At 47.2% G+C, this 72,089-nt stretch overlaps 1 protein-coding gene across 1 annotated transcript; it reads left to right on the top strand.

Moving 5' to 3' along the window:
* The first annotated feature begins 45,522 nt into the window (after nt 1-45,522).
* gtf2a2 (general transcription factor IIA, 2) lies at nt 45,523-55,050 on the top strand. Its single transcript, XM_085972089.1, has 4 exons — nt 45,523-45,639; nt 46,272-46,376; nt 49,308-49,434; nt 54,779-55,050. The coding sequence occupies exons 1-4, from the start codon at nt 45,568-45,570 to the stop codon at nt 54,802-54,804; spliced, it is 330 nt and encodes a 109-aa protein (XP_085828215.1). The 5' UTR covers nt 45,523-45,567; the 3' UTR covers nt 54,805-55,050.
* The last annotated feature ends 17,039 nt before the right edge of the window (nt 55,051-72,089 follow it).

Genomic DNA, 72,089 nt, shown 5'->3' with positions numbered 1-72,089 from the left:
TGAATGGTAGAACTCCAAATCCTTTGAACACATCCTGGAAATTATTTACTACAGAATCCACTGAGTCATCTGGTCTGTTTATGGCACAGTTTATACGGTATACTCTCATGACCAGTTCTAAATCCTCACAAGCTTTGTCACCCAGTAGTGAATCAAGTCCTTCAGCCACAACAGAAAACATGAGATGATGCACTTTGTCTTTGACTGTCACTTTAAGTCTGCATACACCTAAGCTATCTATTTTCTGTCCATTATAGTCCTTCAGTAGTACTGACTTTTTCTGTATTTTGGGCTTTTCTTTCATGTTTTTAATGTCACTCATACTGATTAAGTTTGCTTTTGCCCCAGTGTCCAGTTTCAATGTAACTAATGCTCCATTTATCTGCAGTGGGATCATCCATTTGTCCTCTTTTACTGCATTAATTTTATGTTCAGCATTGTCCATATCTGAGGGCTGCATATTTTCTGTATCATTTTTGACATTGTCACATGACACCATTCGTACAAAAAATGTCTCACTTAAATCGGTGTCCTCAATCATATTGACTTGGGCTTGTTGCCCTTTCTTTGTTTTTACTTTTGAAAAGCATTGTTTGGCAAAGTGATTCTTTCCATGACATTTTGTGCACATTTTTCCAAACGCTGGGCATTGTCTTAACTGGTGTTTGTAACCACAGCGTTTACAATTAAAATTTCCTTCCTCCGATTGCTTTTCATTTCTGTTCTGCCCATGTTGCTTCCCCTTGTAGAACACAGCACCGACAGCAGCACTTACGACAATCGCATCATTATTGATTTCACTGAAAGTCTTCGCGTGCTGTCGAGCTAGCTCACCGGCTTGGCATATATTCACAGCATTTTCCAATGTTAGTTCAGTTTCTCTCAACAGATGTTCCCTGACTTTTTTTTATCATGAATACCAAACACAATCTGGTCACGAATCATGGATGCTTTCAGCTCAGAGAAATTACATGTCTGTGCTTTCAGTTTCAGATCGGTCACAAAGCTATCAAAAGTCTCATTTTGCCGCTGTGTCCTCGAACGGAACACGTATCTTTCATAGGTTTCATTCTTTTTGGGAGAATCAAATTTCTTTAGCACATCATCTAAATTTTCTCTGTTCTCCTCTGGATTAAATACAAATGTATTAAATACCTCTATCACCTGTGGGCCTGCAACCATGAGCAGCAACGCTATTTTCCTTGCATCTGGCTTCGTACCGTACCCGATGGCAGCAATGTAGAGTTCGAATTGTTGTTTAAAAGTCTGCCAATTGTAGTCGACATTTCCTGTGAGTTTCAAACGCTCTGGTGGCTTCAAATTCTCCATGTCGCGTTGCGCAATATTCAGCAGATCTTACCAATCCTGGTACCATGTTATGTTCATTAATAACTAGACATTCTTATTATGAACAGCTAGCTTCTAGCTAGACATTTATTCAGTACACGTTCTCTAGGTACAGCATCTGTAGAGATTTAGCATGTGTGCTTCTGTGTGCAGGCTTCCATCTTGACTACTGCCTTCTGGGTAGCCTAGTGCATCGTGGGTAGTGTAGTCTTAAACACATACAACTAAATATACAGCTCTATACAGCTCTACGGCTCCATCTAGTGTACCACTCCAGAATGACATGTTATTGATCATTACAGATACCAGAACTGAGAGGTTATAACTATCAGGAAAGATTGAACAGGCTGAGGCTATTTTCACTAGAAAAGAGAAGACTGAGGGTGACCTGATAGAGGTCTTTAAAATTATGAAGGGGTTCGATAGGGTAGATGTAGAGAAGATGGTCCCACTTGTGGAGGAGACCAAAACTAGAAGCCAGAAATTTAAGATAATCCCTAATCACTCCAATAAGAAATTCAGGAGAAACTTCTTTACCCAGAGAGTGGTGAGAATGTGGAACACCCTACCACAGGGAGTAGTAGAGGCAAATAACAGAGATGCATTTAAGGGGATGATTGATAAGCACATGAGGGTGAAAGGAATCGAAGGATTTGCTGATAGGGTGAGATGAAGAAAGGTGGGAGGAGACTCGTGTGGAGGATAAACACTGGCATAGACCTGTTGGGCAGAATGGCCTGATTCTGTGCTGTAAATTCTATGTAATACTTCATTTTTGTTACAGGATCATCCAAAAACATTGGAGCTACAACGTGGAAACAGGCCATTCAGTTCAATCAGTCCATGTCAGTGTTTACCCTCCATTCGAGGTAATAGTTTTAATCACACTTACCCGCCCTGTTCCCATTATCCCTTCCTCCCTTTTCCTTCCTCCGCCCATCCAATCTAATTTTGAAAGTTGACCTCGTTTCTGCCTCAACCACCAACGCTGGAAGTAAATTCCACATCCTCACAACTCTAAAGAAGTTTCTCCTGCCCATCTTTTACATTCAGTCTTATATCTTTGTCCCCTCTTTCTAAACCCCTCAACTACTGGAAACAGTCTGCTTCTCGCTATCCTTTCATCATTGTAAACAGTTCTATTATCACATTGCCCCATAATCTGTGCTGTTCTAATGGAACGAGAGCCAATTTTTCAAGCCTCTCTTTGTAGTTGTATTTCCTCACGCCAGGCAGCATCCTAGTAAATCTGCATTGTGCCCTCTCTAAAGCCTCGGTATGCTTCCTATAGTGTGGAGCCCAATACTGCACCAAGTACGCTAACTGAGCTCTTATTCAGCTTTTATACAGGCTCGTCATTGCCTCTTGGTTGTTTTATTCAGTACCTTTGGTGCTAAAACCTAGAATTCCACTAGCCTTTTCAGTGCCTTATCAACCTGAGGTTCTGCCTTTAATGTCCTGTGAGCCCATACCCCCAAATCCCTCTGCTCTTCCACAACGCTGAGCCTACTTCCATTCAGAGTATCATTACTGCTGGTTTTTTTTTAACAAAATGCATCACCTCACATTCACTGACACTGAATTGCGTCTGCCACTTTTTAGCCCATTCCCCATCTTATCAAAATCGCTTTGCAGATTCCTTTGGTCTTCTAAAGAATTAACTACACCTCCTATTCTGGTATCAGCTACACATTTTGACACCATTCATTCTAGACCTATATCCAAATCATTGATGCAGTGAAGAGAAGTGATCTCTGAACTGACCCCTGTAGGGCACCACTACCCACTTTCAACCACTCTGAAAAACTTACCTTAAATTCTCCCTTCTAACCATTTGTTAATGCAGTTTGCTTTCTTCCCCTTAATCTTTTAACTTCAATTCAATTTTATTTGTCATATATGCAGCAGACGTGTGTACTGCACAATGAAATGTTGATTTTTACGAGTCCTCCCAACATTGGAATACATATGGCATAACAATGATAAAATACTAATAGAAATACAGTAATAATAAATAAAACAACAGTAATAAATAATAATAAATTATACGTTCATGAGTCTTATGGCCTGGGTGTAGAAGCTGTTTTGAAACCTGCTGGTACGAGACCGTATGCTTCGATATCTCTTACCAGACGGGAGCAGGGCGAAGAGGTTGTGGCTGGGGTGGCTCGCGTCTTTAATGATTCTCAGGGCCTTCCCCCGGCACCTCTCGGGGTAGATATCCTGCACAGCAGGTAGTTTAATTCCTATAGTGTGTTGTGCAGCTTTCACCACCATCTGTAGAGCCTTGCGGTCTGTGGCGGTGCAGTTGCCATACCAGGTAGTGATGCAGCCGGACAGGATACTCTCGATGGTGCACCGGTAGAAGTTGGTGAGAATCTGGGGGGCCATTCCAAATTTCTTCAGTCTCCTGAGGAAGAACAGGCGTTGGCATGCCTTCTTCGTTACAACATCGATGTGATGGGACCACGTTAAGTCCTCCCAGGAATTTGAAGCTGCTGACCCTCTCCAGTAATCTTCTCTAGTAATCTCCCTTGTGGTACCTTGTCAAAGACCTTCCTAACGTACATGTACATGACATCCACTGTATTTCCCCATCTACCAAGTCTTCTACCTCGAAGAATACTATGAGGTTAGTCAACATTCAGATTCTGAATGAACAAGCGAAGCTCAGGAAACTGGGTCCCAGCTTGGTGAGTTCATTGAGGAGTCTCAGCGCAAAATTGTTCCCCATTGGGCACAAATGATATCAATGTTGTCTTAAAACAGACTTCTGTTGTTCACTTGAGTAGTAACAAAGTCATTCCTCTGGTTATAATCATTTTATTCTTTAACTTCAGCATAAAAAGCAATTTACAAGTGGAGTATCATCACAGATAGAACATGCGAACCTAGGCATGGGTCCCGCCTCATGCTGCTTGAACAAAGGAAAAAGCTTATATTTATACATTATTCTCTTATCAAACTGGAACTGGTATTGCCTAATATAGTAGTCTCTGGCTACTGCATAGTCCAGAGACACAAGTCTACATTTTCTTCAACATACATCAACAACGTTAGATGCACATAAAAACATTGTGGTCTTGCTGTGGTAAGCATAACCCTTCTAGTGCCTAGACATTCATAACATTTCTAATCCAAACATTCTGTTATAAACATATTCAAGGCCGGTTGGTTGCGAACACCGGCTGTTGCGAAGTGAAATCTGTTTATCTCTCTGTCTAATGATGCCAACCACATTTTTCCCTGTATTGAAAGAACTAAACATGAACTCCTTTCAGAAGCTGAATTAACCAGGGTCCATATGCCAACAGTCAGTAATCTGAGTGCTTTGTGTGGATAATGATGCACAGATGCTCTATGAGATACTCTTCTCATGGTGCTGGCAAGGCTGTCTCGTAGCTGATGTAGGAGTACTTGAGTAAAGGTATAACATTTCCTACTGCATGAAATCAAGTTCAACCGGCCACCTGCACAAAGGAAATGGCTATATTTATAGCTGAAGGGAAGCCACAGTATGTTTACTAATTAACACGTTCTGTTTGTCCTTGTTTGATACAGGGAGTGTTCAGATACTTTGGAATGAATGGACGTTTTAAAAGAAAAGGATATGTTGATGCTGACATCATTGGGATCAGCTAGACCCAGTCATCAGATAGCTGCCATTCCGAGAGGGGGCAGCTGTCAGTGTAATGTGTGTGGAAAGGGGTTCAGGTGGCCCAGTCATTTGGATACACACCTGCGTATTCACACAGTGTGTACAAAGTGATATTGCACCTCTGGTGCTTTGACAGTGCATCAGAGAATTCACACAGCAGAGAAATTGCCTGACTGTTCTCTCTGTGTAAGAAACGGTTTCAAACAGCCAGTAGCTTGATAATGCATCAGCAAACTCACAGTGGTGTGAAAGATTTTGAATGTGGAGAGTGTGAAAAGCGATTTAATCGATGCAGTGATCTGAAGCGATGTGAAGGAACTCACACCGGAGAGAAACCATTCCAATGTGTTTTGTGTGGAAAGCGGTTTCAGCCAGTCCAGTCACTTAAAGCGTCATCAGCAAACGTACACCGGGGAGAAGCTCTTTGAATGTGCAGAGTGACAGAAACGGTTTGGTAGAGCCGATGATCTGACAGTGCATCGGAGAATTCACACTGAAGAGAAGCCATATCAATGTACAATGTGTGAAAAGCGATTTTATAGATTGCGTGACCTGACAGTTCATTGGCGAATCCACACTGGAGAGAAGCCATTTGAATGTACAGTGGGTAATAAACGATTTAATAGATCTGATAACTTGGTAAGACATCAGCTGTGCCATATTGATTGAAACCATTTGAATGTACAGTGTGTGAAACACTGTTTAATAACTCTAGTATCTCTCCTCATAGGACAATCCCCCCATCCCAGGAACCAGTCTGGTGAACCTTCGTTGCACTCCCTCTATGGCAAATATATCCTTCCTTAGGTAAGGAGACCAAAACTGTACACAATACTCCAGGTGTGGTCTCACCAGGGCCCTATATAATTGCAGTAATCGTCTTTACTCTTATACTCAAATCCTTTTGTAATAAAGGCCAACATACCATTTGCTTTCCTAATTGCTTGCTGTACCTGCATGTTAACTTTCAGTGATTCGTGTACAAGGACACCCAGGTCCCTCTGAACACCAACATTTCCCAGTCTCTCACCATTTAAAAAATACTCTGCTTTTCTATTTTTCCTACCAAAGTGGATAACTTCACATTTCTCCTCATTATATTCCATTTGCCATGTTCCTGCCCACCCGCTTAACCTGGCTATAACCCCTTGAAGCCTCTTTTCATCCTCCTCATAATATACTTTCCCACCTAGCTTTGCATTGTCAGTAAACTAGGATATATTACACTCAGTCCCCTCATCTAAATCATTGATATAGATTGTAAATAGCTGAGGCCCAAGCACCGATCCTTGAGGTACCCCACTAGTTATAGCGTGCCAACCCAAAAATTATCCATTTATCCAGGAACGGTAGTGTAGTGGTTTTTTACTGGACTAGTAATCCAGAGGCCTGATCCAGTAGACACGAGTTAAAATCCCACCACGGCAGCTGGGGAATTTAAATTTAGTTAATTAAATAAATCTGGAATAATTACTAGTATCAGTAATGGTGACCATGAAACTATCGGATTGTCCTAAAAACCCATCTGGCTCACTAATGTCCTTCAGGGAAGAAAATCTGCCGTCCTTACCTGGTCTGGCCTATATGTGACTCCAGACCCACAGCAATGCGGTTGACTCTTAACTGGCCTCTGAAATGGCCCAGCAAGCCACTCAGTTGTAAAAAACTACTACGAAAAACAATAAGAATAAAACCGGACGGAGCACCCGGCATCGACCACGGCACTGGCTACGGACACGACAACGGCACACTCAGCCCAGTCGACCTTGCAAAGTCCTCCTCACCAATATCTGGGGACTTGTGCCAAAACTGGGAGAGCTGTCTCTCAGACTAGTCAAGCAACAGCCTGACATAGTCATACTCACAGAATCATACCTTTCAGCCAATGTCCGATACTCCTCCATCACCATCCCTGGGTATGTCCTGTCCCATCAGCAGGACAGACCCACCAGGGGTGGCAGCACAGTGGCATACAGTCACGATGGAGTGGCCCTGGGAGTCCTCAACATTGACTCCGGACCCTAGGAAGTCTCATGGCTTCAGGTCAAGCATGGGCAATAAAACCTCCTGCTGATTACCATCTACCGCCCTCCCTCAGCTGATGAATCAGTACTTCTCCATGTCGAACACCACTTGGAAGAAGCACTGAGAGTAGCAAGGGCAGAATGTACTCTGGGTGGGGGATTCAATGTCCATCACCAAGAATGGCTTGGTAGCACCACTACTGACTGAGCTGGCCGAGTCCTGAAGGAAATAGCTGCCAGCCTGGGCCTGCGACAGGTGGTGAGTGTTGTGTATGTACCTTTAAGAGAATAACTGGTCTCAGACTGCAGTACCGGCAGTGACCACCCCTGTATAAAAGGCGCTAGAGAGCCTCTGTTGTTTAGTTTTGTTTATGCCTTTCACCAGTAAAGATCTCTTTGTTTCTCTCCTGCTAGTCCGTGTCTCAATCATTCACGGACTTAACACTGGCGACGAGTTAGAAACGAACTTACCTGCAACTCAGCAGCAGCTCCGACGACGTGTTGAAGGTCGGAGCCAGAAGAAAGAAAAAAAAAAATAGGCCATTGAAACTCGAGAAACGGGCGTCGACCGTCAATCATCGATTTCAAAACTTGCAGGAGAGACTGTCCAGAGCCAGGCTGGGTTCCTCGGTCCGTGGTTTCCCAGCTAATCGGGCTGGTGGCAGATAGTGCTCTGATCCTTCCTGGGCTGCAACGGGGCCGGGCAGCGAGTCGGGAAGCAAGGAGAGAGAGAGAGGGTGGAGCATACAGGGCGCGGCCGGTGTTTCAAAGCTGGGCAGCGTTCGGACCTCAGAAGAGGGAGGGAAGTGTCCCAGAGGGTCTGCTCCACGACGGGAAAATAATAAAAGAAAAAGAATACGTGCAAGAAACCATGGAAAGCAGCGCTAACAACAGCGGGGAAGAAGGAAAAGTGCGGGAGGCGCCATTTTGTTAAATTGGAGAAGAAGGCAAAGCGCGGGAGGCGCCATTTTAGATTTGCAAGATGCCGAAGACTGGCTGTATCACTGCTTTTGATAATACATTAGAGGACTGGACCACGTATGTGGAAAGAGTCGAGGTATATTTCGAGGCAAACGATATAGCGGAGGGGAAAAAGGCATCGATATTGTTAAACTTAATGGGCGCTAGAACGTACGGCCTATTGTGGGACCTGATTACTCCAGCCAAACCGAAGGCGAAGAGTTTTAATGAAATTGTTGCTGTTCTACAGGAGCACTTAAACCCTGCACCACTGTTGATAGCAGAAAGATTTAAATTCCACAGGAGAACTCAGCACAAAGATGAGAGCAATGCTGAGTATCTTACGGAACTACGCAAGCTATCAAAGCACTGCCATTTCGGAGCAGGACTGGCAGATGCCCTACAGGACAAATTTGTCTGTGGACTCCTGAGTGAAGGAACACAGAAGAAGTTACTCGCAGAAAAAGAGCTGACGCTAGATAAGGCATTCAGCGTGGCAGTATCATATGAAGCAGCAGCCAGGGGAGCTGCAGAAATTCAACAAAAAACACAGGAATACGGCACCCACGAAATGACACGGGGATTTGCAAAATGTTATCGCTGCGGCAGAACTAACCATGACCAGAAGGACTGCTGGTCCAAAGACAAAATATGCAGACAATGCGGGAAGATTGGACACATTGCACGAGTTTGTAGGTCTGGGAAGAAGACCAGCGACAACAAAAAAGCTACTAAGGAACCGTACAAGAAAGTACAAAAGATGACGGACAGTAGTTCTGAAGACCAGATGAGCGATAGTGAATCCGGAAACAGAAGACTAAGCTGTCTCAAACTTCACAATGTAATCGCAAAAGAGGATCACCGAACCATTTGGGTCACTCTCACGATAGCAGGGTCCCAAGTTAAAATGGAATTGGATACAGGATCAGCGCTAACTGTCATGAATCGATGAGACTACGAGCGGCTATTTTCACACATACCCTTGAGAGAGACATCCATCGTCTTGACGACGTATACGGGGCAAAAAGTATACCCCAGAGGAAAAATAAGGGTGCCTGTCGAATACAATGGCAAGAAAATATGGAAATTGTATCTCTACATACTGCCAAATGGTGGACCACCGTTATTGGGACGGGAATGGATCAGGAAGATAAACTTAGATTGGCACTCCATTCATGCAATGACGGTGGACGGTAAAAAAGATGAAGACGTCACTCCTGGACGATTGTCAACAATCTTAGCTAACGCCAAAGAGGTATTTCAACAAGAACTGGGCACGCTTAAAGGCGTAACCGCCTCGATAAAAATAGAAGAGAATGCAGTTCCTAAGTTTTTCAAAGCGAGACCGGTACCATATGCAATTCGCCCAGCCATCGAGGCAGAGCTGGAGAATCTGGAGAAGGCGGGCGTGTTGTCTAAGGTCGACTGGAGCGAGTGAGCGACACCCATCGTTCCTGTCATGAAGAAAACGTTAACCAATAAGTCCGGAGAGCCAAGGAAGATTCGCATCTGTGGGGATTTCAAGGTGACGGTGAACCCTGTCCTTCGCACAGTACAATATCCTCTTCCAAGGATAGAAGGCATCTTCGCCTCACTGTCTGGAGGGAAGCGTTTTACAAAAATTGACCTAGCACAAGCATATTTGCAGATGGAGGTTGAAGAGTCCTCTAGGAAGTATCTCACGATAAACACTCACAAATGTCTTTACCAGTATCGTCGATTGGTATTCGGAGTAGCATCGGCTCCGGCGATATGGCAAAGAGCGATGGAACAAATCCTGCAAGGGATTCCGGGGACTCAGTGTTACTTGGACGACACCCTTGTAACAGGTGAAGATGACAGTGAACACCTTAACAACCTAGAACAGGTGCTCACTAGACTACGGGAACATGGGCTGCGAGCCAACCGCCCCAAGTGCGAATTTTTTAAGAAACAGATATCGTATTGTGGCCACGTGATTGATGAAGAGGGGTTACATAAGTCCCCTGACAAAATTGAAGCGGTTGTTAAGGCCCCAGCGCCTGAAAATGTGTTGCAGCTGAGGTCATTCCTCGGGTTGGTGAATTACTATCATAAGTTTTTGCCGAATTTGTCGACAATTCTGCACCCACTGAACGCCCTGCTACAAACGGGGGTAGCATGGAAATGGAGCGATGATTGTAAGCGTGCTTTTCAGAAGAATAAGGACTTAATCACTTCAAAGGAAGTATTGGCTCACTACAACCCAGCACTGCCAATCAGGCTGGCGTGTGATGCGTCTCCCTACGGCATTGGGGCGGTACTGTCACATAAATTCCTTGATGGTTCGGAGAGGCCGATAGCTTTTGCGTCACGCTCGTTAACTTCTGCCGAGCGTAACTACGCCCAGATTGACAGAGAGGCCCTCAGCCTAGTGTTGGGGGTGAAGAAGTTCAATCACTATCTGCACGGTCAAAAATTTACTCTACTAACCGATCATCAACCTCTTGTCTCCATTTTCAACCCTCAGAAGGGCGTACCGATAATGACAGCACAACGGCTGCAGAGATGGTCCCTTTTCCTAGGGGCACACCAATATGACATCGAGTACAAAGGAACTAAACAGCATGGAAATGCTGATGGATTGTCACGTCTACCATTGCTGACGGTGGAAGAAGAAGACCTTGCAGTGGATCCAATGGAGTTATTCCACTCGACCATAGTCGAATGTCTCCCTGTGACGAATGCAAACATAGAAAAGGAAACACGGAATGACCCGACACTATCACGGGTCTATGATTTAACGGTGAAGGGATGGCCAGCACATGGCGAACCACTGCTGCCAGCATTCTCGCCGAGAAGAGAACAGCTGTCAGTGTGCAGAGGAACCTTGATGTGTGGATCCAGAGTAGTAATTCCACCTAAGTTGACAGATAGAGTGCTCAATGAGCTTCATGAGGGTCATCTGGGTGGGGTAAAAATGAAGAGCTTAGCCAGAGCGTTTGTGTGGTGGCCGGGAATCAATAGAGAAATCGAAGAGATGACCAAGAGCTGTGCAGGATGCCAGAAGGTCCAAAACGCCCCACCACAAGCTCCTCTGCATCCATGGGAGTGGCCCTCATCTCCATGGCAAAGGGTGCACATTGATTTTGCTGGTCCCTTCATGGACTCGATGTTTTTAATTGCGGTGGATGCACATTCAAAGTGGCCAGAGGTAATAAAAATGTCCTCAACCACCACGGAAAAAACTATCACAGGTTTACGAACCATATTCGCCAGGAATGGGCTGCCTGAACAGATTTGCTCTGACAGTGGACCACAGTTTGTGTCTGAAGAGTTCCGGAGGTTTTTAAAGAACAATGGTGTTAAGCATTACACATCTGCCCCATATCATCCAGCCACTAATGGATTGGCCGAGAGGTTTGTCCAAACATTCAAGAAGGCTATCAAGGCAATGTGTAATGAAGATATACCCCTACAACACAAGGTGGACAACTTCTTGTTTGCCTACCGGAATGCGACACATGCGGTTACCAACCAAACTCCAGCCATGATGTTCTTCAATCGAAGACTACGATGCTGCTTGGATTTGGTTAAGCCAAACGTCCGAAGAGATGTGGAGAACAGGCAGTTTCAGAATATGAATGAAAGGCCGACCAGGAGTTTTAAGATAGGTCAACCAGTTTTGGCCCGTGACTACCGCACTGAGAAATGGCAGCCAGGAACGATTTGTACACGACAAGGACCTCTCATGTATAGCGTGGACATTGGGGAGAGCATTGTAAGACGACATGCTGACCAGATTCTAGAGTCACTGGAAAACGTCAACTCCACACCACGATCTGATACACCTGGTAATGAAATCGACGTTCCAATTGCAGCTACCGCAGACCCGGTAATATTGGAAGCAGATGAACCAAACAACGACATTGATTCCGACTCAACATTGCCAGAAGAACCTGATACCCCAAAGAGGCGTTATCCAGACAGAATCAGGAAGCCTCCTCAAAGACTGAACTTATAATTGCTTAAACTTAACCAATGTATCTAGCAACAGTAATTGTGATTGTAATTTGTTATCATTAGTTGTTAAATGAATGTTATGTACTGTTTATCTAAAAGGGGAGGAATTGTTGTGTATGTACCTTTAAGAGAATAACTGGTCTCAGACTGCAGTACCGGCAGTGACCACCCCTGTATAAAAGGCGCTAGAGAGCCTCTGTTGTTTAGTTTCGTTTATGCCTTTCACCAGTAAAGATCTCTTTGTTTCTCTCCTGCTAGTCTGTGTCTCAATCATTCACGGACTTAACAGTGAGAGAACCAACATGAGGGAAAAACATACTTGACCTCGTCCTCACCAATCTACCTGTTGCAGATGCACCTGTCCATGACAGCATTGGTAGCAGTGACCACCGCACAATCATTGTGGAGATGAAGTCCCGACTTCACACTGAGGACACCCTCCATCGTGTTGTGTGGCACTACCACCATGCTAAATGGGATAGCTTCAGAACAGATCTAGCAGCTCAAATCTTGGCATTCATGAGGTGCTGTGGGCCATCAGCAGCAGCAGAATTGTATTCCACCACAATCTGTAACCTCATGGCCCGGCATATCCCTCACTCTGCCATTGCCATCAAGCCAGGAGACCAACCCTGGTTCAATGAGGAGTGTAGAAGAGCATGCCAGGAGCAGCACCAGGCATACCTAAAAATGAGATGCCAACCTGGGGAAGCTGCAACACAGGACTACATGCATACTAAAAAATGGAAGCAGCATGCTATAGACAGAGCTAAGCGATCCCACAATCAACGGATTAGATCAAAGTTCTGCAGTCCTGCCACATCCAGTCGTGAATGGTGGTGGACCATTAAACAACTAACGGGAGGAGGAGGCTCCATGAATATCCCCATCCTCAATGATGGTGGAGCCCAGCACGTGAGTGCAAAAGACAAAGCTAAAGTGTTTGCAACCATCTTCAGCCAGAAGTGCTGAGTGGATGATCCACATTGGCCTCCTCCTGAGGTCCCCACATCCACAGAAGCCAGTCTTCAGTCAATTCGATTCACTCCATGTGATATCAAGAACCAGCTGAGCACACTGGATATGCCCTGACAACATCCCGGCTATCGTACTGAAGATTTGTGCTCCAGAACTAGCCGCGCCTCTAGCCAAGCTGTTCCAGTACAGCTACAACACTGGCATCTATCCGACAATGTGGAAAACTCTCCAGGTATGTCCTGTCCACAAAAAGCAGGACAAATCCAATCTGGCCAATTACTGCCTCATCAGACTACACTCAATCATCAGCAAAGTGATGGAAGGTGTTGTCGACAGTACTATCAAACGACACTTACTCACCAAGAACCTGCTCACTGATGCCCAGTTTGAGTTCCACCAGGACCACTCAGCTACAGACCTCATTACAACCTTGGTCCAAACATGGACAAAGGAGCTGAATTCCAGAGGTGAGGTGAGAGTCACTGTCCTTGACATCAAGGCAGCATTTGACCGAGTGTGGCATCAAGGAGCCCTAGTAAAACTGAAGTCAATGGGAATCGGGGAAAACGCTCCACTGGCTGGGGTCATACCTAACACAAAGGAAGATGGTTGTGGTGGTTAGAGGTCAATCATCTCAGCCCCAGGACATCACTACAGGAGTTCCTCAGGGCAGTGTCCTAGGCCCAACCATCTTCAGCTGCTTCCACAATGACCTCCCCTCCATCATAAAGCTAGAAGTGGGGATGTTCGCTGATGACTGCACAGTGTTTAGTGCAATTCACGACTCTTCAGATAATGAAGCAGTCCATGCCCGCATGCAGCAAGACCTGGACGACATTCAGGCTTGGGCTGATAAGTGGCAGGAAACATTCGCGCCACAGAAGTGCCAGGAAATAACTATCTGCAATAAGCGAGTGTCTAACCACCGCCCCTTGACATTCAACGGCATTACCATCGCCGAATCCCCCCACCATCAACATCCTGAGGTCATCATTGACCAGAAACTAAACTGGACCAGCCACATAAATATTGTGGCAACATAAGAACATAAGAAGTAGGAGCAGGAGTAGGCCATACGGCCCCTCGGGCCTGCTCCGCCATTCAATAGGATCATGGCTGATCTGAATCTAGACTCATGTCCACTTCCCTGCCCTCTCCCCGTAGCCCCTAACAAGGGCAGGTCAGAGGCTGGGTATTCTGCGGCGAGTGTCTCACCTCCTGACTCCTCAAAGCCTTTCCACCATCTACAAGGCACAAGTAAGGAGTGTGATGGAATACTCTCCACTTGCCTGGATGAGTGCAGCTCCAACAACACTTAAGAAGCTCATCACCATCCAAGACAAAGCAGCCCGCTTGATTGGCACCCCATCCACAACCTTAAACATTCACTCCCTCCACCACCGGCGTACCATGGCTGCAGTGTGTACCATCTACAAGATACACTGCAGCAACTCGCCAAGGCTTCTTCGACAGCACCTCCCAAATCCGCGACCTTTACCACCTAGAAGGACAAGGGCAGCAGGTGCATGGGAACACCACCACCTCCAAGTTCCCCTCCAAGTCACACACCATCCTGACTTGGAAGTATATCGCCGTTGCTTCATCGTCGCTGGGTCAAAATCCTGGAACTCCCTCCCCAACAGCACTGTGGGAATACCTTCACCACACGGACTGCAGCAGTTCAAGAAGGTGGTTCACCAGCACCTTCTCGAGGGCAACTAGGGATGGGCAATAATGCTGGCCTTCCCATGAACGAATAAAAAAAATTACTACTCTCTGTTTTCTGTCTGTTAACCAACCCTCAATCCATGCTGATATATTACCTCCAATCCCATGAACCCTAATTTGATGTAATAAGCTCTTGTGTGGCACTTTATCGAATGCTCTCTGAAAATCCAAATACACTACATCCACTGGTTCCCCCTTATCTACCCTGCTCGTTACAACCTACAACATTGATTTCCTCTTAATGTACTAGCACTTCTAAATCACCCCTTCATTCCTTAAATTCCTTGCATTCATATAAGTGCAATTCAGATTTTCCATTAATCTTTAAGTTCTTTAACTTTCCTAATTATTCTTAATCTACAGTCTGTTCTGCTTTCCTATCCCCTCCGCTATACCAGTTTAAATACAGACCCACTGCCTTATTTACACTTTTTGTAAGTATGTTGGTGCGCCTCCAATTCAGATGAAGTCTGTCTCTCCTGAACAGTTTCCCTCTGTGTGTAAAATCTGTCCCAGTCCAGGTGTGATTGACAGGGGCACTGCGCAATCATCTCCATCCTGGCTGGGAACAGGGGTGTCGCTATATGCAGCCTTAGATAATGCCTTGAACATCATACAATGTCCTGAGACACATCACATAGGACAGTGGCGGCAGGGTAGGAGCAATATCACCAGTGGGTATGTACGTGATGTGTGACGTAATAAAAGACTCACTACGCACTTGGTTGAACATAAAGCAAGGCTTTAATCGACTTGTAACAAAACATGGAGGTCTAGTTAGTAGTCACTAGCTTCCTGTTTCCAGATTGTCTCTGGCCAAGTTGGGCCCACGCCCGAGTATTTATACTCCTTGAACGGCGCCCTCAGCTGGCCGTCCAGTAGTACTTCCTGAGTTATTTCTTGCAGAAGTTGCAATTTATGACAATGTGCATTATTGATTTTTCGAAGGTGAGCTCTGGCAAGGCCCAATGAACTCTGTAATTTTATTTTTCGTTGCGCGGCCCAGTTAAGGGGTTGGGCGACCCATTCAAACTCGCGGCCAATGAGCTAAACAGCAACATTGGCAAGGCCCCTCATGAACATTTAATTTTTCACATTTGATTTGGTTTTTCCTATTTTCAGCCGGAACTCAAGCCGGCCCGATCGGAAAAGTCGGCGGAGATCCGTTACATGCCCGCCTACTAATTGCACGCATTCCTGGAGTAGGCAGAGCAAAACGGGAAGGGGTGTCCCTGAAACATATGACACTTCATTTAAATATTAATGTGGGGGAGGGGCATCCCGCATCCCATCTCCAGACATTCTTAATGAGGTCGGCGTGAGCGGAGTATCCAGGGTTGCTCGGCAGCAGTAAGTATAAGGGAGTTCCCTTAAAGGTGGCAGTAATTTGAAGGTCAGTGTATCTTGACCCACATTCTCTTTTATTGCTTGTTTGTGTTCTCTCTTTGGTTGGCACTTAGGTTGCCGTGTCCCCCCAGTGGGGACCCCCGCTTGAGCTGTTGGAAGGCCAGCCGGGAGGTGCCAGGCATAGCTGGAGCTCCAGAGGTGCCCTCTGCCCAGCTGCAGACAGATGAGCAAGTGCCACACGTTGGCCAACAGTAGAGGCAGAGGCTCCTCTTCTCAAAGGAAGCTGGGACTGCCAATCGGAAAGCACCGCCAGGGCCCACTCGCTGTTAGAAGCTACCTTGGGAGCACCCCAATCACAGTAGGCCCTGGTACTGCCAGCTGTGGCTCAGTGGGTAGCACTCATGTCTCTAAGTCAGAATGTTGTGGGTTCAAGTCCCACTCCAGAGACTTGAGCACATAATCTGAGCTGACACTCCAGTGCAGTACAGAGGGAGCTCTGCACTGTCGGAGATGCCATCTTTCAGATGAAATGTTAGTCCGAGGCCCCGTCTGCTCTATCAGCTGGACGTAAAAGATCCCACGGCACTATTGCGAAGAAGAAGAGTTCTCCCGATACCCTGGCCAACATTCATCCCTCAACTAAAACAGGTCATTTGTCCCGTTTGCTATTTCTAGGACCTTGCTGCATGCAGATTGGCTCCTGTGTTGGCCTACAGAAATAGTGGCTGTGCTTCAAAAGTAGTTCATTGGCGGTGAAGAGCTAGAGGATGTGAAGAGTGCTACGCCAATGTAAGCTCTTTCTTTTTAACGTACTTGGGCTACAAGGAGAGGTTCAGGAAGCTGGGAACGTTTACACTGGAGCTAAAGGCAGCTCGGGGGAAACTTTATTGAAGAGTGTAAGATTCGCAAAATTCCCACATTCCCCCCAAGGTTATTAATAAAAAGGGACCCTGCATGGACATTTCAAAAAGGGTACCCAAAAGATGGCATCCGCACCTCGTGACCAAAAGCCTGCAAGATTTTTAAAACCTTGGACTCTGTGGCAGCACAAGCAGCTTTGGGAAATCGAAACTTAAAAATGCAGTTTCTGTGAAAAAGGACTTTGGCTCAGAAATTCGGGTCGGGGGCTTCCCATGGGTGCAAGCCCCCGACCTGCATTTACCTAGCGCACCGGCCGTTGAGCAGTGGGCCCCCGTGGAATTCAGATCCTGGGCCTGCTCCAGCTGCTGGCGCGCAGTGCTTGCGTATCCCAGGGGCGCAGTTAGTTCGATGCGTCCCCTGGGATCACGTGGGCCATGGGGAGCCAATCGGAGCAGGGAATGCTCCATTCATAAGATTGACAGGAAGTGCTGTCAAGACTTATAAATACTACGGCCCCAAAATAGCACCAAACATTCAAATAAATTTTTAAAAAACATCACATTTTTTAAATAAACTATAAATTACATGAAATAACTATTTTAAACAATAATTTAAATTTTTGAAAAAAATAATTTTATATTCTAACGGGGCTAAAAATAAACTTACCTTGCTTTAAAGTATTTAAAAATAATAAACCTGTGGAAAAAATGTTTTAATTTTAATTAATTCACCACTTACCTTGTAAAAAGCAGGCCTTACGCCTTCTTTTTACATTTCTAAATCCTGCAGGCTTAACCTCGCGTGAAAACCTGTAAAAAAAAACGTAAGTTTGATGCGCACGCGCAGCCTCTCCTGCACACGCGTTCGACCTCTGAACCCCTTCGTTCAGAGAAACGGAAGTGCCGGTTTCCCGCGCATGCGCAGTGCATGCAGAAAACCGGCACTTCCATCGGGCTTATGGGTGAGTACCCCATGCGTACTCACCCATGGAGACCTGAATTTCTGGGCCTTTGTGTTTTGGAAGCCAGACAGCAAACATTGAATATGCATTACGTCAGATCAGAGGCAGATCAAAACCAGTTAGGCCTATACTTGAGGCCATTAGGTTGTCCGCATAAATAATCAGAAACAGCTTATGGGAGCCATCAAGGCTGGACAGGCCGATTAAAATGCATTAATGACAATACAGCCCGGACATCAGGCCATTAGGTGCGATAAACGGCCATCTAAATCCAGTTAACTTAGATTGCTATAATCATTTAAAGCAGCCTGCCAAAATTAAAACAATGAACTAACCTGATCTGGCGCGCAGATATAGGGCTATCGAAAGGAGTATAACTGTAGGCCCCGGGTAGCAATCTCTCTCTTGCTCTCACCCTTGCTCCTGCTCTCGTGGCTTCGGCCTCTTGGACTGCCGCCACCTGTACTCATGCCCTGGCTTCGTGGCAGGTTCTCTTCTCGCTCCCCGCAGTAAATTTTCAACAGTTAAGGATACCATACCAATTGCAGGGGAGGGGAACGAGACCCGAGTCCATAGCCATCCAGGATGCCCAGGCCGCTAAAAGGGGCAAGACGAAACTGAGTAGGCAGCCCAGGACTTGTATAGTAACCGAACGAGACGAGACGAAAAGAGACGAAGAAGGTGACAACTCGATAAGAGCAGAGCAGGGCAGCGAAAAACGTATTGATGAGGCCAAGCGCCTAGTTATAAGCTAGCGCTTGGTGAGACGAACATCTTGTTGAACACTGCGATAACGCAGGTGTCCATGCCACAACGAATATACTGGCGTTTGACGCTTGGGTAGGAAAATCTAAGCAGTTACGACTGCCGACTGCCCTACAGGCACAACGTTACCGCCGACGACCATCCGAGGGAGAAGAAGAGGAGAACCCATCGCGACGAGATGACGGCGGCAGCTGAGGAGAAGAAAGGCGTGTCCCAGTAGCAGCCCAGCACTGCGCCCTGAGACCACGTGGCGACGGGGTACCTAGAAGGACCAAAGACTAAACCTCAAAAACCTGCATCTGCTAAAAACAGCTGGCTTTATTTTGGATTGGTGAGCATGAATTCTGGCCCCTCATAGCTTAATCTAGCTAGATATAGGGGTGGGATAAGGTTAAGGGGATTGTTAAAGTAATTGTTTTTCCCTCGATGTGCCATGTGTTCCCCAATCCCTGTATAAGTATAATTTTTGTATATGCCTGTATTTTATACTAGTAATTCTCTCATAAGGCTGTGTTCTCGTTTTCTGTTTTAATAAAATCTTGGTTTTCTTACACCAAACCACTTGTCTACTCGAGTCTTTCTGTATCGCCGCCTGTACCTAAGTCCGGTGTCTAGAACCCAGGGGCGTGGGAGTGATTCGAACCGCTCACCAACAGTCAGGGGCATAACTGACAGTGCGCACGTGCCACCCGCCACCCCCTACAGGGTTAACGATAAACTGAGAGTCAATACACTGATTGACAAAATCACAAACTCTGCGACCAGGAGGCTCAAGATCAGAAGAGGAACGGGTGAGCAGACAGTTTAGATTTAGTGAGCTCACACTGAGGGCGGGGAATGTGTGGAACAAAGAGAGTATCGGCAGGTTCAAGAGGGAGAGGGATAGATCTTTGCCTAAAGAGAGGGTGTGGAGATGCCGGAGTTGGACTGGGGTGGACAAATGTAAGATATCACACAACACCAGGTTATAGTCTAACAGCTTTATTTGAAATCACAAGCTTTCGGAGCGCTGCTCCTTCGTCAGGTGAAGTGGAGAAATGCATAAAGACACAGCTTATATAGTCAGAGAATAATGTCAGATGTTTACAGGTAATCTTTCCAACTGCCATTTATTGCACCTCGGCAGAGAGATAATCACAGCAGTCAAGGGCTGTGAAGGCTAATTCAATAAATATTTTCAAGAGAGAATTGGATATATTTCTGAAGGCTAAGGGGATTAAGGGTTACGGAGAAAAGGCGGGGACGGGGTACTGAACTGGTAAGATCAGCTAAGATCTCAGACGAAGATCAGCCATGATCTCATTGAATGGCGGAGCAGGCTCGAAGGGCCGAATGGCCTACTCCTGTTCCTATCTCTATGTTTATGTTTCTAAAGGTGTGAATGGTGTCCAAACAGGTCAGTCAGGAAAATATTACATCAAAGAACATGCAGATGCTGGGGTCTGTATGAAAAACAAAATAACAGACAGAAAACATTTTTTTTGCTGGAAATCACAGCAGGTCCGGCCGCATCTGTGTAGAGAGAACAAGCCAATGTCGACTCAAGTCTGGATGACCCTGTGTCAGGTGGGGTTACATGTAGCGTGACATGAACCCAAGATCTCGGTTGAGGCCGTCCTCGTGGGTGCGGAACTTGGCTATCAGTTTCTGCTCGACGATTTTGCGTTGTCGTGTGTCTCGAAGGCCGCCTTGGAGAATGCTTACCCGAAGATCGGAGGCTGAATGTCCTTGACTGCTGAAGTGTTCCCCGACTGGGAGGGAACACTCCTGCCTGGTGTCTCAGAGGCAGCAGCCTGGAAATGACAGTCGGTGATACCAGCAGACAAAGGGTTAACACATTGCTCTGGCTGTTGATTTAAAGCAGGCAGTAACATGTATATCTGCAATGTGTATCTTAGCATGATTCCGCTAAAATAGCAGACAGACGAATGCCAGATAAATAGGCAACAGTAATTTATAGACTCCAGTATAGATAGACTGAAAGGGCCTTTACAGGCACTGGACATAGGAACAGGAGGAGGCCATTCAATCCAATAATGACTGATCCGCACCTCAGCTCCATTTACCCTGTGCCCCTGATTTGATTCGAACTCAAGCACAGTTGGAAAAATTACGCCACAGGTGAGAAGACATTGTTCTGCCGGCCCAGAGGCACCCCTTTAGATTCTTGAGGGTGAAAAATTTGGTTGATTAGCGCCTCCCGTTAGCTCCTCTGGGGGGGCGCCAACGGGGCGCTAGGAACTTAACGCCTGAGCGTGGCGATTTTAGCGCCGCTCGCGAAATTCACCAGTCGTTTTGCAGCAGCGCTAAACACTACCGCCATGATCTCCTGCGCCCGCAGATCGTGACGTCAGTCGAGCGTGCAATGCCCTGGTAGCGCCCCAGACCGGATACTGAGTGACGCCCCCTGCCTTAGCGCCTGCCGCTAGGAACGGCAGGTAGAGGGGAACGTTTTCAAGTCGGGAAGGGGCTGGGGGAGCGCTATCTAAAGGCGGGCGCCTCCTGCCTTTTCTTGTCGGCAAAATTTTTGGTACACGCAGGTTGAGAGGGAGAAAGACGTCTAGAGAGATTTAACGCTGTCCTAAGGAGTTTTGGCCCTCAGCACCACTTTTGAGGTTCCTAAGCGCCGAGCTCTCTCCCTGGGCCTATCCATTAGGCCTGAGCTTTGGTAGCATTCTGAGGTAGCGCCTCGCTCCCCGATGTTAGCGTCTTAACAGAGGTGTGTAGCGCCTGATTTAGCGCTCAAATCATCTCCAAGATGTTAGAGGCGAATTTTGCAGTCGGAGGCGATAATTAGCGCTGGGCGCTAAACTTTGCGCCCGGCCGATATTAGCGCCCCAAAATGGGCGATACCCAATTTTTCCCCCTTGGTATATTCTGATAGTGTCACAACCATTTCTGTTAGTGTCACGACCCCCTGTCATTTCACTCTCAACCCCATGATGTGAGATCCACTGTTCTGAACAGATGGAGAAATGAAGAGGAGTGGCCCTGGGAGTCCACAACATTGACTCCGGACCCCACGAAGTCTCATGGCATCAGGTCAAGCATGGGCAAGGAAACCTCCTGCTGATTACCATCTACTGCCCTCCCTCAGCTGATGAATCAGTACTCCTCCATGTTGAACACCACTTGGAAGAAGCACTGAGGGTAGCAAGGGCACAGAATGTACTCTGGGTGGGGAACTTCAATGTCCATCACCAAGAGTGGCTCGGTGGCACCACTGACCAAGCTGGCCGAGTCCTAAAGGACATAGCTGCCAGTCTGGGCCTGCGGCAGGTGGTGAGAGACCCGGTCAAAACACAAATTCATAGAATCTGCCCTTAAATCTGTATTCATTATCATTAGCTTTCCGAAAAATTATTTTCAAAGCAGTTTAACAATCAGCCCATAAATGCACGACTCGCTCAATTGTGAGTTAACCCTCGCCAGTGAGGTCATCGCCTGGCAGGTCATGTGACAGCTCGAGTCACAAGGCGTCACAATGAAATTCGTGACTTCACTAAAGCAGGGAATTATGACACAACGCCTTTTTCAAATAAAGTTGCCAGCTGTGCGGTCATCCAGCAGTTTAACTTTGTGTTTTACCACGAGGAGAACGAGGTAGTGAGTTTTCAAAAGAAACCTTTCAAAACCAGCAACCAAACTCTTTCAAACAAGAGGACAAGAGAAGTGTTTGAATTCCAGTAAAATGGTGATGAACAGAATGGAATGTTCGATGGGCATGATTGTGAACTTGCTTGATGAAGATGAATTTGTTAAAATTAGATTATCTGAATCACTGCAACAACTAGGAAGTATCAATCACGAAATTGTACTTACGTTCTGTTGTAGGTATCATAGCAAAAACAAATTTCCGGCGGTACAACACTCTGCCTTACTAACGACGATGACATTGATAATAAAGGACAGCATTGAACACTTACGCCAACCACTGGCTAAAAAACAGACCAACTTGGCTTTGATGGACATGACCAGATTGGAGCATGTGACCATCAGGAAGCGGCAAGTAGCCTCCTGGTTAGTCTGGGTGGCAGGTTTCCCACTGGCATTTTCAAGCTGATACAGTCAGTGTGTCAACTATGGACCCAAACACATGTCTACATGGTGCGGACAATGGCAAGGCTGCGTCGAGCAAACGTGGATTGCACGGAACCTCTGCTAAAGCCTGTCTTGAAGACCATGCTCCCCATGCTTCGTAAAGTAACAGGTGGAGAAATGAAGAGGACTCTCCGTGTTACACTGGGTCTTTTTAGCGAGAGCTGTTCTACAGGCAACACGCACGGCCCAGGTGGAGAGTTGTGGGGGTTTTACCATATTTTGCACACATTCTGTCTTCCAGAAACTTCTGCTGAATTTATCATCAGCAACAAGCCCCAATCTCACTCAGTGGACAATTAATTTTTGAATAAAGAAATTATTTTATTGGAAGAACTGTCTGCCTTTATTTTACAAATAGGGTTTATTTATTAAGGAAACCCTTTTAAGTTTCCTTTCCTTCCTTACTTTGTGTTTTTCCCTTTAGATCGGTGCACACAACCCATCCCATTCCCCAACTGAGATGGAACGTGGACAACCTGCTCCCTGGTCTGGGGCAGTGCCATTCTACAGTGACCTGTGCTGTCTCACCCTCACATTTTACTCCCTGTGGGGAAGGGTCTATCTCCTGCCTGATCCCCTCCCACCCACGACAGCCCAGTGGTGATAGAGGACTTGCTGTGGACAGAAACCCACCGCCCACCACGCACAGAAAGGATGGGAGAGGCCCAATGGCGGGGCTGGACACGTACTCGGGAACTCAGAGTGATGATGTCATTTAGTTTTGGCTCGGGTCTTTAGCCAGTAGATGCCAATAGACACAATTCGGTGTCACTGATGCAGTCAGACTGAGACCCAGGCTGAAGGATGAGCGATTCTAACGGACATTGATTGAGTGATGATCAATAGTTGATGATCAGGAGAAGATACAGTCAGCATATCTATAAAGGGTATTGGTGGAAAGTTAGATTACACGATAAAAACGGAGAAAATCAGAAATCTGGCAAGGGCAGGCTTTATTTTGGAAACCAACTGAGAACAGACATGACGGTTCTCCCCAGACAACCCACCAGCTCCTTGCAGATGTATGTTCGGGTTTGAATCACACGTGGTTCTTTGTGGACACTGCTTTCTGCTTCACCAAACTGAGGATAAGAAAGAATTCACTGAGACAGGAGGGTGAACATGTTCGTGGTTCAACAAACTGCATCAAGGAGTGGTGGGTGAACGGGATTTCGGGCTGGGAATGACCCCAAGTAAGCCTGTGGGCCAGCATCTTTTTTTTACCCTGTGCATACAGTCAAAGAAAGAAAGAAAGAACTATGTGAGAAGTCACACAACACCAGGTTATAGTCCAACAGCTTTATTTGAAATCGCAAGCTTTCTGAGCGCTCTGAAAGCTTGTGATTTCAAATAAAGCTGTTGGACTATAACCTGGTGTTGTGTGACTTCTTACATTTGTCCACCCCAGTCCAACACCGGCATCTCCACATCATGCATTTCTATAGCACCTTTCCCGACCTCCGAACGTCCAAAGCGCTTCACAGCCAAGGATTTACTATATTCCCGACTGGATAGTCAGGCCTTAGATAGCAGACACTGCCAGAACCTGTGCAGTGCAGCACTGTGGGACTTTAGCATGGATTACCACAAGAGGGAGCTCCAAGATAAAGCACGAAGGGGCGAGTGCGCTGAAAGGAACGGAATAAATCCCGGAGCAGGAAAGGCAGAAAGCCGCCGCGCAAAGGGCGTTCGGCCGCAGTGGAACGGAATCCAGGGCAGGATGGGGACCAGCAGAAACCAGCAGATCGTCAGAGAATGAGCAATTCCCAGCAGAGGAGCAGAAATCTGAAAACACAGCAGCAGGCTAGACACAACGACTTGCATTTATAGCGCGCCTTTAAAGTAGTAAAACATCCCTAAACGCTTCACAGGAACGGAAATCAAACAAAAATTGAAACAGAGCCAAAGAATGAGTCATTAGGACAGGTGGCCAAATGCCTGGCTAAAGAGGTAGGTGTTAAGAAATAGGAACTGGAGTAGGCCATTCGGCCCTTCGAGCTTGCTCCGCCATTCAATAAGATCATGGCTGATCTTCAACCTCATCTCCACTTTCCTGCACTATCCCCATACCCTTGATTCCCTTAATATTCAAAAATCTATCGATCTCTGTCTTGAATATACTCAACGACTGAGCACGCACAGCCCTCTGGGGTAGAGAATTCCAAAGATTCCCAACTCGTTGAGTGAATTTCTCATCCCCTGGATTAATGGTAATGGTAGAGTGAGGGATATGCCGGGCCATGAGGCTACAGATTGTGGTGGAATACAATTCTGCTGCTGATGGCCCACAGCGCCTCATGGATGCCGAGTTTTGAGCTGCTAGATCTGGTCTGAATCTATCCCATTTAGCATGGTGGTAGTGCCACACAACACGATGGAGGGTGTCCTCAGTGTGAAGACGGGACCTCGTCTCCACAAAGACTTTGTGGTGGTCACTGCTACCAATACTGTCATGGACAGATGCATCTGCGACAGGTAGATTGGTGAGGATGAGATTGAGTCAGGTTTTCCCTTGTGTTGGTTCTCTCACCACCTGTTGCAGGCCCAGACTGGCAGTTATGTCCTTCAGGACTCAGCCAGCTCGGTCAGTAGTGGTGCTACCGAGCCACTCTTGGTGATGGACATCGAAGTCCCGCACCCACAATATATTCTGTGCCCTTGCTACCCTCAGTGCTTTTTCTGCTCTTTATTGTGTTATCTAAGTCATGAATAAACATGGTAAATAGTTGAGGCCTCAGCACAGATTCTTTTGGGACACCACTAGTCACTTCTTTCCAATTCGAGTACAAGCCCATTTTCCCTAAACTCTGTCTTCTACCGCCTAACCAATCTCCTAACCAGGTCAATAATTTGCCTTTAATTCTAAGAGCTTTAATTTTAGCTAACAGTCTCTTATGTAGAATGTTATCAAATGGAAGTCCATATAAACTACATCCATAGATATTCCCCTGTCTACCACTTTGGTTACTGCCTCAAAAAATTTAATTAGGTTCGTTGGACATGGCCGACCCTTTACAAATCCATGTCGGCTCTCTCTAGTCAGCTCAAATTTCTTTAAGCGCTCAGTCACTCAATCCTTAATTATAGATTCCAATAACTTCCCCACAACAGATGTTAAACTAACAGGTCTACAAGTTCCTGGTTTCTCTCTCTCACCTTTCTTAAATAATGGCGTTACATTTGCAATTTTCCAGTCTAAAGGGACAATTCCTGAATCATAAAAACTTATGGTACAGAAGGAGGCCAGTCGGTCCATCGTGTCTGTGCCGGCCGACAAAGAGCCACCCAGTCTAATCCCACTTTCCAGCTCTGGGTCCGTAGCCTTGTAGGTTACGGCACTTCAAGTGCATATCCAAGTACTTTTAAATGTGATGAGTCTCTGCCTCTACCACCTTTCCAGGCAGTGAGTTCCAGACCCCCACCACCCTCTGAGTGAAAAACGTTCTCCTCAACTCCCCTCTAAACCTCCTACCAATTTCTTTAAATCTGTGCCCCCTGGTTATTGACCTCTCTGCTAAGGGAAATAGGTCCTTCCTATCCACTCTATCCAGGCCCCTCATAATTTTATACACCTCAATTAAGTCTCCCCTCAGCCTCCTCCGTTCCAAAGACAACAACCCCAGCCTATCCAATCTTTCCTCATAGCTAAAATTCCCCAGCCCAGGCAACATCCTCGTAAATCTCCTCTGCACCCTCTCTAGTGCAATCACATCTTTCCTGTAATGTGGTGACCAGAACTGTACGCAGTACTCTAGCTGTGGCCTAACAGCTCTAGCATAACATCCCTGCTCTTATATCCTATGCCTCGGCTAATAAAGGCAAGTATCCCGTATGCCTTCTTAACCACCTTATCTACCTGTCCTGCTACCTTCAGGGATCTGTGGACATGCACTCCAAAGTCCCTCTGTTCCTCTACATTTCTCAGTATGCTAGCACTTATTGCCCAGAAATTCGGGTCTCCACGGGTGAGTATGCACGGGGTACTCACCCGGAGGCCCGATGGAAGTGCCGGTTTCCTGCATGCACTGTGCATGCGCGGGAAACCGGCACTTCCGTTCCTCTGAAAGCAGGGGTTCAGAGGTCGAACGCGTGCGCGGGGGAGTCTGCGCGTGCGCTTTGAACTTACGTTTTTTTTACAGGTTTTTCCGTGAGGGTAAGTCTTTAGAATTTAGAAATTTAAAAAGCAGGTGTAAGGCCTGCTTTTTACAAGGTAAGTGGTCAATTAATTAAAATTAAAACATTTTTTCCACAGGTTTATTATTTTTAAATACTTTAAAGCAAGGTAAGTTTATTTTTAGCCCCGTTAGAAATAAAATTATTTTTTTCAAAAATTTAAATTATTGTTTCAAATAGTTATTTAATGTAATTTATAGTTTATTTTAAAAATGTATTTAAAAAAAAATTTATTTGAAGGTTTACTGCTATTTTGGGGCCGTAGTATTTATAAGTCTTGACAGCTCTTCCTGTCAAGACTTAAGAATGGAGCATTCCCTGCTCCGATTGGCTGCCCATGGCCCACGTGATCCCAGGGGACGCATCGAACTAACTGCGTCTCTGGGATACACAAGCACTGCGCGCCGGCAGCTGGGCCAGGCCCCAGATCGGAATTCCACGCGGGCCCACAGCTCAACTGCCGGCGCGCAAGGTAAGTGCAGGTCGGGGGCTTGCACCCGCGGGAAGCCCCCGACCTGAATTTCTGGGCCATTGTGTATTCCATTGCCTTGTTAGCCCTCCCCAAATGCATTACTTCACACTTCTCCGAATTGAATTCCATTTGCCACTTTTCTCCCCACCAATCGAGAGAGCTTTGGAAGATTATGGCTAAAGCATATATGATTTCCTCACCTACTTCCTTTCATTTGTAATATTACCCCATCTGTTTTTAAAGTGCCCACACTATCCTTTTCCTTCTTTAGTTCCTTGTGTATTGCTTGTCCAGTGAAATGTAACAAACATTTGTATGGTTAACCCCTTGGGTATTTATTGTTACTTCCAATTTAGCAATCAACTTTACCTTTATCGCCTTGTGTATTAGTTATCATATCCAATTTAACATTAACTTTATTACCATATGTATTCATTATCCCATGTAAATATAACCCCATGACCAATACGAACATAGTAACAGGGGGAGGACATTCAGCCCCTTGAGCCTGTTCTGCCTTTCAATGAGATCATGGCTGATCTGTCTCTTAACTCCATCCACTAGCCTTGGCTCCATATCCTTTTATACCCTTGTCTAGCAAATATCTATTGATCTCAGATTTAAAATTACTAATTGAGCTAGCAGCTACAGTACTGCTTTTTGTGGTCGAGAGTTCCACACTTCTACCACCCTTTGTGTGAAGAAATGTTTCTTAACTTCTCTCTTGAATGGTCGGGTTCTGATTTTTAGGTTATGTCCCCTTGTCCTAGACTCCCCCCACCAGAGGAAAAAGTTTCTCTCTATCTATCCTATCAATTCCTTCCAAAATCCTAAAAACCTCAATCAAATCACCCCTTAACCTTGTATATTCCAGGGAATACAAGCCTTGTATAGGTAACCTCTCCTCAGAATCTAACCCTTGGAGCCCTGGTATCATTCTGGTGAATCTGCACTGCACTCCTTCCAAGGCCAGTATATCCTTTCTAAGGTGCGATGCCCAGTGTTAAGTCTGTGTGTTATATTGAGAATTACTACACAGACCACAAGAGTAAACTTTAACAGGTCTTTACTAGTTGAAGGTCAGGGTGGAACTGCCCAATAAATCATTACACAGCACTTATATACCGGTGTGGTCGCCACCGGTATTACAGTATACAGCAGCCAAGATAAAGTAGTGCAACTCTTAAAATAGTTCTCTTAAAGGTGGAACGGTTACATACACCACAATCCTCCCTTTTTAGCTTAACAGTATATATTCCCCATTAACATAACATAATAATAACATATATACACAACTTCATGTAAAACAGTTCACAGATTCAGTCTCTCTGGAGGCTTCCTGACTCGGTCCGGATAACGCCTCGGTGGTGTAGTAGTTTTCGGTGATGTAGTAGGTTCTTTTGGCAAGGTCGATTCGGCTTGAATGCCAGTGTCGGGTTCATCTGATTCCCGTATCACCGGATCGGAGGTAGCTCCTATGGGTATCTCTGCTTCATCATTAGGCAGAGTTGTGGAGTAGGTTGTCCCTTTTCGGATGACTCTATGATCTGGTCAACATGGCGCTTTATTATGCTTTCACCAATGTCCACGGTATACATCAGCGGTCCTAGTCGTGTGCAAATAGTTCCAGGCTGCCATTTCTCGGTACGGTAGTCCCGGGCCAAAACTTGTTGACCTATCTGGAAGGTTCTAGTTGGCCTTTCATTCATGCCTTGAAATTGCCGGTTCTCTACGTCCCTTCTGATGTTTGGCTTGATCAAATCCAGCCGGCATCTTAGTCTTCTATTGAAAAACATCATGGCGGGAGTTTGGGTCGTAACCGTTTGTGTTGCATTCCTGTACGCCAACAAGAAGTTATCTACCTTATGTTGTAGATTTATGTCTTCCTTACCCATGGCCTTTATGGCCTTCTTGAAGGTCTGGACAAACCTTTCAGCTAATCCATTGGTGGCGGGATGGTATGGGGCGGACGTGTAGTGCTTAACCCCATTGTTTTTCAAGAACTTCCTGAATTCTTCGGACACAAATTGCGGTCCATTATCAGAACAGATCTGTTCCGGCAGCCCATTCCTGGCAAATATGGTCCTTAATACTGTGATGGTTTTTTCCGTGGTGGTGGAGGACATCTTTATTACCTCCGGCCACTTGGAGTGTGCATCCACCGTGATTAAGAACATTGAGTCCATAAATGGACCAGCAAAGTTGATATGTACCCTTTGCCATGGAGATGAGGGCCACTCCCATGGATGTAGGGGAGCTTGTGGTGGGGCGTTTTGGACCTTCTGGCATCCTGGACAGCTTTTGGTCATTTCTTCAATGTCTCCATCGATACCTGGCCACCACACAAACGCTCTGGCTAGGTTCTTCATTTTCACTCCACCCAGATGCCCCTCATGAAGCTCCTTTAGCACTTTATGCTGGAGTTTGGGTGGAATCACCACTCTGGATCCACACATCAAAGTTCCTCGGCACACTGACAGCTGTTCTCTTCTTTGCGAAAATGCTGGCAACAATGGTTCGCCATGTGCTGGCCATCCCTTCACCGTTAAATTGTAGACTCGTGAGAGAGTCGGGTCATTTCTTGTTTCCTTTTCGATCGTAGAATTTGTTACTGGTAGACATTCCACTATGGTTGAGTGGAACATCTCCACTGGGTCCACTGTAGGCGCCTCTTCTACCGTTGGCAATGGTAGGCGCGATAAACTGTCAGCATTCCCATGCTGTTTTGATCCTTTGTATTCTATGTCATATTGGTGGGCCCCTAGGAAAAGGGACCACCTCTGTAGCCTTTGCGCTGTCATAATGGAAACGCCCTTTTTAGGGTTGAATATGGATACCAACGGCTGGTGGTCTGTCAGCAGTGTAAACTTCTGGCCCTGCAGGTAATGATGAAACTTCTTTACTCCCCACACCAGGCTGAGAGCCTCCCTATCTATCTGAGCATAGTTGCGCTCAGCGGAGGTCAATGATCTGGATGCAAATGCGACTGGCCTTTCCGAGCCATTTGGCAACTTGTGTGAGAGTACTGCTCCAATACCATAAGGAGAAGCATCACAAGCTAAACGAATAGGTAGCGTTGGGTTGAAGTGAGCCAACACTTCCTCTGAGGTGATCAATGCCTTGCTTTTGCGAAAGGCCTTCTTACAGTCCTCGCTCCACTTCCATGGTACTTCTTTCTGCAAAAGAGCATTCAGCGGGTGCAGCACCGTGGATAGATTTGGCAGAAACTTATGGTAATAGTTAATCAACCCTAGGAACGACCTCAACTGGGATACATTTTCCGGAGCGGGAGCCTTCACAACAGCTTCGATCTTGTCAGGTGAGTTGTGCAGCCCCCTCCTGGTCAATGACATGACCACAGTACGAGATCCGTTTCTGAAAGAACTCACATTTCTGGCGATTAACTCGAAAGCCATATTCCTTCAGCCTGGTGAGCACCAGTTTCAAATTTGCAAGGTGTTCCTCATCGTTATCTCCTGTAATCAGGATATCGTCCAAGTAACATTGAGTGCTTGGAATTCCCTGTAATACCTGCTCCATGGCCCTCTGCCAAATTGCTGGAGCCGAAGCCACTCCAAAAACCAGTCTATTATATCGATACAAGCCTCTGTGCGTGTTGATTGTGAGATACTGGCGCGACTCTTCCTCAACTTCCATCTGTAAGTACGCTTGCGCCAGGTCTATCTTGGTGAAGTGTTTCCCGCCAGACAATGAAGCAAAGATATCCTCAATCCGCGGAAGCGGATATTGCACCGTGTGAAGCACCGGATTAACTGTGATCTTGAAGTCTCCACAGATGCGGACCTTCCCCGGTTCCCCTGGCTTGTTACTCGATGAACGCTTCATGACGGGAACAATGGGCGTGGCCCACTCACTCCAGTCCACCTTAGACAGCACTCCTGAACGTTCAAGCCCTTCCAGCTCAGCTTCACAGCAGGTCGTATCGCATAAGGTACCGGTCTGGCTTTGAAAAATTTTGGGTTTGCATGTTCTGCAATCTGGATTTTTGCCTTAATTCCTCTCAGTGTTCCCAGTCCCTGTTGGAACACCTCTTTAGCTTCATCCAATATTCTGGACAATCGTTCAGGTTTGACATCTTTTTTCTTTCCGGAATCTACCGTTATTGCATTTAGGGAGTGCCAGTCCATATTTATTTTCCTGATCCACTCCCGTCCCAGAAGTGGTGGACCTCCCTCAGGTAGTACATATATGTCCATTCCTTGGTGTTCTTTGCCCTTGTGTATCACCTTGACTTTTATCTTTCCGATGGGGTATACTTTTTGTCCCGTGTATATCTGCAATACTATCTCCGTATCCCGTAGGGGAATATGTTTGAATAACTTTTTGTAATCTTGCTTATTCATGACCGTTAACGCCGATCCGGTGTCCACTTCCATCTTCACTTGGACTCCTGCTATCTGCAGTGTGACCCAGATAGTTTGTCGGTCAGCTTCCTTACTCACGTTGTGAATTCTCAGACTGCCCAGTTCCTTGCTGTTGGAGTCTGAATCCGAATTCTGTTCATCCGAACTCTTCTCAGCCACCTTATGTACCTTTCTGCACTTTTCCTGTGGTGACTTTTTGTTGCTGGTCTTCTTTCCTGACCGGCATGCTTTAGCTATGTGACCAAGCTTGCCACATTTTCTACATTCCTGGTTTTTAAACCAGCATTGGTTCTGATCGTGTGTTGTCTTCCCACAACGATAACATTTCGTTGTACCCGAAGCCATTTGATCTACGCTGAGTACCGCTGCCTTCAGCTGCATTTCCGCGGTGCCTCTCGCTGCGGCTTCGTGCGATGCTGCAATAGTGACAGCCTTATCAAGTGTAAGATCATTCTCTTCAAGCAACCGCTTTTGTGTTCCTTCTTTCGACAATCCACACACGAATTTGTCTCTCAGTGCCTCTGTCAGGCTTTCCCCAAACTGACAGTATTTCGCTAGCTTACGCAGTTCAATTAAATACTCCGCGTTGCTTTCCTCTTTCAGTTGCGTTCTCGCATAAAATTTAAATCGTTCCGCTAACATCAGCGGTGTGGGGTTCAAATGATTCTTCAGGACAGCAACAATATTAGCGAAAGTCTGATCCGCCGGTTTAGCTGGTGATAGAAGATGCTTCAATAGCCCGTATGTCTTCGCACCCATTGAGTTTAGTAAGGTTAGTGCTTTATCTTCCTCTGATATTTTATTTGCCTTACAATATATCTCTATGCGTTCTACATACGTGGCCCAATCTTCAACATCGGGATCGAAATCGTTGATGTTACCACGCTTAGGCATCCTCGCGATCTTCTTGAGAAACAAAAGAATTTTTTTTTTTTTTTTACAAAATGGCGGTTTCCCGCGCTTGTCTTCTTCCCCCGCCTCCGAAAATGGCGGCTTCCCGCGTTTGCCTTTCTCCCCCGCTGGCTGTAATGGCGATTGCCGATTTGCTGCGTTCGCCCTCCCCCAGCGGTTTTCAAATCCTGCCTCCCAGCCCCTCTTGCAGTCCGGTCCTTTCCCCCGGCTGCGGCTGAGTTCTCCGCGGTTTAAAAAAAAAATTTCTCCCGCGCTTTACGCTGACCCGGTCGCTGCGCCTCGCGGCTTTTTCACCGGTCGCGGTCGAGCTTGCAGTCTGGTCCTTCCCCCCTGGCTGCGGCTGAGTTCTCCGCGGTTTTTTAAAAAATTTCTCCCGCGCCTTACGCTGACCCGGTCTCAGCGCCTCTGGCCCCGACTTCTGTCCGGCTCCTTTCCCCGGCCGTGGTCGAGTTCTCCGCCCTTATATCCTCCGTTTTTTTTTTATTTTGTCCCCTACTCACAGTCAACGTGGCCGACTTGCTGCTCGTCGCTGATCGGCTTACCCACCACCGTGATAGAAGGGATGATCACTGCCTGTTGCTGATGGAAGGCTTCATGTCAGAATTCTTCCTTCGCTCTGCAGACCCGAGTCTTTTCTCAGCAGAATGATGAGGGCGGATGCCTCCTCTCGACGCCCGTTAAACTGCCTTGGATGTATCTCTGCCGCAGGGTAAGATCGTACTCGTCGCCACTGTTAAGTCTGTGTGTTATATTGAGAATTACTACACAGATTACAAGAGTAAACTTTAACAGGTCTTTACTAGTTGAAGGTCAGGGCGGAACTGCCCAATAAATCATTACACAGCACTTATATACCGGTGTGGTCACCACCGGTATTACAGTATACAGCAGCCAAGATAAAGTAGTGCAACTCTTAAAATAGTTCTCTTAAAGGTGGAACGGTTACATACACCACACCCAGAACTGTACACAGTGCTCCAGATGTGGTCTAACCAGGGCTTTGTACAGCTGGAGCAAAACTTCCTCCCCTTTATATTCTAGCCCTCTCGTTATAAAGGCTAACATTCCATTAGCCTTTTTGATTATTTTTTTTGTACCTAACTACTACATTTTAGTGACCTGTGTACATGAACCCCTAAATCTCTTTGCACTGCCACTGTTCCTAGCTTTTCACCATTTAAGAACGACTTGGATCTATCCTTTTTTGGTCCAAATTAATCAATTAACTGTGACTTTATTCCCCTGTGTATTGGTTATGATTTCTGCAGATTATCTTGCCAAATCTAACAATTAATTGTGACATTCCTCCCTGTGATTTGGTTACCCAATCCAATGGATCTATTCACGGTATCTTTATTGACCGTATGTTGTTTACCATGTCCAATTCAACAACCTACTGTAACTTTTTCCCTTGTGTATTAGATGTAAGGTCCATTTTAACAATGATCTTGGAATCATTGAATTATACAACGACACAGTATAGAAGTAGGCCAAGCGGCTCATCGTGCATGTGCTGGATATTTGGTGGAGCTCTCCAATTAGTCCCACGTCCTCGCTCTGTCCCCAGAGCCCTGCAAATGTTTTAAGTCCAAGTATTTCTCCAATTCCCTTTTGAAAGTTACTATTGAATCTGCTTCCACCGCCCATTCAGGCAGCGCGTTCCAGATCACAACAACTCGCTGTGTAAAAAAATCTCCTTGTGTCGCCTCTGGTTCTTTTGCCAAACCCCTTAACTCTGCTTTCTCCGGTTACTGACCCTTCTGCCACTGCAAATAGTTTCTCCTTATTTACTGCATCAAAACGGTTTATGATTTTGAACAGCTCTGTCAAATCTCCTCTTAGCCTTCTCTGCTCTTTGGAGAAAAATCCCAGCTCCTCCAGTCCCTCCACATACCAGAAGTACCTCATTCCTGGTAAAATCCCTTTGCACCCTCTCCAAGGCACCGTCATCCTTCCGAATGTGTGCGGCCCAGAGTTGTGCACAGTGCTCCTGGAGGACTGAAAGATTCTGGTCCCAGCTTCTGCAAATTCACACTGCGTTCAATCACCAAACTTTCTGCCGCTCGCTCGCTCCTTGTCTCTCGCTCGCTCTCTCTCTCTTTTCCCATTCAATTGCTTCACATTCCCCTGCAGGCAGACAGAGGCATCCAGACAGAGTGCATCAAAACAGAACAAGGAAATAAGCTGGTAAAAGGAGAAACACAACAGGATGCCTTTAACGAAGGAGGACCAACAGCAGCTTGTGCCTACGGCCGCACTATTACAGGCGCCCCCGATGTCTTCTGATCTCCCAAATTAAGCAGCGTCCAGGCCTGCTTAATATGTTGGATGGGAGACCGCCTGGGAGGTGCTGCCAGGTGCAGTAGGCTTTTCTTGCCAGCAGAGGCTGCTCTCAGCTGTGCAAATTCAAACTGCTCACTCACTCACCAAGCTTATTGCCAACAGAGGCAGCGGGACTGGAGCGGGGCCGGAGCTGGGAGCGAGAGCAAGATAAAGAGCGCGGCAGAGGAGTCCCGATAGCAGAGGCAGCGGGACATGAGCGGGATGGGGAGCAACTCAACACAGGCAGAATTTGAAAGAGTGACGTCAGAGTAAAAAACCCGAAGTGACGTCAGCACAAGGAAAGGAGCTGATTGGTGAGTAGCTGGTGAGTTTTTTTTAAGTTCTAAGTTAATTTCTGCTAAGTTAGTTACTAGTCTATTAACTAGAGGCATGGCAGGGCACCTCAGTCCCGTGGAATGCACATCCCGTGCCATGTGGGAAATCCAGGACGCTTCCTGTGTCCTGGACAACTACATGTGCAGGAAGTGTCATCAGCTGGAGGAGCTCGAGCTCCGGGTTTCGGAGCTGGAGCAGCAGCTGGTATTGCTGCGGTGCATCAGTGAGGCTGAGAGCTACGTGGACAGCACGTTTCAGGGGGTGGTCACCCCACAGCTAGGAGTGGGCCTTTGGCGTAGCGGTAGCATCCCCGCCGCTGGGCCAGAAGGTGTAGGGTTTCGAACCCCGCTCCAGACAGTCCCGGCAAGTGGAGTCGGAGCTTCGGCTCTAAATTCTGGGTTGACATCCAGCGGGGTACTTGCGTCTGTGGGTGTGGGTGGCCCCCCCCCCTCGTATGGGTTGTGGGAGCCCGCAAAACCCTCCCGCCATAGGACTAACCGCCCTAATGGCTGATATGAAGATGGTTACGGTCACGGAAAGAGCATTAACGCGGTCAGAAATCCTTCCACCACTTCATACAGTTCCCCAAAGGGAACAGTGTGAAGACACGTACGACGACGACCCCACAGCTTAAGAGTGTGCAGGCAGAGAGGGAATAGGTGACCACCAGACAGAAAAGGAGGACCAGGCAGGTAGTGCAGGAGTCCCCTGAGTGCATCTCACTTTTCAACCAGCATTCACTGATAAGGGTGATAGTTCCTCTGGGGAGTACAACCAGAGCCAAATCCACGGCACCACGGGTGGCTCAGCTGTACGGGGGGGGGGGGGGGGGGGAGGAGGGAGATCAGGAAAGCAATAGTGGTAGGGGATTCAATAGTTAGTGGAACAGACAGGCATTACTGCAGCTGCAGACATGACTCCAGGATGGTATGTTGCCTCCCTGGTGCCAGGGTTAAGGATGTCACTGAGCAGCCGCAGAACATTCTGAGGGGGGAGGGCGAACAGCCAGGGGTCGTGGTCCATATCGGTACCAACGACATAGGTAGAAATTGGGGTGAGGTCCTGCAGGCAGATTTTAGGGAGATAGGAAAGAGATTAAAAAGCAGGACCTCAAAGGTAGTAAGCTCCGGATTACTCCTGGTGCCACGCGCGAGTGAGTATAGAAATAGGAGGATAGAGCAGATAAATGAGTGGCTGGAGAGATGGTGCAGGTGGGAGGACTTTAGATTCCAGGGACATTGGGACCGGTTCTGGGGGAGGTACAGGCCGGGCGGGCTGCACCTCAACAGAGCCGGGACCAATATCCTCGCGGGGAGGTTTGCTGGTGCTGTTGGGAAGGGTTTAAACTAATTTGGCAGGGGAATGGGCACCAGGATGTAGCATTAGAAAGGAGAAACAAGGTGCACAAAAGAGTGGGAGTTACAGATAGCACTAGAGTAAGAAATAATAGGGTATTAGGTGGGGTCAGGCTAAGAGAGAATACAAGAAGGTTTAAGATAGGTTTACAGTGCACGTGTGTAAACGCACGAAGTGTGGTAAATAAGGTTGGTGAGCTGCAGATGCAAATAGACACATGGGAATATGATGTTGTGGCGATAATGGAGACCTGGCTCAAAAAAGGGCAGGATTGGGTATTAAATATTCCTGAATAGAAGGGGGTAGAAATTCAGTTGGCTGCACCTCCCGTTAGCGCCTTAAGAGGGCGCAAAGTGGGTCGCAAGCCAACTGGCGCCCGGGCGCGGCACTGTCCACGCCTCCTGCTAAATTCCGCGGGACGCGTTAGTGGTGGCGCTAACCGTTAGCGCTGCGCCGCTACCGATGACGTCATCGGTGTGCGCAGCGCCCCGCTGACACCCCGGCCGCGATATTTGGCAGCGCCCCCTGATTTACCGCCGGATGCTATGTCCGACTGGTTCAGGGAGGCCTACCTGCGGCCGGGGAGGCGCAAATTAAAGGAGAGGTGCGGGGCGGCCATTTTTGTTGTTGGCCGCCTGCCAGCACCTGCCTGCGCAAAATGCTTCCGGGGTGCTACTTTTAGCGTCCTGGTGAGGCTGGCACCCCAAACGGGGCTATACTCAATTTCTCCCCCAAGGTGTTCAGGAAAGATAGGGAAGGAAAGAAAGGAGGTGGGATGGCTGTATTGATTAAGGAGAATATTACAGTGCTGGAGAGGATGTCCTGGAGGGGTCAAGGACAGAATCTATTTGGTTAGAATTGATAAACAATAGAGGTGCCATTACACTGCTGTGTGTATTCTATAGGCCACCAACTAGTTATAAGGCTCGCAAAATTCTACAGATTCCCCCAAAGTAAGAAAAGGAGAGATTTTGGACTGTTTGAAGGAAAGAATATTGGGCCAAAGGGGACCTAAACTCAAAACCCCAGGGTTTCTGCTAGTTTAAAAGGCATGTTCAGGCCTGTGGAAAAGCTGCAACAAAGGGAATGGGTTGGACACTGTGAGACAGACAGTTTGAGTATTGGAAAGACCAGATTGTCTGAGAATGTTCTGGACTGTCCCAGTCATTCTACATAAAGACAATAAGCCCACGGAAAAGACTGTCCCCGCCGAAACCTACAGGGCCATCAAGAACATGAATAATACAATACATGCCACTAGTCAACAAAAGAGACCCTGGCCCCAGCAGGAGAAAACAATCAAACAACAGTTTAAACCACTCAGAATGATTTCCAAAACCACTTTGCACATTTAAACTGATCTCGAAGCAATTCCGAAACCAGTTAAAAAACAATTAAAAATAGATGGGACCAGCCCCGAAACTCAATGAGAATTTAAACCTATTAAAATTAACGAGCCCGCCAAAATTAACAATGGAGTGGAGGAGATTTGGCGGTCAGATAAGCCAGGCCTCAAAACAGTATAATTAAGGCCTGCTTTGACACAGAGAAGGCAGTTGAGAAAGAAGACAGTTCGACAGTACAGTTCGAGTTGAGAGAGTCAGTTGAGGACACAGCTCAAGAAGGTTCAAGTTCCATACAGGAGAGAGAAAGTACGGTTCAGAAAAGGTATCACTCATTATCATCATCACTGTGCTTAGTCGGAGGATCGGAGACTTGAGGAAAGAAGAACAAAACGGAAGGAAAAGGAAATTGCGGCAACCAAAGGCCTCAAGAAACTAACAACTAACAATATTACCACCAACTAGGTAATATTGGGCCACCGCGACCAACAAGAAACCAAACAACAAGAAGTTGAAAATTCACAAGTTTGTTTCCACTCTACAAGCTAGCCTGACTTACCCCTGGGTAAGATTTGACACAAAAGACTCTAAAAACTATACCTAACCAAAGGAAATTGGGTACTTACCCGATAAATCGAACTACGCATCCAACCGCATCAGCGGACAGGCGAAGACTGAAAACCCAACGCAGGTGCAGTCTTCCACCACGTCCGGGGTACGGCAGGCCCCAACCGCCACAACTAAAGAGAACCCCGAAATCGCGAACCTCTACAATCTGTCAAGAAAGTCATTTGGTGAGCATTTCCTGGTCCTCTGGATTTCAACCTAGTTAGGATAGTGGGATTGGGAGGGTAAGGTATTTTTGTCTATTGTCATTCTCCCTCGCAGATTCCGAAGTGTTCCCCCTTTTAGAGTATAAGTTTTATTGTATTGTATATTTTTCCTGTCTCAAAATAAAAATCTCAATTCTTTTGACCAACTCAGGTGTCTGTTGCACTTTCATTACAACCCCCAAATAAGTCCAAAGTCTAGAACCAAGGGAGTGGGAGCGATTCGAACCGCTCAGGGAGTCAGAGGTAAAGCTGACCACACACACCACCCCTTACAAGTGGGAAGGATATAGAGGAGCAAATTGGCAGGGAAATTACAGAGGGGTGCAAGAACTATATGAGTAGTGATAATGGGGGACTTCAACTATCCTAATATAGACTGGGATAGTAACAGTGTAAAGGACAGAGAGGGGGAAGAATTTCTGAAGTGTGTTCAGGAGAACTTTCTTGATCAGTACATTTCCGGCCCAATGAGGAAAGAGGCATTGCTGGATCTGGTGGGACATGTACAGGCCGGGCGGGCTGCACCGCATCACAGCCGGGACCAATATCCTCGCTGGGGGGTTTGCTGGTGCTGTTGGGGAATGAGGTGGGTCAGGTGGATCAAGTTTCAGTAGGGGAACATTTAGGGAACAGTGATCATAGTATCATGAGGTTTAGATTAGCTATGGAAAAGGACAGGGAGCAATCTAGAGTAAAAATACTTAATTGGAGGAAGGCCAATTTCAGTGGATTGAGAACGGATCTGGCCCAGGTAAAGTGGAATCAAAGATTGGCAGGCAAAACTGTAATGGAACAATGGGCTGCCTTTAAAGAGGAGATGGTTCGGGTACAGTCGAGGTACATTCCCATGAGGGAGAAAAGTAGGGCAACCAAAGCCAGAGCTCCCTGGATGATGAAAGAGATAGAGGGGGAGAAATTTGGGGCGCAATTATCGGCCGGGTGCAAAGTTTAGTGCCTGGCGCTAATTATCGCCTCCGACTGCAAACTTGGCTTCTATCGCCCCTGGAGGTGATTGGAGCGCTAAATCAGGCGCTACACACCTCTCTTAAGGCGCTAACGCCGAGGAGCGAGGCGCTACCTCAGAGTGCTGGCGAAGCTCATGTGATGTCAGTCAGCAATGGAACACAGACACACTGGCGCCGGCCAGTTCTTAAAGGGGAGGGTCGATCTTGCTCTCCATCCACACCCTGCTCATTGCAGCCTTGAATCTCGGCCTGGAGAGACCTGTACATCAAATCTGCGGGAAAGAACAATGGAGGGGCCCAGGGAAAGATGTCAGAGTGCAGCCCCCATAGTCTCTTCTAAATCGATGCAAGGAAGGTCAAATCAAAATGAACCCGCAAAGTGCTGCTCAGTACCCAAAACTCCTTCACACAGTGTTGAATCTCTCCAGAAGTCTCTCTTTCTCTCTGAATGCGTGGTGCAAAAATGTCGCCAACAAAAAAGGCAGGAAGCGGTCGCCTTTAAATAGCGCTCCCCCAGTCCCTTCCTGACTGCAAAACGCTCCCCTCAACCTGTCGTTGCTAGCGGCAGGCGGAAAGGCAGGGGGCGCCACTCAATATCCGGTCCGGGGCATTGCACGCTCGACCGACGTCACGATCTGCGGGCGCTAGTTGTTTTGCGCCCCATTAGCGGCCTCTCAAGGTGCTAACGGGAGGTGCAAAGCAACTGAATTTTTCCCCCAGAGAGTAAGATGAAGCAGACAAAAAAGGGGTGTATGACAGATGTCAGGTTGAGAATACAAGTGAGAACCAAGCTAATACAGAAAGTTCAGAGGGGAAATGAAAAAGGAAATAAAAGGGGCAAAGAGGGAGTATGAGAATAGATTGGCAGCTAACATAAAAGGGAATTGAAACGTCTTCTATAGGCATATAAATAGTAAACGGGTAGTAAGAGGAGGGGGGAGATGATAAGGGACCAAAAAGGAGACCTACGCATGGAGGCAGAGGGCATGTCTGAGGTACTAAATGTGTACTTTGCATCTGTCTTCACCAAGAAAGATGCTGCCAAAGTCATAGTGAAAGAGGAGGTAGTGGAGATACTGGATGGGATAAAAATTGATAAAGAGGTACTAGAAAGGTTAGCTGTACTTAAAGTAGATAAGTCACTAGGACCATAAGCCTCCAATCCTCCTTGGATATGGGGGTGGTGCCAGAGGACTGGAGAATTGCAAATGTTAAACCCTTGTTCCAAAAAGTGTGTAAAGATAAACCCAGCAACTACAGGCCAGTCAGTTTAACCTCGGTAGTGGGGAAGCTTTCAGATATGATAATCCGGGACAAAATTAACAGTCACTTGGACAAGTGTGGATTAATTAAGGGAAGCCAGCACGGATTTGTTAAAGGCAAATCATGTTTAACTAACTTGGTTGAGTTTTTTGATGAGGTAACAGAGAGGGTTGATGAGGGCAATGCGGTTGACGTGCTGAACATGGATTTCCAAAAGGCGTTTGATAAAGTGCCACATAATAGGCTTGCCAGCAAAGTTGAAGCTCATGAAATAAAAGGGACAGTGGCAGCATGGATACGGGATTGGCTAAGTGACAGGAAACAGAGAGTCGTGGTGAATGGTTGTTTTTAATACTGGAGCAAGGCATACAGTGGTATTTCCCAGGACCACTGCTTTTCTTGATATATATTAATGATTTGGACTTAGGTGGACAGGGGAAAATTTCAAAATTTGCAGATGACACAAAACTTGGAAGTATAGTGAACAGTGAGGGGGATAGTGATAGACTTCAAGAGGAGATAGATAGGCTGGCAGAAAAGTGCAAAGTGATATATTTTGGTAGAAAGAACGAGGAGAGGCAATATAAACTAAAGGGAACAATTCTAAAGGGGGCGCAGGAACAGAGAGACCTGGGGGTATATGTGCACAAATCGTTGAAGGTGGCAGGGCAGGTTGAGAAAGTGGTTAAAAAAGCATACGGGACCCTGGGCTTTATAAATAGAGGCATAGAGTACAAAAGCAAGGAAATTATGATGAACCTTTATAAAACACTGGATCGGCCTCAACTGGAGTCTTGTGTCCAATTCTGGGCACCGCACTTTAGGAAGGATGTGAAGGCCTTAGAGAGGATGCAGAAAAGATTTACGTGAATGATTCCAGGGATGAGGGACTTCAGTTACGTGGATAGACTGGGAGAAGCTGGGGTTGTTCGCCTTAGAGCGGAGAAGGTTGAGAGGAGATTTGATCGAGGTGTTCAAACTCATGAGGGGTCTGGACAGAGTAGATAGAGAGAAACTGTTCCCACTGGTGGAAGGGTCGAGAACCAGAGGACACAGATTTAAGGTGATTGGCAGAAGGTCCAAAGGCAACATGAGGAAAAACTTTTTTACCAGCGAGTGGTTAGGATCTGAAATTCACTGGCTGAAAGGGTGGTGGAGGCAGACTCAATCGTGGCTTTCAAAAGGAAATTAGATAAATATCTGAAGGAAAAAATTTGCAGGGCTATGGGGAAAGAGCGGGGGAGTGGGACTAGCTGAAGTGCTCTAGCAGAGAGCCGGCACGGGCTCGACGGGCCAAATGGCCTCCTACTGTGCTGTAACCATTCCATGATTCTCTCTCTCTTTTTCCCATTCATTTGCTTCAAATTGCTTTGCTGATCTCAGAAGCAAAGCAGTCGGGCCTGGTTGGAGAGAGAATATGGTAGCGCTGCCGTAGGCACCAACTGCGATTGGTTTTCCTTCGGTAAAGGCTTCCTGATTTGTTTCTTTTCTTCTGCTGTTTTGTCGCACTCTGTCTTGAAGCCTTTCCTTCGTTTGCCAGCAAGGGAATGTGAAGCAAATAAATAAGAAAAGAGAGGCAGAGACAGAGAGAGTGCGCGGGCGAGACAGAGAGAGCGCGCGGGCGAGAGAGAGAGAGCGCGCGGGCGAGAGAGTGGGCAAGAGAGAGCGCGCGAGCGAGAGAGCGCGCGAGAGAGAGAACAAGATGGCGAGAGAGAGCGTGCGGGCGAGAGAGAGAGAGAGCGCGCGGGCGAGTCAGAGAGAGCGCAGGCGAGTCAGAGAGCGCGCGGGCGAGAGAGAGAGCGCAGGCGAGTCAGAGAGCGCGCGGGCGAGAGAGAGAGAGCGCGCGAGCAAGAGAGAGCGAGCGACAGAGAGAGAGAGCGCGGGCGAGAGAGAGAGAGAGCGCGCGGGCGAGTCAGAGCGCGCGCGGGCGAGAGAGAGAGAGCGCAGGCGAGTCAGAGAGCGCGCGGGGCGAGAGAGAGAGCGCGCGGGCGAGAGAGAGAGAGAGAGAGCGCAGTAAAAAAGCTTGGGGATTGAACGCAGTGCGAATTTGCAGTGCTGTGGCCACCCTCTGCTGGCAAGAAACGCTGACTGCACCTGGCATTCCCAGGCAGCATCCCATCCAATTACTAACCAGCCTTAACTCTGCTCTGTTTCTGAGATCAGACGCGATCGGGTCTGCTCATAGTTGTGCGGCTGTAGGCGTGATCTGCGATTCGTTTTCCTTAGGTAAAAGGCATCCTGGTTTGTTTCACATTTTTACCAGTTTATTTTCCTGTTCTGTTCTGCTGCACTCTGTCTCGATGCCTTCCCTTCATCTGCCAGCAAGGCAATGTGAAGCAAATAAATTGAAAATCAGAGAGTGCGACAGATAGAGAGAGAACAGCAAACAGCGTTCATACTACTGATTACAGAGAACGCCCAAAATCCCAGTATTAATCCCAATCTAATCCCAGTGCCCCGCTCTCTCCCAGGAGCCCAGTATTAATCCCAATGTAATCCCAGTGCCCCGCTCTCTCCCTGGAGCCCAGTATTAATCCCAATCTAATCCCAGTGTCCCACTCTCTCCCTGGAGATCAGTATTAATCCCAATCTAATCCCAGTGGCCCGCTCTCTCCCTGGAGCTCAGTATTAATCCCAATCTAATCCCAGTGTCCCACTCGCTCCCTGGAGCCCAGTATTAATCCCAATCTAATCCCAGTGCCCCGCCCTCTCCCTGGAGCCCAGTATTAATCCCAATCTAATCCCAGTGTCCCACTCTCTCCCTGGAGCTCAGTATTAATCCCAATCTAATCCCAGTGCCCCACTCTCTCCCTGGAGCCCAGTATTAATCCCAATCTAATCCCAGTGTCCCGCTCTCTCCCTCGAGCTCAGTATTAATCCCAATCTAATCGCAGTGCCCCGCTCTCTCCCTGGAGCCCAGTATTAATCCCAATCTAATCCCAGTGGCCCGCTCTCTCCCTGGAGCCCAGTATTAATCCGAATCTAATCCCAGTGCCCCGCTCTCTCCCTGGAGCCCAGTATCAATCCCAATCTAATCCCAGTGTCCCACTCTCTCCCTGGAGCCCAGTATTAATCCCAATCTAATCCCAGTGTCCCGCTCTCTCCCTGGAGCCCAGTATTAATCCCAATCTAATCCCAGTGCCCCGCTCTCTCCCTGGAGCCCAGTATTAATCCCAATCTAATCCCAGTATCCCACTCTCTCCCGGGAGCTCAGTATTAATCCCAATCTAATCCCAGTGTCCCGCTCTCTCCCTGGAGCCCAGTATTAATCCCAATCTAATCCCAGTGCCCCGCTCTCTCCCTGGAGCCCAGTATTAATCCCAATCTAATCCCAGTATCCCACTCTCTCCCGGGAGCTCAGTATTAATCCCAATCTAATCCCAGTGTCCCACTCTCTCCCGGGAGCTCAGTATCAATCCCAATCTAATCCCAGTGGCCCGCTCTCTCCCTGGAGCCCAGTATTAATCCCAATCTAATCCCAGTGTCCCACTCTCTCCCTGGAGCCCAGTATCAATCCCAATCTAATCCCAGTGCCCCGCTCTCTCCCTGGAGTCCAGTATTAATCCCAATCTAATCCCAGTGGCCCGCTCTCTCCCTGGAGCCCAGTATCAATCCGAATCTAATCCCAGTGTCCCGCTCTCTCCCTGGAGCCCAGTATTAATCCCAATCTAATCCCAGTGTCCCACTCTCTCCCTGGAGCCCAGTATCAATCCCAATCTAATCCCAGTGGCCCGCTCTCTCCCTGGAGCCCAGTATTAATCCCAATCTAATCCCAGTGTCCCACTCTCTCCCTGGAGCCCAGTATCAATCCCAATCTAATCCCAGTGCCCCGCTCTCTCCCTGGAGCCCAGTATTAATCCCAATCTAATCCCAGTGGCCCGCTCTCTCCCTGGAGCCCAGTATCAATCCGAATCTAATCCCAGTGCCCCGCTCTCTCCCTGGAGCCCAGTATTAATCCCAATCTAATCCCAGTGGCCCGCTCTCTCCCTGGAGCCCAGTATCAATCCGAATCTAATCCCAGTGTCCCGCTCTCTCCCTGGAGCCCAGTATTAATCCCAATCTAATCCCAGTGTCCCACTCTCTCCCTGGAGCCCAGTATCAATCCCAATCTAATCCCAGTGGCCCGCTCTCTCCCTGGAGCCCAGTATTAATCCCAATCTAATCCCAGTGTCCCACTCTCTCCCTGGAGCCCAGTATTAATCCCAGTGGCCCGCTCTCTCCCTGGAGCCCAGTATTAATCCGAATCTAATCCCAGTGTCCCGCTCTCTCCCTGGAGCTGTGTGTCCTCTTGCTGGGCGTGGCCAGTGCGCGCCTGCGCACTATGCGCTATTGCCTGGGCCGCGCCTGCGCAATATGCGGTGTTACCTGCGCCGCGCCTGCGCAATATGCGGTGTTGTCTGAACCGCGCCTGCGCAGTGTGCGGTGTTGCCTTTGGCGCGCCTGCGCTGTTGCCTGGGTCGCGCCTGCGCAGTGTGCGGTGTTGCTGGGCCGCGGCGATGGCGTACCAGCTGTACCGGAACACGACCCTGGGCAACAGCCTGCAGGAGAGCTTGGACGAGCTGATACAGGTACCGGGGGGCGGTGGGACTGGAGCTCGGACCCTGGACCCGAACCCCCCAGGGCCCGTCCCCCCATTCTCCCCCCCCCCCCCCCAGTCCCCCCATTCTCCCCCCCCCCCCCCCCCCCCCACCCAGGGCCCGGTCCCCCCATTCTCCCCCTCCCCCCCCCAGGGCCCGGTCCCCCCATTCTCCCCCCCCACCCCGGGGCCCGGTCCCCCCATTCTCCCCCCCAGGGCCCGGTCCCCCCATTCTTCCCCCCCGGTCCCGGTCCCCCCATTCTCCTCTTTCTCCCCCCCCCCCCAAGGGCCCGGTCCCCCCATTTTCCCCACCCCCAGGGCCCGGTCCCCCCATTTTCCCCACCCCCAGGGCCCGGTCCCCCCCATTTCTCCCCCCATTCCCCTCCCCCAGGGTCCGGTCCCCCCATTCTCCCCACCCCCAGGGCCCGGTCCCCCCATTCTCCCCACCCCCAGGGCCCGGTCCCCCCATTCCCCTCCCCCAGGGTCTGGTCCCCCCATTTCCTCCCCCCCCCCCGGTCCTGATCCATTCCTCCTCCCAGGGCCCGGTGCCCCCATTCCCCCCCCCCCCCGGTTGTGCTGCAGTATTTTGAGTAACTATTGATCACTGTTTCTCCCCCCCAACAGTCTCAGCAGATCACCCCTCAGCTGGCCCTGGCGGTCCTGCTACAGTTTGACAAAGCAATCAACAGCGCCTTGGCTCAGAGAGTCCGCAACCGGGTCAACTTCAGGGTGAGCTCTTCCAGCATTCCTGCACATTACATTTCTTTGTCTTTTTATGTTCTACATAGTTACATAGTACAGTATTTACAGCACAGAAACAGGCCATTCTGCACAACAGGTCCATTCTTCACACGAGCCTCCTCCCACCCTTCATCTAATCGATCAACGCATCCATCTATTCATTACTCCCTCATGTGTTTATCCAGCTTCCCCTTAAATACATCTATGCTATTCACCTCAACCACTCCCTGTGGTAGCGAGTTCCACATTCTCTCCATTCTCTGGGTAAAGAAGTTTCTCCTGAATTCCTTACTGGATTTATTAGTGACTATCTTATACTGATGACCCCAGTTTTAGTCTTGTCTGCAAGTGGAAACATCTTCTCTACTCCTATCAAACTCTCTCACAATCTTTTCATATTGATAATTTAATTGCAGAGTTTCTCCTGACCATCCTAATTGTTTTTTTGACTTGTAACCTAACACGCTTGTTTTGTTTTATGAACTTACAATCTTTCCGGTGGATCTGGTGTATTTGGACTTTCAGAAGGCTTTCGATAAGGTCCTGCGTAAGAGATTAGCGTGTAAAGTTAAAGCACATGGGATTGGGGGCAAGGTATTGACTTGGATAGAGAACTGGTTGGCAGACAGGAAGCAAAGAGTTGGAATAAATGGGTCTTTTTCCGAGTGGCAGGCAGTGACTAGTGGGGTACCGCAGGGATCGGTGCTAGGACCCCAGCTATTCACCAATATATATTAATGATCTAGACGAGGGAACTAGATGTAATATCTCCAAGTTTGCAGACGACACAAAGCTGGGTGGGCGTGTGTGCTGTGAGGAGGATGCAGAGAAACTTCAGTATGATTTGGACAGGTTGGGTGATTGGGCAGATGCATGGCAGATGCAGTATAATGTGGATAAATGCGAGGTTATCCACTTTGGTGACAAAAACAGGAAGGCAGATTATTATCTGAATAGCAATAGATTGGGAGAAGGGGAAGTGCAACGAGACCTGGGTATCCTTGTACACCAGTCGCTGAAGGTAAGCATGCAGGTGCAGCAGGCGGTTCAGAAGGCAAATGGTATGTTGGTTTCATAGCGAGAGGATTTGAGTACAGGAGCAAGGATGTCTTGCTGCAGTTGTACAGGGCCTTGGTGAGACCACACCTTGAGTATTGTGTACAGTTTTGGTCGCCTTATCTGAGGAAGGATGTTCTTGCCATGGAGAGAGTGCAGCGAAGATTCACCAGACTGATACCTGGGATGGCAGGAATGACGTATGAGGAGAGATTGGGTCGATTAGGCTTATATTCGCTAAGAGTTTAGAAGAATGAGAGGGGATCTCATTGAAACTTATAAAATTCTAACAGGACTGGACAGACTAGATGCAGGAAGGATGTTCCTGATGGTGGTGGAGTCCAGAACCAGGGGTCACATTCTAAGGATAAGAGGTAAGCCATTTAGGACAGAGATGAGGAATTTCTTCACCCAGCGAGTGGTGAGCCTGTGGAATTCTCTACCACAGAAGGCAGTTGAGGCCAATTCATTAAATATATTCAAGAAGGAGTTAGATATATTTCTTAAGGCTAAAGGGATCAAGGGATATGGGAGAAAGCAGGGACAGGGTACTGAGTTTGGATGATCAGCCATGATCTCATTAAATGGCGGAGCAGGCTCGAGGGGCTGAATGGCCTACTCCTCCTATGTTTCCGGGGCGGGCGAGCCAGTTGTTGAGAACAGACTTTCCGCTGGTCAGTTTTGTTTGTGTTGTGACCAGATACTGGATCATTGCAAATTGTTAATCAGCATTTCAACAGGGAGAATGCCCTGCAGGTCAGCCACACTAAGTGTAAGCTGGCACATGCTGAGCTTAAATATCCTTTGGCAAAATTACCAACAAATTCCAACTGTACAGGTATTAAAATGACCAATAAAGAAAGAAAGAAAGACTTGCATTTCTATAGCGCCTTTCATGACCACCGGACGTCTCAAAGCGCTTTACAGCCAAAGAAGTACCTTTAGAGTGTAGTCACTGTTGTAATGTGTGAAACACGACAGCCAATTTGCGCATAGCAAGCTCCCACAAACAGCAATGTGATAATGACCAGATAATCTGTTTTTTGTTATGTTGATTGAGGGATAAATATTGGCCAGGATACCGGGGATAACTCCCCTGCTCCTCTTCGAAATAGTGCCATAGGATCTTTTATGTCTGCTTGAGAGAGCAGACGGGGCCTGGGTTCATCCGAAAGACGGCACCTCCGACAGTGCAGCACTCCCTCAGTGTCAGCCTAGATTTATGTGCTCCGGTCTGGACCCACAACCTTCTGACTCAGGCGAGGGTGCTACCCACTGAACCACTGGCTGACACTCAATGCCATATTCAAAACATTGCAGGTGTCACAGGAAGTGAGCTACAGAGCAATGTGCCCACGAAGAACATAAGAATTGGAACAGGAGTCGCACATAGGGCCCCTTGCACCTTCTCCGCCATTCAATAAGATCATGGCTGATCTACATTTAACATGGAGAGTCCCACAGGGTGAGGTTTACATAGGAGATTCTGTTCAGCATCGCAGCACATACTGATTTTAGTTGCTATGTCATAAATGCTATAACACTCCTGTGTCTGTGTCACTTTAGTATAGAAAATAGACTCTATGAATTCAATTTTTGCAAGCACACAAAGGCTTAGTATTTTTCATATAGTGAAGTTTGAAACAGTAACATTTGAATAGTGCCGTGTCAAAAGCTTTAGGATGCCGAGCTGCAATGTGTGAATCTTTTTGGAACCTGTTTGTAACTTTTTTTTATATCTGTGTTGCTTTTGAGGCCTTTTGCATCACTCCTGGTAAAATGTTTGACGTTGGGCCAGTGGTTTAACACTCAGTACTCTCCGTGCAATTGGTGACTTGTTTCGTGGCTTTGTTCATTTTAAAGGGCTCTTTGAATACGTACAGATTCTGTGATAACGTTTGGACATTTGTCCTGAATGATGTGGAATTCCGAGAGGTCACTGAACTGGTGAAAGTGGACAAAGTGAAGATTGTAGCATGTGATGGCAAAAGTGAGTTGACGACAAAGCTTCTCGTGCTCGGAATAAACATTTTAGTTAAGGAATGTAACAATCTTTTTATTTTGTAATGTATCTGTAAACTGATGAGACTAACGCCTGTTAACATTGAACTGCCTGAAAGGGTAGCAGATTCAATAATAACTTTAAAAATGGAATTGGATATTTACTTGAAGTGGAAAAATTTGCAGGGCTCTGGGGAAAGAGCAGGGGGAGTGAGACTAATTGGAGAGCTCTTCCATACAGCCGGCACAGGCACGATGGGCCGAATGGCCTCCTCCTGTGCTGCACCTCAAGCTCCGTTCCCTCGACACCGACTCCATTCACCCCCCTGGCAACTGTCTGAGGCTGAACTAGACCGTTCGTAACCTTGGTGTTGTGTTTGACTCTGAAATGAGCTTCTGTCCACATATACACTTCATCACTAAAACCGCCTATGTCCACCTCCATAACATCGCCCAACTCTGCCCTTGCCTCAGCTCTTCTGCCGAAACCCTCATCCATGCCTTTGTTATCTCTAGACTTGACTATTCCAATGCTCTCCGGGCTGGACGTCCATCTTTGACTGTACATAAACTTAATCATATGTAGAATGGGAATGGTAGCGTAGTGGCAATGTCACTGGGCCAGTAATCCAGAGACCGGAGTTCAAATCCCACCACGGCAGCTGGGGAATTTAAATTCAGTTAATTAAATAAATCTAGAATAAAAAGCTAGTGTCAGTAATGGTTACCATGAAACTATCGGATTGTCGTAAAATTGTCCTTTAGAGAAGGAAATCTGCTGTCTTTACCTGGTCTGGCCTATATGTGACTCCAGACCCACAGCAATGTGTTTGACTCTTAACTACCCTCTGAAATGGCCCAGCGAGCCACTCAGTTGTAACAAATCGCTATGAAACAAAATAAGAATGAAAGCGGACGGACCACCCGTCATCGACCTCAGCACCAGCTACGGACACGGCAATGGCCCAGTCGACCCTGCGACGTCCTCCTCACCAACATCTGGGGACTTGTGCCAAAATTGGGAGAGCTGTCATACTCACAGAATCATACTTTTCAGTCAATGTCCCGAACTCCTCCATCACCATCCCTGGGTATGTCCTGTCCCACCAGCAGGACAGACCCACCAGGGGTGGTGGCACAGTGGTATACAGTCGGGCAGGAGTGGCCCTGGGAGTCCTCAACATTGACTCCGGAATCCATGAAGTCTCATAGCAAGGAAACCAGCTACTGCCCTCCCTCAGCTACTGAATCAGTACTCCTCCACTTGGAAGTAGCAAGGACACAGAATGTACTCTGGGTGGGGGATTTCAGTGTCCATCACCAAGAGTGGCTCGGTAGCACCACTACTGACCGAGCTGGCCGAGTCCTGAAGGACATAACTGCCAGTCTGGGCCTGTGACAAGTGGTGAGTGAACCAACGCTAAGGGAAAAACCTACTTGACCTCGTCCTCATCAATCTACCTGTCGCTGACGCATCTGTCCATGACAGCATTGGCTGCAGTGACCACCGCACGTCATTGTGGAGACGAAGTCCCGTCTTCATACTGAGAACACCCTCCATCGAGTTGTGTGGCACTACCACCGTGCTAAATGGAATAGATTCAGAACAGATCTAGCAGCTCAAAACTCGGCATCCATGAGCCGCTGTGGGCTATCAGCAGCAGCAGAATTGTATTCTACCACAATCTGTAACCTCATAGCCCGGCATATCCCTCACTCTACCATTACCACCAAGCTAGGGGACCAACCCTGGTTCAACGATGAGTGTAGAAGAGGGTGCCAGGAGCAGCACCAGGTGTACCTAAAAAATGAGGTGCCAACCTGGGGAAGCTGCAACACAGGACTACATGCACGCTGAAAAGCGGAAGCCGCATGCTATAGCCAGAGCTAAGCGATCCCACAATCAACGGATCAGATCAAAGCTCTGCAGTCCTGCCACATCCAGTCGTGAATGGTGGTGGACCATTAAGCAACTAACGGGAGGAGGAGGCTCCAAGAATATCCCCATCCTCAATGATGGTGGAGCCCAGCACGTGAGTGCAAAAGACAAGGCTGAAGCATTTGCAACCAACTTCAGCCAGAAGTGCCGAGTGGATGATCCATATCGGCCTACTCCCGAGCTCCCCACCATCACAGAAGCCATTCTTCAGCCAATTTGATTCACTCCACGTGATATCAAGAAACGGCTAAGTGCACTGGATACAGCAAAGGCTGTGGGCCCCAGCAACATCCCGGCTATCGTGCTGAAGACTTGTGCTCAAGAACTAGCTGTGCCTCTAGCCAAGCTGTTCCAGTACAGCTATAACATTGGCATCTATTCGACAATGTGGAAAACTGCCCAGGTATGTCCTGTCCACAAAAGCAGGACAAATCCAACCTGGCCAATTACCGCCCCATCAGTCTACTCTCAATCATCAGCAAAGTGATGGAAGGTGTCATCGACAGTGCTATCAAGCGGCACTTACTCATCAATAACCTGCTCACTGATGCCCAGTTTGGGTTCTACCAAGACCACTTGGCTCCCGACCTCATTACAGCCTTGGTCCAAACATGGACAAAGGAGCTGAATTCCAGAGGTGAGAGTGACTGCCCTTGACATCAAGGCAGCATTTGACCGAGTCTGGCATCAGGAGCCCTAGTAAAACTGAAGTTAGTGGGAATTGGGGAAAATGCTCCACTGGCTGGAGTCATACCCAGCACAAAGGAAGATGGTTGTGGTGATTGAAGGTCAATCATCACAGCCCCAGGACATCGCTGCAGGAGTTCCTCAGGGCAGTGTCCTAGGCCCAACCATCTTCAGCTGCTTCATCAATGACCTTTCCTCCAACATAAGGTCAGAAATGGGGTTGTTCGCTGATGACTGCACAGTGTTCAGTGCCATTCATAACCCCTCAGATAACCCCGCATGCAGCAAGACCTGGACGACGTTCAGGCTTGGGCTGATAAGTGGCAGATAACAATTCACGCCATAGAAGTGCCAGACAATGACTATCTCCAACAAGCGAGAGTCTAACCACCGCCCCTTGACATTCAAGGCATTACCATCGCCGAATCCCCCATCAACATCCTGGGGGTCACCATTGACCAGAAACTTAACTGGACCAGCCACATAAATACTGTGGCAACAAGAGCAGGTCAGAGGCTGAGTATTCTGCGGTGAGTGTCTCACCTCCTGACTCCTCAAAGCCTTTCCACCATCTACAAGGCACAAGTAAGGAGTGTGCTGGAATACTCTCCACTTGCCTGGATGAGTGCAGCTCCAACAACACTCAAGAAGCTCGACACCATCCAGGACAAAGCAGCCTGCTTGATTGGCACCCCATCCACCACCTTAAACATTCACTCCCTCCACCACCGGCGTACCGTGACTGCAGTGTGTACCCATCCACAAGATGCACTGCAGCAACTCGCCAAGACTTCTTCGGCAGCACCTCCCAAACCCGCGACCTCTTCCACCTAGAAGGACAAGGGCAGCAGGCGCATGGGAACACCACCACCTCCAAGTTCCCCTCCAAGTCACACACCATCCTGACTTAGAAGTATATCGGCGATCCTTCATCGTCACTGGGTCAAAATCCTGGAACTCCCTCCCTAACAGCAACTGTGGAAGCACCTTCACCACACGGACTGCAGCGGTTCAAGAAGGCGGCTCACCACCACCTTCTCAAGGGAAATTAGGGATGGGCAATAAATGCCGGCCTTGCCAGCGACGCCCACATCCCATGCACGAATTTTAAAAAACTGCTGCCCGTATCCTCACTCGCACCAAGTCCTGTTCACCCATCACCCCCAGTGCTCGCTGACCTACATTGTCTCCCTGTCTGACACCGCCTCAATTTTAAGATTCTCAACCTTGTTTTCAAATCCTTCCTTCCCTCACCCGTCCCTATCTCCGTAACCTCATCCAGCCCTACAACCCTCCGAGATATCTGTGCTCCTCCAATTCTGGCCTCTTGCGCATCCCTGATTTTAATCGCTGCACCATTGGTGACCGTGCCTTCAGCTGCTGAGGCCCTGAGCTCTGGAATTCCCCCCCCCCCCCCCCACCCCCCAAACCTCGCCACCTCTCTCTCCTTTAAGACGCTCCTTAAAACCTACCTCTTGGTGTCAAATTTAGTTTTATAGCGCTCCTGTGAAGCACCTTGGGATGTTTTATTACGTTAAAGGCGCTGTATAATTATGTTGTTGGGTTTGTTTAAACACACTTCAGGTGGACACACAGGTGGAGCAGCCAGGCTCTTAGCACAGTGGGCAGGTGAGAAAGGAATGTTGATCGCTGAAGGGCTCCAGTGTATACACGACAGTAATAAAGATTGGAAGAGATAAGAACACCTTGAGCAAACGATACAAGAAGCAAATGTTTCTCGCTTTACCAGCTGCCAGGACTTTATCCTCGGGGTCATGTGCAATGAAGGGCAGTTCGCTGCTGTCTAAAAGGATGATAACTTTAGACAATGGAACAGGATATTGATAAGGTCTTATGGTAATCTCAGGGTCAAATATGACACTAAGGTTGCAAACAGTCTGGTTTAGCCTCAGACGGTAGTCAGTACTCAAGTGCAATATTATCTTATTCTATATAAGGCCAACTAGTTTATTCTCCTTAATCTATATGTGCACATCCTAACACAAACATAACGCCACCTTTAAGCCTATGGGAGTGACACTGTCAGATAGTACTGAATTAGGGGCTGCTTTGTGCCCCTAACTCACATCCCAGGAGACATTTGTAGTCAGTAGAAACATCCATTCCGTCAGGCTGGCCTGTAGTATGAAAGAAAGAAAGACTTGTATTTATACAGCGCCTTTCACGACCACAGGACGTCTCAAAAGCGCTTTACAGCCAATGAAGTACTGTTTTGAACTGTTGTAATGTAGGAAACGCAGCAGCCAGTTTGCACACGGCAAGATCCCACAAACAGCAATGTGATAATGACCAGATCATCTGTTTTTGTGATGTTGATTGAGGGATACATATTGGCCAGGACACTGGGGATAACTCCCCTGCTCTTCTTTGACATCGAGACATAGGATCTTTTACGTCCACCTGCGAGAGCAGAAGGGATCTGGGTTTGATGTCTCACCTGAAAGACGGCACCTCCGACAGTGCAGCACTCGCTCAGCACTGCACTGGAGGGTCAGCCTAGATTTATGTGCTCGTGTCCCTGGAGTGGGACTTGAACCAACGACCTTCTGACTCCGAGGCGAGGGTGCTGCCCACTGAGCCACGGCTGATACAAATGAGATGAAAGGCTAGTGCCTGAACCACTGCACCATCATGTTCTGGGGAATCTGAGGCTTTAAAGACTGAAGTGATGTGTTTCTGTTTACAGATACTGGTTCGAATGCTGCAGAATGATCCATAGCTGGATGAGGGTCTTTCAGTGAAGCAGCATCCAGACCAGACGTATTGTGAATGATTCCGATTATTTGACAGCAGCTGACTGATCAGTAACTGCTTCATTCAACATAGAACAAGTAATGGGGGCTAACTGTATCCCCAGGGTGTACAATATCAGTGAGAATATTACTTTTTATAAACTCAACTTGTAGCTCTTTTTTATGTTTGAGAGATAAATCCGTAATAAAGTTTTACTTAACTGTCTTCTTTGCTCATCCTGAATTACTTATTTTTGCCTTTGTTCTGGGGTGATGAGGTCTCATTACCCATCTCTAGTAGACCTGTACAGGTGGGCCGCCCAGACCGGGTAGGGGTGGGACTGGAGTCACGTGTAGGCCCAGACCAGGTAGGGGTGGGACTAGAGTCACGTGTAGGCCCAGACCAGGTAGGGGTGGGACTGGAGTCACGTGTAGGCCCAGACCGGGTAGGGGTGGCAGTCTCCCTTCCTGAAGGACATGGGGCTAGAACAAGGGGACATGGATATAAGAATAAATGTAAGAGTTATGACGCGAGCAAGAGGAGGGTGTTTCTTACACAGGGCTGTGAGGCTGTGGAATACGAGTTAGTGACTAAAGCGGAGACCATGTCAAGATTCCTGAATGGGTTAGATAGGTGGTTGAAAGAAAGTGGGATATGGGAATGGGCCTCGTGGGGAGAATATAGACAAGTGGTGACTGCTGGGGCCGAGGGCTGTACTTTGTGTAATTCTGTGGCAGATGCACCAGTTGGAAGAACATTTGTGTGCAGAGCGCTGTTGGTGAGGGAAGCAGAATCCTCAATAGTTTTTAAAGGGAAATGGATAAATCATAAAATATTACAGCACAGAAGACGACCATTCGGCCCATCATGCCTGTGCTGGCTCTTTGAGCTGTCGAATTTAGTTTCTCACCCCAGTTTTTTTCCCCATAACCCTGAAAACCAGTCCTCTTTGAGTACATATTCAATTGCCTTTTAGAAGTTCCGATGGAATCTGATTCCACCATCCTTTCAGGTAGTGCGTTCCTGATCTTAACAACCCTCTGTGTGGGAAAAAAATTCCTTTCCCCTCTAGTTCTTTTGCCAATTATTTTAAATCTATGACCTCTGGTTACTGATCCATTTTCCAGAGGAAATAGAGTAAGTAGGGAGAAACTATCAATGCCTCATAATTTTGAACATCTCTATTAATTCTCCCCTTATCCTCTGCTCTAAGGAGAACAATCCCAGCTTCTCCAGTCTCTCCACATAGCTGAAGCCACTTATCCCTGGTATCATCCTGGTGAACCACCTCTGCACACTCTCCGGGGTCTAGACATCCTTCCTAAAGTGTGGTGCCCAGAATTGTACACAGTACTCCAGCTGAGGCCATAGCCCAAGATTTGTAAAGGTTTAGCATGACTTCCTTGTTTTTTGTATTCAATGCAATTGTTTACAAAGCCAAGTATCCCATACGCTTTCTTAACTGTCTCCTCAACTTGCCCTGCCGCCTTCAGAGATTTGTGAATATGCAACCCCAGGTCCCCCTGCTCTTGCACCCCCCTCAGAATAGTACCATTTAGATTATGCTGCCTCTCCAGGTTGTTTCTCCCAAAGTGCATCACTTCACACTTATCCGCTTTAAATTGTATCTGCCACCTGTCTGCCCATTTCACCAGTTTGTCTATGTCCTCCTGAAGTCTGCTACTATCCTGCTCACTATTTGCTAGGTTGCCAAGTTTTGTATTGTCCGCAAACTTCGAAATTGTATAAGGGAGGGGGAGGAGTATTTGGGCAGTTTGCTCCAGACCTCGGTCACCCCTCGTAGAGAGGTGCAGGATCAGAACGGGATCGGTGTGACAGATAGTGTACAGAGTAAGGGGAACCCAGGCGAGATGGAGAACGAGGATCTGCAGAAACTGCTCCTAGTCAACAGGCACAATGTATTACGATAGCAAAATACTGCGGATGCCGGAAATCCAAAATAACAACAGGAAACGCTGGAAAAACTCAGCAGGCCAGGGCAGCGTCGGTGGAGAGAGAAACAGAGTCAACATTTCAGGTCGATGACCTTTCGTCAGAACTGGGAAAAAAGCAGGAAATGGAAAGCAAGTTTGGGGGCTGGGAAAAGGGGGAGGGGGATGAAAGAACAAAAGGGAAGGTCAGTGATAGGATAGAAAGCAGGAGAGGTTAAGAGACATTAAGAGATATTCAAGGCAAGGGGAGGTGGAAATGGGACAGGTTAAGGAACAAAGGATGGGTGTGAATTGCGGCACAATGTATTGTTGCCTGTGAGGATTAGGGTAAAGACTGAAGGATAGCCAGAATGCTGACCATGGCACCTTGGAGCAGGGGAAGTGTTATGTGGTAGTTGTAGGGGATTCAATAATTAGGGGGATCGAGAGTCCCACATGTGTGGAGTTTGCACATTCTCCCCGTGTTTGCGTGGGTTTCCTCCGGGTGCTCCGGTTTCCTCCCACAGTCCAAAGAGGTGCGGGTTAGGTTGATTGGCTATGATAAATTGACCCTTAGTGTTAGGGGGATTAAATACGTGGGGTTACGGGGATAGGGTGGGATATGTGTTGGTGTAGGGGTTACAGGGATCGGGTGGGATATGTGTCGATACAGGCTCGATGGGCCGAAATGGCCTCTATCTGCACTGTGGGGTTTGTGTGATGGTATGTTGCCTACCTGGTGCCAGGGTGAGGGACCTCTGCAGCCAGCTTGAAAGGATATTGGAGAGGGAGGGGGCGGTTCCAATCGTTGTGATCCATGTTGGGACCAACAACATAGGAAAGAGGTCCTGTTCCAAGAGTGCTAGGAGCTAGATTAAAAAAACAGGACCTCAAGGGTTCTAATCTTTGGATTATTAACCAAACCACGTGCAAATTGGCACAGGGATAAGCAGATTAGGGAGGCTGAAGGGGGGGTGTGGGAAAGAGGGGTTCCATTTTCCTGGGATAGGAAGGAACTGTTCCGTCGGGACGGGGCTCCACCTGGACCGGGCTAGGAGTGCAGTCCTAGCAGAAAGGATGAATAGTCTTTAAACTAGTAAATGGAGGAGGAGGGGTCAGGTGGAAAAGGTAGTACAGGAAACTTTCGATTAACCAGCCCCTAAATAACCGGAACGCTCTATCCACCGGCAAAATTCAGGAGTCTGTTCAGATAACATTACTTTTATTACTTTTTTTTACTCCATTTGTTGCTGTGCAAGGGTGTCGCTGAAGCTGTTGCTAAGCTACAGAGACGCTTGCAACTTGTGCCGATTGTTTTGAAGCTGGGTTTGTTGCTTTATACGGAGCTCTGAGCTCCGTACCTTTGACTATAGCGTTCGGTTATCTGGAATTGTTGATGAACCGGCACCACGTCGGTCCCGTCCGTGCCGGATACCAGAAAGTTTCCTGTATAAATAATTCTAAAACAAACGAAAGGGCAGAAAGTAGGGTAATAGAAATTGTGCTTTAGGCATTACAGGTAAAGGGAAAAACTAAAAGATGTGAAGTATTTAAACCAGGAGAGAGAAATAAGAAATGTGTGAGTAAAAACATTCGAGCAGGTTAGGGTGTGTGGCCCAAATAAGTGTTCTTTATACAATTGCACGGAGCTACAAAAGTGGAGTATGAAAATAAACTTGCATGGGAGATCAAAATCAATATAATTAGTTTTACAATTATATTAGGGAAAAGAGGGTGGTCAGGAGCAATGTGGGCCCCTTGCAAACTGATAACGGTGATATTGTAAATGAAAATAAGGAGATGGCGGACATGGTGAATAATTACTTTGCGTCAGTATTTACAGTAGAGGAAGAGGCTAGCATGCTGGACATCCCAAGGAAACTAATATTGAATCAGGGACGGAGTCTCACCAAAATAAACGTAAGCGAAATAACAGTAATGAAGAAAATAATGGCACTAAAGAGTGACAAATCCCCAGGGCCAGATGGTTTTCATCCCAGTGTTTTAAAGGAAGCAGGTGAGCACATTGCAGATGCCCTAACCATAATTGTAGAATCATAGAATGGTTTATAGTACAGAAGGAGGCCATTCAGCCTGTCGAGCCTGTGCCGGCTCTCTGCAAGAGCACTTCAGCCAGTCCCATTTCCCCGCTCTTTCCCCATAGCCCTACAAATTGTTTTCCTTCAGTTACTTATCCAGTTCCCTTTTGAAAGCCACGATTGAATCTGCCTCCACCACCCTCTCAGGCCGTGCATTCCAGATCCTAATCACTCGCTGAGTAAAAAAGTTTTTCCTCATGTCGCCTTTGGTTCTTCTGCCAGTCACCTTAAATCTGTGTCCTCTGGTTCTCAACCCTCCGCCAATGGGAACAGTTTCTCTCTACCTACTCTGTCTAGACCCCTCATGATTTTGAACACCTCTATCAAATCTCCTCTCAACCTTCTCTGCTCTAAGGAGAACATCCCCAGCTTCTCCAGTTTATCCACGTAACTGAAGTCCCTCATCCCTGGAACCATTCTCATGAATCTTTTCTGCACCCTCTCTAAGGCCTTCACACCCTTCCTAAAGTGTGGTGCCCAGAATTGGACACAATACTCCAGTTGAGGCCGAACCTGTGTTTTATAAAGGTTCATCATAACTTCCTTGCTTTTGTACTCTATGTCTCTATTTATGAAGCCCAGGATCCTGAAAGCTTTCTCAACCTGCCCTGCCACCTTCAACGATTTTTGCACATATTCCCCTAGGTCTCTCTACATGCACCCCTTTTAGGATTGTACCCTTTAGTTTATATTTTCCTCTCCTCATTCCACCAAGATGTATCACTTCGCACTTTTCTGCGTTAAATTGCATCTGCCACATGTCCGCCCATTCCACCAGCCTGTCTGTGTCCTCCTGAAGTCTATCACTATCCTCCTCACTGTTCACTATACTTCCAAGTTTTGTGTCATCTGCATCCAAGCCATTAATATATATCAAGAAAAGCATTGGTCCTAGTACCGACCCCTGGGGAACACCACTGTATACCTTCCTCCAGTCCGAAAAACAGCCATTCACCACTACTCTCTGTTTCCTGTCACTGAGCCAATTTCATATCCATGCTGCCACTGTCCCTTTTTAATCCATGGGCTTCAACTTTGCTGGCAAGCCTATTATGTGGCACTTTGTCGAACACCTTTTGGAAATCTATGTTCACCATGTCAACGGCATTGGCCTCATCAACCCTCTCTTACCTCATCAAAAAACTCATCAAGTTGGTTAAACATGATTTGCCTTTAACAAATCCATGCTGGTTTTCCTTAATTAATTCACACTTGTCCAAGTGACTGTTAATTTTGTCCCTGATTATTGTTTCTGAAAGCTTCCCCACTACCGAGGTTAAACTGACTGGCCTGTAGTTGCTGGGTTTATCTTTACACCCTTTTTTGAACAAGGGTGTAACATTTTCTATGTTTTCTATTTGCAATTCTCCAGTCCTCTGGCGTCACCCCCATTTCTTTGGAAGATTATGGCCAGTACCTTCGCGATTTCTTCCTTCACTTCCCTCAGCGTCCTAGGATGTATCCCATCTGGGTCCTGGTGACTTATTACTTTAAGTACAGCCAGCCTTTCTAGAACCTCCTCTTTATCAATTTTTATCTCATCCAGTATCTCCTCTACCTCCTCTTTCACTATGTCTATGGCAGCATCTTCTTCCTTGGTGAAGACAGATGCAAAGTACTCGTTTAGCACCTCAGCCATACCCTCTGCCTCCATGCGTAGGTCTCCTTTTTGGTCCCTAATTGGCCCCAACCCGCCTCTTACTACCCATTTACTATTTATGTGCCTGTAGAAGACACATTACCTTTTATGTTAGCTGCCATTCTATTCTCATACCCTCTCTTTGCCCCTCTTATTTTTTTTTTCACTTCTCCTTTGACCTTTCTATATTTAGCCTGATTCTCAGGTGTATTCTCGACCTGACATCTGTCATTCGCGCTCTTTTTCTACTTCGTCTTACTCTCTATCTCTTTCGTCATCCAGGGAGCTCTGATTTTAGTTGGACACATTTCCCCTCGTGGAAATGTACCTCGACTGTACACAAACTATTACTTCTTTAAAGGCAGCCCATTGTTCCATTACAGTTTTGCCTGCCAATCTTTGATTCCAATTTACCCGGGCCAGATCCATTCTCATCCCACTGAAATTGGCCTTCCTCCAATTAAGTATTTTTACTCTAGATTGCTCCCTGTCCTTTTCCATAGCTAATCTAAACCTTATTATACTACGATCACTGTTCCCTAAATGTTCACCTACTGACACTTGCTCCACTTGACCCACCTCATTCCCCAGAACCAGATCCAGCAATGCCTCCTTCCTCGTTGGGCCGGAAACGTACTGATTAAGTAAGTTCTCTTGTACACACTTCATAATTTTTCCCCCTCTCTGCCCTTTACACTATTACTATCCCAGTCTATATTAGGATAGTTGAAGACCCCCATTATCACTACTCTATAGTTCTTCCCCCTCTCTGCCCTTTACACTATTACTATCCCAGCCTATATTAGGATAGTTGAAGACCCCCATTATCACTACTCTATAGTTCTTCCCCCTCTCTGCCCTTTACATTGTTACTATCCCAGACTTTATTAGGATAGTTGAAGACCCCCATTATCACCACTCTATAGTTCTTCCCCCTCTCTGCCCTTTACACTATTACTATCCCAGCCTATATTAGGATAGTTGAAGACCCCCATTATCACTACTCTATAGTTCTTCCCCCTCTCTGCCCTTTACACTATTACTATCCCAGCCTATATTAGGATAGTTGAAGACCCCCATTATCACTACTCTATAGTTCTTCCCCCTCTCTGCCCTTTACACTATTACTATCCCAGACTTTATTAGGATAGTTGAAGACCCCCATTATCACCACTCTATAGTTCTTCCCCCCTCTCTGCCCTTTACGCTATTACTATCCCAGCCTATATTAGGATAGTTGAAGACCCCCATTATCACCACTCCATAGTTCTTCCCCCCTCTCTGCCCTTTACACTATTACTATCCCAGCCTATATTAGGATAGTTGAAGACCCCCATTATCACCACTCTATAGTTCTTCCCCCCTCTGCCCTTTACACTATTACTATCCCAGACTTTATTAGGATAGTTGAAGACCCCCATTATCACCACTCTATAGTTCTTCCCCCCTCTCTGCCCTTTACATTATTACTAGCCCAGACTTTATTAGGATAGTTGAAGACCCCCATTATCACTACTCTATAGTTCTTCCCCCTCTCTGCCCTTTACACTATTACTAGCCCAGACTTTATTAGGATAGTTGAAGACCCCCATTATCACTAGTATTTAGTTCTTGCATTTCTGTGTAATTTCTCTGCAAATTTGCTCCTCCATATTTTTCGAACAAGTTGGTGGTCTATACAATACACCTAGCAGTGTAATGACACCTCTATTTCTTAACTCTAGCCATATAGATTCTGTCCTTGACCCCTCCAGGATATCCTCCCTCTCCAGCACTGTAACATTCTCCTTAAACAATACTGCCACACCACCTCCTATCTTTCCTTCCCTATCTTTCCAGAACACCTTATAACCAGGAATATTTAATACCCAATCCTGCCCTTTTTGAGCCAGGTCTCAGTTATAGCCACAACATCATATTCCCATGTGGCTATTTGCGCCTGCAGCTCACTTACCTTGTTTACTGCGCTTCGTGCGTTCACATACATACACTGTAAACCTACCTTAGACCATCCTGTGCTGTCTCTTAGTCTGACCCCACCTAATACCTTACTATTTCTTACTTTAGTGCTATCTGTCTCTCCCAATCCTTTGTGCACATTGTTTCTCCTTCCTAATGCTACATCCTGGTGCTCATCCCCCTGCCAACTTAGTTTAAACCCTCCCCAACAGCACTCGCGAGGATATTGGTATCGGCTTTTCTAAAGTTCTCGATTCAGGAACCGTTCCTTTAGATTGGAAAATTGCACGTCACTCTGCTATTTAAGAAAGCTGAGAGGGGGAAACCAAGGAATTATAGACCAGTTAGCCTACCATTTGTTGTTGGGAAATTACTAGAGTCTATAATTAAGGATAGAGTGACTGAACACCTTGAAAATTTTAGCTGATCAGAGAGAGCCAGCATGGATTTGTAAAGGGCAGGTCATGCCTGACGAATCTGATCGAATTTTTTGAAGCTGTGACTAAAGTAGTGGACAGGGGAATTTCTATCGATGTTATTTATATGGACTTCCAGAAGGCATCGATAAAGTCCCTCATAAGAGAAGCTCATGGAATTGAAGGCAAATATTGACCTGGTTAGGAGATTGGCTGAGACAGAGGAGACAGAGTATGGAAAATGGGCAGGTACGCTAATTGGCAGGATGTGACTCGTGGTGTCCCACAGGGATCTGTGTTGGGGTCTCAACTATTCACCATATTCATTAACGACTTAGATGATGGAATAGAAAGCCACATATCTAAGTTTGCCGATGACACAAAGACAGGCGGCATTGTAAGCAGTGTAAATGGAAGCATAAAATTACAGAGATATTAATGGACTAAGTGAATGGGCAAAACTGTGGCAAATGGATTTCAATGCAGGCAAGTTTGAGGTCATCTACTTTGGACCTAAAAAGGATAGATCAGAGTACTTTCTGAATGATGAAAAGCTAGAAACAGTGTAGGTCCAAAGAGACTTGGGGGGTCCATGTACAGGGATCATTAAAATATCATGGGCAGGTCACAAAATAATCCAAAAGGCTAATGGAATGCTGGCCTTTATATCCAGAGGACTAGAGTACAAGGGGGTAGAAGTTATGCTGCAGCTATACAAAGCCCTGGTTAGATCACACCTGGAGTACTGTGAGCAGTTCTGGGCCCCACACCGTAGGAAGGATATACTGGCCTTGGAGAGAGTGCAGTGTAGATTTACCAGAATGATGTCTGGACCCCAAGGGTTAAATTACAAGGAGAGATTACACAAACTAGGGTTGTATTCTCTGGAATTTGTAAAGTTAAGGGGTGATTTGATCGAAGCTTTCACGGTATTCAGGGGAACTGATGGGGTAAATAAAGAGAAACTATTTCCGCTGGTTGGGGCATTATGGGTTATGGGGCAAAGGCGGGTATTTGGAGTTAGGTCACAGACCAGCCATGTTCTCATTGAATGAAGGAACAGACTCGGGCTAAATGGCCTACTTCTGTTCCTATGTTCCTATACCCAAGTCCAGGTCATTTAAGAAAAGCAATGGTCCTAATACCGACCCCTGGGGGACCCTACTGCATACCTCTCTCCAGTCAGAAAAACATCCGTTCATCACTGCTCCCTGTGTCCTATCCCTTAGACAATTTTGTAGCCAAGTTACCATCCCCTTAATACCACGTGCTTCTATTTTCCGTCTGTTACTTTCTCAAATTCCTTTTGAAAGTCCATATATACAACATCTACTGCACTACCTTTATCAGCCCCCTCTATTATTTCATCAAAGATCACAATTATGTTGGTCTGACACAATTTGCCTTTAAGAAATCCGTGCTGGCTGTCCCTTATTAACCCATGCTTCTCCAAGTGAAAATTAATTTTATCTTTGACAGTGGTCTCTCGTAGTTTTCCCACCACTGACGTTAGACTGATTGGCTTGTAGTTATCAGGTTCATCCCTTCTCTTTTTTGAACAAGGGCTTAACATTTGCAGTCCTCCAGTCCTCTAGCACCATTCCCATATCCAAGGAGGATTGGAAGATTGTGGTCAGAGCTTCTGCTATCTCCATCCTAGTTTCCCTCAGCAACCTAGGGTGCATTAAATCTGGGCTGGGTGACTCGTTAACTTCGAGTGATGCCAACCTACTTAGCACCTCCTTTCTATTTTTATCCTATCCAATATCTCTACTCCGACATTAACTTCATCCTATTCTTTTGTGAAGACAGATGCAAAGTACTCATCCAGTACCTCAGTCATGCCCTTTGCCCCCAAAGATTTCTTTTTTTTGTCCCTATTCTGCCCCGCCATTCCATTAATTATCCTTTTACTTTTGATGTTTATGAAAGACTTTTGGGTTCCCTTTTATGTTGCCTGCTAATCTATCCTCATACTCTCTGCTTTTCTTATATCCTGTTTCAATTTCCACCGGCACTCTCTGTATTCTGCCTAATTTTCCATTATATTCTGCACCTGACATTTGTCATAAATCTCCCTTTTCTGTTTTATTTTAACCTCTATTTCCTTTGTCATCCAGGGAGCTCTAGCTTTGGATGCCCCATCTTTTCTCATTATGGCAATATGCTTGATTTATACCCGTACTATCTCCGCCTTGAAGACGTGCCATTGCTTATTTACTGTTTTCCTGGCAAATCTTCGTTTCCAGTCCACCTGCGCTGGATCTCTTCTCAAATCACTGAAACTGGCTCTCTACCAGTTGGGTATTTTCACCATTCATTTTTCTTTGTCCCTTTCCATAATTTTAAACTTAATTCTCCTCTCTCGGATATTCTGCCCTCCCAAATCCCTACCCCAATCCTTCATTATTCTTCGACCTTCCTACTCTCCTGCTGCCGTCCCAGGCTGGACTCCCTCATCGAAAAGCCTACAGCTTCCCTCTGTGCCTCCCTTGGCATCCTACGAAGGGCCCAGCAAGGCACTCGTCGCTGCCTCCTACTCTCTCACCAACCTCACCCAGCGTGCCCACTAGGGGCTAATCTTGCCAATCTCCTCCCCGTCCAGTTCCCCCCTCTCAGCGCTGACCCCGTGGACGCTGGCAGTGGGGCAGCCATCACTGCCGCTCTCCGCATCTCCCTCTAGAATGTCCATTCACTTGCGAGCAAGGCCCTTGCCATCCATGAGCTTATCGTGGATGACTGCATCGACATCATGGCCCTGACGGAAACTTGGTTGAGGGGTGATGACACCTTGCCCTCAAATGAAGCCTCCCCGCCTGGCTATACCTTCCACCACTTGCCCCGCTCAGACCGCCGTGATGACGGTGTGACTCTCATCACCAAGTCACGCCTTGGTCTGTCCCCCTACTCCTCCGGCAATTTCTCTTCCTTTGAGCATCTCACCTTGTTCCACCCCTCTCACCTTTCATTTAAAATTCTCGTTCTATACCGCCCACCCAAGTACCATAAAAATGTTATTACTGAGATATCTTCACTGCTCTCCTCCCTCAGCCTCTGCACCGAGTGACTTCTCATCCTCGGTGATTTCAACCTCCATCTCAATTCATCATGCTCCCTCTCCTTTGAGTTCACTAACCTCCTATCCTCCCTTAATCTCTCCCTCCATGTAAACTCCCCAACCCATATTCATGGTCACCCCCTCGACCTTGCCATCTCTCGTGGACTCGCTACTCCCACCGTGTCAATCGCAGATATGGCCATCTCTGACCACTTCCTCGTATCGCTCTCCACCCACATCCCCCTTCCCCTCCCCCAACCCTACTTCCTTCAGTGTCCGCCCCTGGAAAAAACTCTCTCCCAACTCTCTTACAACTTCACTTACGAAATCCCAACTGTCCAGCCTTTGGCCCTCCATTCACCATGACATTTCTGCAGCTACCAATCTGCTCAACCACACCCTCACCACCACCTTTGCTGCCCTAGACCCTATTAAAACCATTACTCGCTCTCACCCTGGCCATTCCCCCTGGTACGGCCCTTATCTTTGCACCCTTAAGTCCAAGGGATGCAGACTTGAACGGATATGGCAGACAACTGGTTTAGCCATTCACCGCCAGATCTGGCTGGACCACATAAAGCATTACCTAGTCCTGCTCTCTCGTCTGCCAAAATTGCTCACTATTCCAGAATCATTCTGGAATGCAAAGATAAACCCCGGCTTCTATTCTCTACTGCTAACCGTCTTCTTAAACCCCTCTCCCCTGTCTCCTCCACTCTCACCTCTGGCAACAGGTGTGAGGAGCTCATGGACTTCTTTGTCTCTAAGATTGAGATCATCCGATCAGCTGCCTCTGACACTTCCCATCGTTCCCCTGGCCCACCATGCAAAACTTTCTCTAAGGTTCCCCCCTACCCTAGCCCTGAACTCGCATCTTTCTCCAGTTTTTCTCCAATCTCCCCTCATGATCTCTCCACACTCATCTTGTCCATGAGACCCACTTCCTGCTCCCTTGAACCTACTCCTACCAAACTGCTGACCTCCTAACTACCTTTTCTGGCTCCCATGTTAGCTGATATTGTTAACGGTTCTCTCTCCTCAGGTACTGTCCCCCTCTCCCTCAAATCTGCCGTCATCACCCCTCTCCTCAAAAAAACAACCCTTGACTCCTCTATCCTTGCAAACTACCGCCCCATCTCCAACCTCCCTTCCCTCTCCAAAGTCCTTGAACCTGTTGTCGCCTCCCAAATCCATGTCCATCTTTCCCACAACTCCATGTTTGAGCCCCTCCAATCAGGTTTCCCCCCCTGCCACAGTACCGAAATGGCTCTCATCAAAGTCACAAATGACATCCTTTGTGACTGTGACAAAGGTAAACTATCCCTCCTCGTCCTTCTTGACTTGCCTGCAGCCTTTGACACGGTTGACCCCTCCGTCAACGCCTCTCCACCGTCGTCCAGCTGGGTGGGACTGTACTCGCCTGGTTCCATTCTCATCTATCTTAATTGTAGCCAGAGAATCACCTGCAATGGCTTCTTTTCCTGCTCCTGCATCGTTACCTCTGGTGTCCCTCAAGGATCGATCCCTGGCTGCCTCCTGTTTCTCATCTACATGCTGCCCCTTGGTGACATCATCCGAAAACACAGCGTCAGTTTCCACACGCACGCTGATGACACCCAGCTCTACCTCTCCGCCACTTCTGTCGACCCCTCCACGATCTCTAAATTGTCAGACTGCTGGTCCGACACGAGCAGAAATTTTCTCTAATTAAATATTGGGAAGACCGAAGCCATTGTTTTCTGTCCCCACTACAAACTCCGTTCCCTAGCCACCGACTCCATCCCTCTCCCTAACATCTGTCTGAGGCTGAACCAGACTGTTCGCAACCTTGGTGTCATATTTGACCCTGAAATGAGCTTCCGACCACATATCCGCAGCATAACTAAAATCACCTATTTCCGCCTCCGTAACGTCGCCTGCTCTGCCCTTGCCTCAGCTCATTCATGCCTTTGTTACCTCTAGACTTGACTATTCCAATGCACTCCTGGCTGGCCTCCCACATTCTACCCTATGTAAACTTGTGGTTATCCAAAACTTGGCTGCCCGTGTCCTAACTCGCACCAAGTCCTGTTTACCCATCACCCCGTGCTCGCTGACCTACATTGGCTCCCGGTTAAGCAACACCTCGATTTCAAAATTCTCATCCATGTTTTCAAATCCCTCCATGGCCTCACCCCTCCCTATCTCTGTAATCTCCTCCAGCCCCACAACCCCCCCTAGATATCTGTGCTCCTCTAATTCTGCCTTCTTGAGCATCCCTGATTATAATCGCTCAACCATTGGTGGCCGTGCCTTCTGTTGCCTAGGCGCTAAGCTCTGGAATTCCCTCCCTAAACCTCTCCGCCTCGCTACCTCTCTTTCCTCCTTTAAGATGCTCCTTAAAACCTACCTCTTTGACCAAGCTTTTGGTCACCTGCACTAATTTCTCCTTATGTGGCTCAGTGTCAAATTTTTTGTCTTATAATACTCCTGTGAAGTGCCTTGGGATGTTTTACTACGTTAAAGGCGCTATATAAATACAAGTTGTTGTTGTAATTATATTATGATCACTGTTACCCAGATGTTCTCCGACTGAAACACACTCCACTTGCCCTGCTTCATTCCCCAGAACTAGATTCAACACTGCTTCCTTCATAAAAACATAAGACATAGGAGCAGGAGTAGGCCATATGGCTCCTGGAGCCTGCTCCGCTGTTCAATAAGATCATGGCTGATCTTTGACCTCAGCTCGTTGGGCTAGAAACATACTGATTAAGAAGTTCTCCTGTACACATTTTTGGAATTCTTCACCCTGTTTTTCCCTCAGTCTATATTCGGTTAATTGAAGTCCCCTACTACTGCTGCTCTATTATTTTTACATTTTTCTGAAATTTGACTGCAGATTTACTCCTCTATCTCCTCCTCACTATTGGGGGTCTATACTAAACAGCCAGCAATGTAACAGCTCCTTTTCTGTTCCTTAACTCTAAACAATATTTGAAAAATAAAAATTTAAGTGGATTTGTGGAAATGGCAGGGTTAAGGGATGAAGAGAGATCTGAGTGTCAGCACCGGCACGATGGGCTGAATGGCCTTCTGCTGTAAATATCGATGTGTGTTCGAACCCTTCAAGAAAGCTTGTGTAATGACACACACACACACACTAACACAGACACACACTGACACAGAGACACACACACTGACACACACACACTAACACAGACACACACACACTAACACAGACACACACACACTGACACACACACACTAACAGCACAGTGGCATAGTGGTTAGCACTGTTGCCTCACAGCACCAGGGACCCGGGTTCGAATCCGGCCTCGGGCGACTGTCTGTGTGGAGTTTGCACATTCTCCCCGTGTTTGCGTGGGTTTCCTCCGGGTGCTCCGGTTTCCTCCCACAGTCCAAAGATGTGCGGGTTAGGTTGATTGGCTATGATAAATTGACCCTTAGTGTTAGGGGGATTAAATACGTGGGGTTACGGGGATAGGGTGGGATATGCGTTGGTGTAGGGGTTACGGGGATCGGGTGGGATATGCGTCGGTGCAGGCTCGATGGGCCGAAATGGCCTCTATCTGCACTGTGGGGTTTCTGTGATTCTGTGATAACACAGAGACACACACACTGACACACACACACTAACACAGACACACTAACACAGAGACACACACACTGACACACACACACTAACACAGAGACACACACACTGACACAGAGACACACACACTGACACACACACACTGACACACACACACTGACACACACACTGACACACACACACTAACACAGAGACACACACACTGACACACACACACTAACAGAGACACACACACTGACACAGAGACACACACACTGACACACACACTAACCAAGACACACACACTGACACAGAGACACACACACTGACACATACACACTAACACAGAGACACACACACTGACACACACACACACTAACACAGAGACACACACACACTAACACAGAGACACACACACTGACACACACACACTAACACAGAGACACACACACACACACACACTAACAGAGAGACACACACACTGACACACACACACACTAACACAGAGACACACACACACTAACACAGAGACACACACTGACACACACACACTAACAGAGAGACACACACACTGACACGCACACACACTAACAGAGACGCACACACACTAACAGAGACACACACACACTGACACGCACACACTGACAGAGACACACACACTGACATGCACACTCACACTAACACACACACAGACACACACTAACACAGACACACACTGACACACACAGACACACACTAACACAGACACACACACTGACATACACACACACTGACACGCACAGTGACACACACACACTGACACACACACACTGACACACACACACACACAGACATACACACACACAGACTGACACACACACAGACTGACACACATACACATCTGAGACTGATGTACACACAGTGACATACACACACTGATATACGCACACTGACATTTACACACATTCCCAGAAACAGGAGCTGTCATGGGATCATTAGATAACACTGTGCCAGGAGCTTGTAGCAAAACATTGCTGAAAAGTGCTGAGTGGACAGCCCAGGGACTGCTGCAGATTGGATCCTATATTAAAGAACACTCAGAATTATAACAGGGTGCACACTCAGAGCTTGGCAGAGCTATGCAACACTTTGATACAGATATCTTAGTGAAATCTGCTGCAAGCTACAAATACAGTTTGCTCATCAATGATATTTGGTTAAATTAAGATGCAAAACCTGACTTTTGTAAATCTGTAAACTGTGGCTCCAGTCAGTTCAATAAGTTACAACAGAACCAGCCAAATGAATGAGAATCTCTCATCACCTCATTCGTGTGATACATTTACACATACGGACTAAAATTGACGTGGCGCTTTTTGCCGTGACGTTCTCGGGGGCTGCTCACCTTTAATTCAGTCACAGCTCTGTTAAAACTCAGCCTTTTTCCTCTTTGTTTTTTTTTTCCCCTCTCTGAAAATTTCCAGAAGATGATAAATGAAGCGATAAGAGTCCTTTGGTTGGAGGATGGAGTTTGACATTGTGGTGACACATTCCTGCTGCCCGTGAATAATTGCTCTCTGCTTAAACAGCACTTTGTGAATTGTACCAAGTAAGGTGCGCGGTGCCTATTAGCAATGGCAATTAGTGTATGTAAATCAGGCAAAAGTAATCCGTTCCTGCCCAGAAATATTATTTTAGTAGAATATTTAACACACGACATTCAGTTGGACCTATAAATGTTTTCCCGAGAGGTGCCCTTTGTTTTAGCTCGTTTCCCACCACTCCAACACACCTTCTGTCGACTCTCCTCAGTTTTCAAATAAATTTCAAAACCCATTCAAGTCAGTGTAACAGAAACTGATCCATCAAGCAGCCAGCCCAAAACAGGCTGAAAGAATCTCATTTCTAAAATGTACATTTGTGGTCCCCTGTTATAGAAATAAAATCCTCCCCCTTTTGTGATTCGCATGATGGGAAAATGGTTAAATCTCCAAAAGAGATTGAGTAATAATGGGATTATATACTAATAGTGCAACAGTAATATGGGATTTAATAATGGAGTGTGGTTGTTTTTTTATTCATTGAAGGGATGATGTCGCTCATCCCTAATTGGTGGTGAGCCACCATCTTGAATGCAACTGAGTGATTGGCTTGGCCATTTCAGAGGGCAGTTAAGAGTCCACCACATTGCTGTGGGTCTGGAATCACATATAGGCCAGACCAGGTAAGGACAGTAGATTTCCTTTTTTTAAGGTCATTAGTGAACCAGATGGAATTTTACAACAATCGGATAGTTTCATGGTCACTGTGCTAACTTTTTTATTCCAGATTTATTTAATTGAATTTTTAAATTCCCCAGCTGCCGTGGTGGGATTTGAATTCATGTTTCACGGATTACTAGCTCAGTAACATAACCACTATGCTACCATACCCCATCTTAGTTTAGTGCTAATAGAGCATCAGTAATATGGGATTTAATATCGAGAGGCGAACAGATAACAGCGGGAGGACCGGTGACAGAGAGTCAGTGAGAGTCGGAGACGTCCACCTGTCTTTGCAGTGGTCCGATTTCAAGCACCGGAGTGGGCGTCCGCCGTCTCGGGCCCGAA

Source organism: Somniosus microcephalus, chromosome 32 (assembly GCF_052327205.1).
Source record: "Somniosus microcephalus isolate GS21.2 chromosome 32, FLI_Smic_1.0, whole genome shotgun sequence".
Classification (NCBI taxonomy): domain Eukaryota; kingdom Metazoa; phylum Chordata; class Chondrichthyes; order Squaliformes; family Somniosidae; genus Somniosus; species Somniosus microcephalus.
This window is presented reverse-complemented; position numbering and strand designations above follow the sequence as displayed.

What these genes read in the sequence shown, in the direction of transcription:
- gtf2a2 (XM_085972089.1), top strand. Translation starts at nt 45,568, where the DNA reads ATGGCGTACCAGCTGTACCGGAACACGACCCTGGGCAACAGCCTGCAG. An exon ending in GCAACCGGGTCAACTTCAGG is followed by an intron (nt 46,377 to 49,307) that starts GTGAGCTCTTCC and finishes TTCATTTTAAAG; the next exon opens with GGCTCTTTGAATACGTACAG. An exon ending in TGTAGCATGTGATGGCAAAA is followed by an intron (nt 49,435 to 54,778) that starts GTGAGTTGACGA and finishes TTCTGTTTACAG; the next exon opens with ATACTGGTTCGAATGCTGCA.